The 72,089-nt window shown below is 37.6% G+C and overlaps 1 long non-coding RNA gene across 6 annotated transcripts; it reads left to right on the top strand.

Annotated features, from left to right (window-relative positions):
• Positions 1–15,918: 15,918 nt before the first annotated feature.
• LOC113358276 lies at positions 15,919–19,420 on the top strand. Of its 6 annotated transcripts, none has more exons than XR_003364397.1 (8): positions 15,919–16,405; positions 16,783–16,842; positions 16,929–17,199; positions 17,667–17,828; positions 18,069–18,165; positions 18,388–18,489; positions 18,741–18,849; positions 19,026–19,420. It is a non-coding gene; the product is annotated as an uncharacterized LOC113358276 (long non-coding RNA). The 6 variants fall into 6 exon arrangements; XR_003364398.1 differs by having other exon boundaries at positions 17,667–17,966; XR_003364395.1 differs by having other exon boundaries at positions 16,941–17,199; positions 17,667–18,165.
• The last annotated feature ends 52,669 nt before the right edge of the window (positions 19,421–72,089 follow it).

Raw genomic sequence — 72,089 nt, 5'->3', positions numbered from 1 at the left:
AATATTTGACATCGTCCATGTGTAATAGTGGATTCTAGTGTCTTGGTTACCTCTCGCCCACTTTGTTAATATTTTTGTATATAATTTTATTAAATCTTTAAATTTAATCTTCACAAGTCCGAGAGTTTGAACCTCATTACTACAACATCAAAAAAAAATCTTAATCATTCATCTTCTCTGAGAGGCTTTCTCCATCAGAGGTGGCATGAGCTTTCATGCATAGAGACATGAGTCTCGGTACTCATCCGACTGCCAGATCCGGAGTAATTACTGAAATTGCTCAGTATTTATGAGATGTGTCGTGGCCTCAGCTGAGAGACTACACATCTACACATACTCTGAGAGACAGCCTTCTCAGTCAGATATTTATGACATGAGCTTTCATGCTTTAATGAGAGACATGAGTCTCAATACTCATCCGGTTGCCGAATCTGGAGTATAGTTTTACAATTCTATCCTTTGTCGAAAATTCACCATCTACATTAAGTCCTCTGATTAGTGAGGAACAGTCATGTTCCTCAGTCAGCATTGAATGGTGATTTTCCAGGTACAGACAAAAATAAGTAATTGAACTTAGTCATAAGATAAGATGTTACCGGATTTCGACTGAATGAGCAATCCATGGTTTGATCGGAAACCTCTGTGGCATAATAGAACATCATCCAGTGAACATAAATTGTGTAGAACCGCTGATTCGATGGTGGTTGGTTTAGGATTCACGGGCGGGCCCAAAAGGGAAATCCTTAGGAATTAGGTTTTGGAATAAAATTAGGTATAAAAGGAATTAATCCTTCTTTTTTTTTATTTCTCCCACAACCGACCACCACCTTCACCTCCCTCATCTTCACGCCGAGCAAGAGCAGCAGGAGAAATTGCCGGTCTTCCACCCGCCGCCGACCAGGTCGTGCATTTTTTTTTTTAAAGTTTGCTGATTTCATGAGATGTTCATGCTTCCATCATGTTAAAATTATACATGGGTATATGTTGATGTGAGTTTTGTGAAAAACCCTTATTTATAAACGTATGTTCGTTCGATCGTTAGTTTTGAAAACTAATAAAATCCCTGATTTAGAAGAATTTTTTATATATGTGGACTTAGGTCCAGTGATAAAACTTAGTGTATGAGCTTTCATGTGAACCAAGATTTTACCTTAATAGATGTGAGCTTTCACAAAACCGAAATAAACTCCGTTTTAGAAATATGCTCATTCGAGGAAAATAGATACATTAATTTTTGTATGTAAATTATGTCCAGTGATAAAACTTTTTATGAGCTTTCATGTGAAAGTATTTTATCACAATAGGTGTGAGCTTTCACAAAACTAGCATAAACCTTCGTTTTTAATAAAACGCTAATACGAAGGAAAATAGATTTTTTTATATATGTAGCCGTGACATATTTTATGTGAAACATGATGACATATTTTATTCACATGGATTTGTTCTTATTAGATAAATTCTGAAAATTTATATGAACAAATTGCATTAATTATTGTTTTGTAAAATCAAGACATGGGTTTTGAGTAACCTTCAAACTATACAACTTATTTGTGATGAAGTCATGTCTTATTGTAAATATCATAGTTCAGTTGTGTGAATGTTCACATTATGAAAATTATGTACATGATTTTATGAGAAAATCATTTTCCATGAACTAATGAAGTGTTGTTCGTTATTGCAGGTTTCAAGGAACGAATTGATTTCGTGTGTTAACTCTTGTATTGCAACCACTATTGTTAGTGAAATTGAAAGAGGTAAGAGTTCAAGATTTACCGTTTGTAGACACCGGTTTTTTTGCATGATTCCATCATCTTATTGAATTCGCGGATGACTGAAACATTGTGTGGATTTCACAGCAGCTTTGCGAGGATGTCTGATTCTCCAGCCAATGATGCTTCCAGAGATGAAAGGTGTGCAGATGATGATCTCCATAGAGGAAACATGCACGGATGAGACTTCCGTTGGTGAGGAAGACGAAACACCTGGAGTCAAGAATGTCCCAAACATAGATGACGCTTCTTTGAGGTTCAGGAGCCCGAAAATCGTCTCAAGTCCCCGGTATATCGCCTTCTGATCAATCCCAGGACGGTCACTCAAAAGAAATTGGTGACTCCTCGTGCTGTATTCGGTTCTGTCTTGAACGAGGACTATTCCAGGCTTCAATGATTGAATTCAAGCTTTCTCGACGCCCTTAGAGAAGTTCTCGGGATGGTCTAGACACATGCTGGATTTCCTCGTGTTAGAGCTATGCTGGATAGAGCACAAATTACCAGGGCCGTTCAAACATCTGGAGATTTGTATATCTTTCATGACGCACGAGGTATTGTAGCTCTTCTTGCTCGCTGGTGCATCCCAACTCACGTTTATATGCAGCTGGGGAGAGTTCACTATTACCTTGGAAGATGTAGTTGCTTTGTTGCATCTTCCAATTACAGGTAACTTTCCTGAAGAACTTTGGACGCGGAAGAGAAAGCAGTTTCCAAAACTTTAACAGCTGAGATGGAGAGAATCAACAAGGTTTTTGGTAAAGGTTGTTACGCTCATTGGTTGACACATTGGTGGCCACGAGACGCCCTCTTGATGAACCCGACGGTATGTTGTCTATTGCTGCTTTCTTGTGCTTATGGCTGTCCAGAGATGTGTTTGAAGATGCTGGTACCTTGTTGAAGCCGTTTGTAATTCCTTTCGCTATTAAAGGCTCAAGGTGAACAACTTCCGCTCGTAGCTTATTCTTGGGTTCTTTATATTCTAACCTGGACTCTTTAGTCGTAGACTCCAGTGTTTCGAACGGCTTCATGAAGATTGAATGCTACGCCAATACGATGTTCTCCAAGCTCTGATGTGGGAGCGTTTCGGAAACTATGCACCCATTCCCCGTAGTGTCTTACAAAGTCTGAACTCTGCTGATGCTCGACGTATCTTCCATGAGAAAGACAACGCTAGGATTATGCGCTGGTCTACGAAGCAAATTCAGTCCAAGACACGCTTCATCGACGTATTAGATGACGAGTCTGAGTTCAACTTCCGTCCTTGGGTGGTGGTTCCTCCTCACGTTTCTCAATTGAAGACTTTCAATGCTGGAGAAAGTAAGTATTTGAAATCCGGTGCTGATTTGAGTGATGGCGAAAGATCTTTCATGCTGAGTTGTACTCCCGGTCACATAATATCAGCAGCGTATGGAGATTTTTCGGTGGAGGAGTATAATATTGACAGAACCGCCCGTCAGATGGGTATGGACCAATGTGTTCCAACCTTCAGAAGGAGAAGACCATCAGTGGAACAACTTAAGACTTGTTTAGATCACACACATGATGAAGGGAGCTCCTATTGGTTCCCTTGTATTGATCGAACCACGTACGTGACTCCAGGTTACATGGAATTCTGGGATCAGCAGCTTGAGCGTCTTAATGATTATGTGACGGCCTCCCAACCTTTAGTGAAGGATCCCCCTTCTTCTGAGATGAGTGCCTCTCGTCCCAGACTAAGGAATATTTCTGGTGGTGACAAACGAAAGACATCTCCAGGAGGTTCACCGGTATGTATTCTTTTGCATATTCCTCATACAACTCGTATAATCGTCTTTAATTACTACATCAATTTCTTTGCAGGAGGGTCGTGCTGTGAGACCTCGAATTGAAGTGAATTTCTCAGAGGAGGCAATTGCCCACGGTGGAGAAGGCAGGAGCAAGAATTGCAAGTTGTTGCCCAACACCATAAAGTCCCCAGTCGCCTTTTTGGTGAGTTGTTGATATTTTTCCGCTGTGACTTCTTCCATCCGCATTATCAGGATCTCAAAACCAATATTTGTTATTTGGTTACAGGACTTTGCTCCGTCTAGTATTGACGGTCTTCGATTCTCTGCTGCTGGGCAGACGACTTCTGATTTGAGCGTTGAAGAAGAAGTCGCCGTGAGTAATTTCCTTTACCATCGGACATAAAAGTTTCATGTGAAGATGCTAATTACTTGATAATATGTCCAGGAGGATGTCATCATGGAGGCGGAAAGTGCTGATGTTCGACCTTCCTCTGAGAATATAGATGAAGGCGCTTCCAAAGATTCGGAGCCAAATAGAAGTAAGAACCCCTTGTCGTTAATACGGACGATCATAATTCCTCGAGTACTTCGGAGACCTCCAAAGTAAGTATATACCCTGTACCCTCTTCATAGAAGTATGAAAGTGCTGATTTGTGAATGAATGAATGAGAATCTATGTATATATGAAAAAACTTGGTCGAACTTCGTCGTCAGAAAATTCAGAACCCAGTTTTTTACCAAAAACGCCGTAAAATCTTCATCTGGAGTCGGATTTTCAATATCTGCATATGTATCCTCAAGCCCAGGAAATTTCCAAGCTTTACAAGAATTTTTTAAGTTTTGAGCACGTTTAGGGCCTGAAAAAGACGAAATAGTAAACTTCCAGGAGACTTTCAGAACTTTTTCAGATTGCATGTTGCCCGATGTTTTGACACACTCCTAGCTCGTTCGCCCAATTGCCATGAAATTTTGACATGTTGTAGAGGACTTCCATACGAAGAGAATGGTATATGACCCAACTCTAGACTCCATACCAATTGCTCCCAGTTCGTCATTGAACACAGGGCAGTGTAAAATTTCTTCAGCTGAGTTTCTTTGAAAACGTGTTTCATGACTTTGATGCTACTTGTACACTCTTAGATGCATGATAAGGAACTTAGATGATGTTAGTTCACTTACTTTCTTAATTTTATAATCGTATTGGATTTCCATCCTTGAATCATTCTAATCCCATGTAATCTTCGCATTAGGTGCCGAATAACGAAGTTGGGAATTATGAATCCAGTAATGATGGTTTGGGAATCCAGGAGTTTCGGTGACAAGACTTCCATATTGTGCCTCAAGATGATGAACGGTCGTTGATGCCGTGGAGGTAGAAGAAACTCTAATTGTGCCTCAGACGGTGGAACCCGAACCCGAAATAGCGGAAGCTACTTCTTCTGAAATTGTCTCTATGATCACCGATGCTGCTCCAGTAGTTGAGAACCAGATGATAGTGCATGAGTATCCGACTGCAGGGATTTCCTTTGATCCTCAATTTGGTGAGTTACTCCCGTATCACCAGCTTGTTGGAGGATTTAGCGTTCCTATCGGATATGCTGCTATGTACAAGGAACTGTGGGAAATGTATGGACACATTGTTGTCACTCGGGATCCAGAACGCAGTTATTTTTGACGAAACAAGTGGAGGCTATCTTGCGTGTCATATGATATCCGGATTACTGCCAGAAATGGTTACTCAAGATGTACTCTTTGATTGGGAATACAACTTGAAGAATGCTGAAGATCTTGGCTTCAATCTGAAGTGGCTCCGTCAAAGACTTGAAGTTATCAGGAAAGCAGTAAAGGGATGTTCCCTTCCCTACCAGTGATGCCGTGTTGAAGAAGATGAATGAAGTTGCTGATCTAACCAGGAAGCTGGAGGTGGAAAAGGCGGCTCTGAAAGTCTTGGAGGAGGCAGAGGAGCAAAATCTTTCTTCGATGGTTTTCTTTAGTTTCCTTTCCATAATCCCATGAATTTGAACTTCTGAGAGATGTGAGGTTTTCATTTGGGTTTTGATATTAGCTGGTTTTGGATTGCTAGATGGTTAAGGATTTTCTTTTGGATTTGATTGAGATTTTCCTTTAAGTAAAGTGAACTGAATTTTTGATAAATTGCTGAATTCAAATACTGATTGCAAGTATTGCAAACGTTTTGGAGGAATTGAAATACAATGAAAGAAAATCCTAAATGCCAAATCCAGACATCATGAGTGCTCAAACGCTCAGTACCTCAAATACCCAATAATTTCAGACAAACGCCTTAAGCCAATTCTCGTGAATTACTGGCAGGGTTCTGCCATCCGTGTTGACCAATTTGTAGTATCCTCCAGTTATGGACTTAGCAACCATAAATGGTCCTTCCCAATTGGAGCTCCTTGCGGAGTGGAGATCTCGTTTAGCCGCCCTGAGAACCAAATTCCCTTCCTCGAATTTGTTCGGCTTAGTAGTTCGCGCCTTGAATATCTTTTGATGATTCCGTGGTTGTGGCACGTATGGGCACTCATGTAGAGGAGAGTACCCAGCATACTGTCTGTCGTGCTTAGCCAGGTCTTCAGCAATAAACCTCTTGATAGAATGACCGACTTGGATAAGCTCTGAACCCAACCATTGGGTATAATATTGGCGGGGTGAAGTTGTCCATTCATAACTTTTGGTAATTGCTAAATCGTTTGTAGGGAGAAGTTCTTGAATCAAAGAATCATATTTGAACATTGGTAATATTGGAGCACGAAAAGGAATACGACTTGCCTGAGCTCGAAACCTTTTGACAAAGGTATGTGTATTTTCCCCAGGTTCTGGCGTAAGTCCCATCAAGGTTTTTACTTCCTCCAGATGCTCGAACGGTGGGGTGTCCTCTGTTTCCTCTTCCAATTTGGAGTCTTTGTCGACGACAGAGCGTGTTGAAAGCTTTGAAATTACCCTTCCATCATGAATCCAAGTTCTTCCAAGGATCATATCATATCCAGGATCTTCTCGAACTATGTAAAACTTGGTCTCAGTGCAGACCAAATTCTCTATGACTTTGGGAATGATGAAGCCGTATGCATCTCTGGAGATTCATTCGTGGTCCCTGATTGCTATGGGAGCATGAGTAGCCTCTTGTCGAGTAATGCCAGCAGCTCTGAGAGTTTTCAAAGGGATGATGTTGACGGCGGTGCCGACATCAACGAATGCTCTTTTGAATTCATTTCCTTTAATATGCACGGTGGTGAGCAGTCCCAGTCATACATTTCTTTGTCGGTGGCTGATGGTTCAGGAGGTACTTCTGGAATCAGTAGGCGTTTCCAAGACACTATGTGGTTCAAAGCTGTGAAAATGTTTCCTCTTTGTGCTTTTGATAGATAGAGCAATTCGCAAACATGCTCTATCAATGACTGAACTGCTTCCTTGACTGGTGCTTCAGAAATAGAGAAAGTCCTGACAGGAAGAGGATCTCTGTGTACTTCTTCGGCTCCAAGGTTAAGTTCTCCTGGCTCAACCTTTTCTCTGAATATGCGTTTCAAAACTTTGCATCTACTTGTGGGGTGATTGACGAACCTGTGGAATCGGCAGTAACGAGGATTTTCCATGTCTTCCTCAGTTGGGTCTCTCCTGATGTATGGCAATTTGATTGCACCATCTTGGATACAGGAATCTAATAGTTCGAGCACTTCTCCAATGGGGAGAGAAAAATCAGGTGCATCATCAGGAGTATCTGTGCATCGGCCAGGAGCCCGTATCTCTGGTTTGTCCTTCTTTTGCGTCTTTGGAGGAGCTGCAGCATGCTTGTTCGGGGATTCAGCCTTGCGCTTGCTCCCTTCTGCAACAACGTTTGTAGAGGAATGCAGGTTGTACTGCTTATTGATCAGGCGTCTGCTTTCTCGAGTGTAACGTGATTCCTCAGTCTTTGTGGACTTTGCTCTTTCTAACAGAGCAGGTGCAGTGGTTGATGATCTCTTCGCGGCTTCGTGAAGTTCCGAAAAAGTCTGGAATCAAAGATTCTCCAGTAGAGCTCTGTAGACCGGGAGCATGCCGTTGATACACAAATCTACCAGTTGCTGCTCTGTGACATTTGGGTCATGAAAGTACAGGGCCTGGACTCTGAATCTTTTCACGTAATCATTGGGATTCTCACTGACCCTCTGGAACATTCTTTCAAGATCAGAGAGAGTGACTTGCTCTGAAACGAAAAAGTACTTCCTGTAGAAGGCGTTGATCATTTCTCCCCAATTGTTGATAGTCCCCGGTGCGATGTTGTTGTACCAGGTGTATGCTCTTCCTTTCAAGGATTTTGAAAACTCCTTGAGGCGAACAACATGGTTATGTTCATGCTCTCCCAAAGCTTCGAGGAAACGAGAGACATGTCATCTTATCTTATCAGTAAAAGTTTTGAGATAATTACACAGCTCCTTCTGTGTAGAAGCCATGTCATTCTGATTCTTTGCGAGAGTCTCATGCACTTTGATAAGATCAGCAATGGTAGGTGGTGGATCTCCTCTGACTTCTTCAGGGTGTCGAGCGAATAGGGGATGACCTTCAGCGTGAGGAGGAGTAATGTCACCACCGTCAGTGTTGGAGGCCGGAATCGTTTCCGGGAAATTCTGATTGTCATTGTTGTTGTTGCTAGTGTTGGTAGAAGTGGTGGTCTGGTTTTGGCTTGGAAAAAGGAAATTCACCTGAATGTTATATCATTCAGCTTGAGGGGCATCTATGTGTGAGTGGGGAAAAATGATTTGCTGGTTTTTACGGAATTGAAGAGTCAACCGTGTGGAGACTCCTTGAACCGAGCGAAATGTTGAACCTCACACAGATGCACTGCAAGAAGGGAGTGCTTTAAGTTTGAGAGATCAATCTGTAAGACCTCGGCCTAAACCAAGAACAATGGTCGTTCCAGAGTCAATTCGGTCACAAGAGAGGATGGGTTGATCTGTAGGAGGGAAGCTGATAAATGCGTGAGATCAATGGTGATCTGAGATTGTAGGTGTGTTGTGAATTTAGCGTGAAAATGCTCTGAATGATTGAATTTTGCTCAATTGAGAGTAATTTTTGTGAGTTCGTGTAAACGAAAGATTGTCTGTATGAACTTTGATGAGAAATTGCTCGTTTTGGCGAATGTTGTTCGATTGTTCGAAAAGCCTCTCTGTCTTTTCAATCAGGATTCAGAGACATTTTATAATGCCGTAGTTGAAAACACCATTATCTCATGAAGTGTGACAGTTGCTGGAATCAGAGAATGGTAAATGGGGAAATCATGTTAAAACCAATTACTCATCGTGCGGAGACTTGGTTAACTTTCCACCCACTACTTTGCTGACCCTTCAAACTGATTGCACGACTTGCTCACATTCTCATCGTGGGTGAACACACGTTCCGTAGACCGCCAGACCAAAACCCTAGTTAATACCCCCCATGTGACACGACTGAAATCTCGTGATTGTGGAGTCAGTTGCTGACTTTATGGGACGATGAGTCCATGTAACGCTCAGTTGAACATGATTAGCAAATGTTTCGAAACTCATGAATTTAATGTGTCTGCTGAGACGAGATATCATTATAACCTAAGACGAGCAAAACTGTGTTGCTAAATTGTTGAATATGGATAGTTGAACCAATATTCTTTAATTTGAGCAAATATTGCTAGTCTGAGCGAATATTGCTAATTGAGTAAATATTGCCTGTTCGAGCGAATATTGCTAGTTTGAGCAAATATTGCTAGTTTGAACAAAATTGTTCTTTTGACGAATTGTTGGTAGCTGGACCAAAAAAATGTTAATTTAAGTTACTGACTGCTGAGTCGAGCAAAATAAATATGAGTATCAATCATGGAATCAATATAAAATTATCAGAGTGTTCGAATCTGCACAGAATCACGTTTCTGCAGAGCTCTGGATTCAAAACCCTAATTTTACCGAAATGATGATTTATTGCAAATCAACACGGGACCGGCTACATGGGATGACGGGTTCACAATATAACGCCCAAATGCTCGAATGAGCAAAAATACCAAAGTCTCTTGAGGACCAGTTGGTGAAAGAATGATTAAATGTTGATTTAATCATTTAATGAAATAATGCTCGTGTGAGCAACAAATCATAAAACTTGATGTAGAAAATATGAGGGGCCGGCCAAGAGGTCATGAGACCGGCTCTTGATGGTCGTGGGACCAGTAGATGGTCGTTTGAGCGAACTTACAATTGTTTGGAAAGAGTTCGAACCTAATATGAGCAACTGAGCAAATTAGGTTAAAATCATTGAAACATGCGGGACCAGTTGTTTGAAAGCCTCAGGGTCACCCTTGGTCGGTCAAGGGGATGTTCCCGTGTCACCATAGTGTCCGTGCTTCAGTCCTGAGAATTTTGATATTTTCTGATACACGTTTGAGCAACATTTGGAGAAAATATGCAAAATCCATGGTTTTGCTGAAACCGGCAAATATACATGAGATGATGAAAATAATAAATAAAACTAGGAATTACAAGGTGTGGAACCGGCCACGGCTAGGGCATGGCCGGCCGGCTAACATGCGGTCCCACATGCTTTTCCCAGTTTTATGTGATTTTATGTATTTTTCTTTGATTTAAGGGAAATTCCATGAAACTGGAGAGTTTGGAGAAATTAGGGAACTTCCATGAGATGAGAGACATAAATTAAAATATAAAAATAGGAAATGGGAGTGTGGGACCGGCAATGGCCGTGGCATGGCCGGCCGGCCATTGGGCGCAGGTCCCAAGGCACTCTTCCCAATTTTATGTAATTTTGATGATTTTAGATAATTTTCATAAAATCAAAGGGATTTGTTGAAAACCAAAATATTTTGTTGAAATAAGGGAGTTTACATGAAATCAAGAAACAAAACACCAAATAATAATAAAATAATGGGCGTGTGGGACCGGCTAGGGCATGGCCGGCCGGCTAGAGCCCGGTCCCACAAGTTTTCCTAATTTTTTAATATTTTCCATGATTTTAGAGAAAATACATGAAATTAGGTAATTTTAGGGAAAAATCATAAAATCAAGGAATTTTCATAATTTGAGAAGGAATAATAAAATAATGGGACGTGAGGTGTGGGACCGGCCACGGCCAAGGCAAGAACGGCCGGCCGGCGGTCCCGCGACACCTTTCCCTAATTTTATTATTTTTTGATAAAATCATGTGATTTAGATAAAAATACATGAAGTTAGGTAATTTTCATGATGTTAGGGAAAATTCATAAAATCGAGGAATTTTCATAATTTGAGAAGGAATAATAAAATAATGGGACGTGAGGTGTGGGACCGTCCAAGGCCAAGGCATGGCCGGCTGGTGCTCGGTCCCGCAACACCTTTCCCTAATTTTATTATTTTTGATAAAATCATGTGATTTAGATAAAAATACATGAAATTAAGTAATTTTCATGATTTTAGGGAAAATTCATAAAATCAAGGAATTTTCATAATTTGAGAGAAATAATAAAATAATGGAGACGTGAGGTGTGGGATCGGCCACAACCAAGGCATGGCCGGCTGGTTCTCGGTCCCGCGACACCTTTCCCTAATTTTATTATTTTTTGATAAAATCATGTGATTTAGATAATTTCTTTGAAATAAAGAAAATTTGCTCGAACGAGAGGATTTTCATGAGATCGTGAAAATAGTAAAAATATGGTAAAATATAAAATTGGGCGCGGGACTAGTCACGACATGACTGGCCGGCTGGTGAGCCCTAGCGGTTTTGTTTAATATTTTATTATTATTATTTTCCCTTCCTATTTTGCATAGGTTCCTCGTTCGTTCGTATTTTTAAAATGCTCGTTCGTGCATTCAAAATGCTGGTATGTGCATTATCTGCTAATTACACTTGCACCATTTTTGTCAGGGCTTATTCGATGCTCAAATGGCTGTTCCGTTGAATATTTATTACTAACCTGTGGAATTCTGCTGGGAAGAACCACAGATTGAAGTAACGAAATATAACGAGGAATCGTAGAACATTGCTGAATATTCAGGCGATTAATTGACGACTCGTAGAATATTGCTGGATATTCAGACGATTTTAAGATAATTAATTGCTGGCTCTATACTAGAAGGGCTTCCTGTCTAGGAACATTAATTATCTGAGGGTTGAGCAATATGAACTTGCTGGAGTGTCATATTCCTATTGCATAGTCGGGGAAATTCTGGTTACATCCCGAAGACGTTGCTTCTCTATACTAGCAGACATGCTGTCTAGGAGCCGCCCAATCTTTCGATTCTATACAGTATGAGATGTGTCGTGGCCTCAGCCGAGAGACTGCACATCTTCATCTTCTCTGAGAGACTTTCTCCATCAGAGGTGGCACGAGCTTTCATGCATAGAGACATGAGTCTCGATACTCATCCGACTGCCGGATCCGGAGTAATTACTGAAATTGCTCAGTATTCATGAGATGTGCCGTGGCCTCAGCTGAGACACTACACATCTACACGTACTCTGAGAGACATCCTTCTCAGTCAGAAATTTATGACATGAGCTTTCATGCTTTAATGAGAGACATGAGTCTCAATACTCATCCGGTTGCCGAATCTGGAGTATAGTTTTACAATTTTATCCTTTGTCGAAAATCCACCATCTACACTATGTTACTTCAACTGACATCATTCATTCAAAAACTTATCATATTCGCTTTGTTTATGGAGAACCTAATAGTAATCTAAGACCTTCCTTCTGGGAACAACAATGCCAACTAACTAATGCTCCCATAGATGAGCCTGTTTTCTTCATTGGTGATTTTAACACCCTTTTAGGAACAGAAGATAAAAATGGTGGCCTTGAAGTGAATGATTATGATTTTGAACATCTTATAAATTTCTGCTATGTTTTCAACCTGCATGATCCTAGTTTTTCTGGTCCAAGATTCACTTGGTCCAATATGCAACAAGGTCCTGATTTAATTCTTGAAAGGCTTGACAGGTGTTTTTTAAACCAAATTGCTGAAGATCTTTGTCCTAAATTTTGTGTTAATAATCTCCCTAGGGACTCTTATGATCATTTCCCCATGCATATAGGATTTAACTATGAGGATAATTTCATGCCTAGACCTTTCCACTTCATGGCTATGTGGATTGAGGATCCCACCTGCAGAGACATTATAGCAAATTCTTGGTCTGTTAATGTTATAGGATTGCCTGCCTATAAACTAAGAGCTAAGCTTCTTAGTACTAAAAAAAGCCTTAGAGATTGAAACAAATCTTCCTTTGGTAATATTCAAACTGATATATATATACCATTAGGAAAGACTTGTTAGATTTACAGATTTCTGATCCTACTGATACTACTACTTCTGCTAGACTTAAAGCCAGACTAGAATACCTTTATACTCTGGAAGAACTCTACTGGAAAGATAAGTCTAGAGAGGTATGGCTTATGGAAGGGGACAGAAACACACCCTACTTTCATAGAGTCACTCTCTTCAGGAGAAAGAGAAATGCTATCAGTTGGATCAAGGATTCCTCCAATACTATTCTAACTGATAGGGATAGTATTGGAAATTCTTTCATAGATTATTTCAAAAATCTCTACTCTTCTCAGCCACATCAATTTCAAGATGAAATTTTGAATGATCTGTCTGTTAAATTTTCTGCTGAGGATAATGATATCCTTAATCTACCCCTTACTGCAGAGGAAATAAAAAATGTTGTCTTCCAAATGGGAGGAAAAAAAGCCACTGGACCAGATGGTTTCACAGGCTTATTCTACCAAAAAAATTGGGATATTGTTGGAGAAGCTGTTGTTGATATGACCCAAACCTGTTTCAGAACAGGGAATATTGCAAGAGTTTTCAATCATACCAATATTGCTCTTATCCCTAAAGTCCCTTTAGCAGAGTTGGTCAATCAATATAGACCCACAAGACTATGTAACTTCATTTAAAAAATCCTTTCTAAAACTCTATCCAACATATTAAAACCTTTTATGAATAATATCATATCCCAAAACCAAAGTGCCTTCATTCCAAAGAGGAGTATTTCTGATAATATTCTTCTAGCAAATGAAGCCATATATTCTGTTAATCATAATGGCAAAGTTGAGGGTTCTGCTGCTATCAAACTTGACATGTCTAAAGCTTATGATAAATTGGAGTGGTATTTTCTTGAAAAAGTTTTGAGAAAAATGGGGTTAGCTGAAAATTGGATAGAACTCATAAATCAATGTGTCTCTACTGTCTCCTATTCTGTTCTTTTAAATGGTAGCCCTACTGGTTTTTTCCAACCTGAAAGAGGTCTAAGACAAGGGGATCCCCTATCCCTTTACCTCTATATTATCTGTGCTGAGGCTCTTTCCTCTTATATAGATAATCTTCAAAGAAATGGTACTCTGAGGGGTATCAAAGTTTGTAAAAATGCCCCTGAGATGACTCATTTACTTTTTGCTGATGACTCTCTTCTGTTCACTACTGCTACCACAGAAAACTTCACTGCCATAAAAAACTATCTTCAAAAGTACTGCTTAGCTTATGGGAAAGAAATTAATTTTGATAAGTCTGGTATTTCATTCAGTAGAAGAATCCCTGAACATAGGAAGGCCCTTTTGGCTAACACTCTGGAGATTCAAACCAGAGATTTAGGAGAAAAATATCTTGGGACTCCAACTGTTTTTAAAGCTTCTAAAATCCAAACCCATATGGGTATTCTCCAAGCTGTGGATGCCAGAATCACTGTCTGGCTTCATAAGATAAGAAGCTTCACCTTTTGGGTTGGGATATTCTTTGCTCCCCTAAGTCTGAAGGTGGTTTGGGATTCAGAAAAGCTGAAATAAACAATCTTGCTATGTTAGCTAGGAATGTCTGGAAAATTATTGAAAATCCTGATTGCATGTTAGCCAAGATTTTAAAAGCTAGATATTTCCCTAGAACTGATTTTTTGAATGCTAAGTGTCCTGATAAGTGTCCCTGGACCTGGAAATGCTTACATGCTATAAAGGAGATGATAAAACCTTTTATTTTCTGGATTGTTGGTGATGGGAAGTTTATTGACCCTTAGTGCGATAAATGGATTCCATCTTTGGGCTCTGTTACCCCTAACCCTCTTACCCCTCCTGACCCTAGTATTAAAGTCGACTATTTCATTGATGATAATACTAGAACCTGGAATGTTTCTAGACTCTCTACTCATTTTGATGATGCTTCTGTTCAGAAGATTGTCACTATTCCCTTAAGCCAGCTTTGCACTCCTGATAGGAGGGCTGGGGATTTCTCAAAGAATGATAAATTTTCTTCAAAATCTTCCTATCTGGGACTCAGAGGCATTAAACCCTCTCCCTGTAAAACTCTTTGGTTGCATATTTGGAAAATTAGAGTTCCTTACAGAATTCAGTTATTCCTATGGAAAGCTGCGAAAAATGCTTTACATGCTAGAACTGTCCTTCAGGCTAGAATGCCTATGCATTCTGTTGAATGTCCTAGGTGTAAGGATCCTCATGAAAACATAATGCATACTTTGGTTCTGTTCCCTTTTGCTTCTAAGGTCTGGTTTTTGTCCAGTTTTTGCATAAACACTTCTTTCTTTTCTCAAAAAAACTTTCATCAGTGGCTCATGTTCTGACTTCTGGATCAAAACTCTAGATTGCCTGATGATTCTCAAAGTCTTTTTGTTGCCATCCTGTGGTCTCTTTGGACTAGTAGAAACAATTTGGTTTTTCAAAATGTGTCTGAAAATCATACTTCTGTCTTTGAAAGAGCTAGAGCTATGCTTTTCACTAGGAAATTTACTACTGTATCTACCCCTACTACCCCTACTGCTCTAAGTCACAAATGGATGCCCCCTTTGTTTGGATGGATAAAATGTAATACAGATGGAGCCTTCGATGACATTACTGGAGATAATGGTGCAGGTTATGTGATGAGAGACTTCTCAAGTAAAGCCTATTTCTGTGATGCTATGGTATTTGAAGTTTCATCTGCAGAAGAAGCGGAAGCCAGAGCTATCTGGGGAGTTCTTAAGAAAGCAATTGAACAAAAGATGACTCGTATAATCATAGAAAGTGATGCTAAAAAGCTGGTGGAGCGATTTTCTTCTGGTTTTTTTGATGGTGATCTTAGGACAGATGCCATATTCAAAGACATTAAGCTGTTTTCTTCTAAGCTGTCTGCTTGTATTTTTAGTTTTCAACCTAGAATCTGTAATTCTGTTACTCATGAGTTAGCTCAATGGGCAAAACGTAAGAAAGCTTTTATGTACTGGTCTGTGCCTCCTGCTTGGCTTGCACCAACAGTTGAGGGAAACTATTAGCCTTTTTGAAGACCGTTGATTATAAAAAAAAAAAAAAAAGAAAAAAAATTCCACGTAGGATTTGTAGCACCCACTCTCGGAGATGTTGTTAGTTTCTTAATTCTTTCTCGCGGAACATTATCTTCTTCTCCTCTCTCTTTTTTCGATTTTCTTCCCCTTCTAAACCTAAGCCGCTACCCTTCTAAACCTAAATCGAATCGAAAACCAGGTTCTGAGAAATCAAAATCCATCTCTCCTGAACCCTAACCTGATAAATCTAAACCCCCATCTCTCCAAAATGCTATCTTGTTTTCTTGTTTTTACTCTTCAAAACCCTAGTCGAGATTTTCGAATTCAAAACAAGTTTTCAGAAATCAAAAATTTATCTCTCCTAAATTCGAATCTCATCAATCGAAACCCTTAGAAATAAGTTAGATCCGAGATTTGTGGTTTTTCTCATGGTTAGAAAGTTCGAATGGAGGATTTTAGATCTGAGAATTGTAAAAATGGTGGTTCGTCGTTATCAAAGAGTTGGAGTTGGCGATCCTGAATTACAAAGAAATAAAAGAGTTGCTAGTTTTAAAGTTTATGCTGCTTAAGGAAAGATGAAAGGGTCTTTCAGAAGGTACTCCGTCCATTATTTGATTTATTCGATGTGTATGTGTGTGTATGGTGTTCAATTTTTTTCTGTACCGTTAAATGATTCTGTAAGGTGTGCAGGGTAAATTTTTTGTAGCCATAGATCTATTACGTTTTCAGATTTGTTTTTATTTTTTTCCTTCTTATTATCGTTTAAATCCTTATGAAAAAATCCTGATTGTTTCTTAATCAAGAGATAATTTCAATTCTTAGCTTTTTATAAATGAGGTCATTTATATAATACGTTTCTTAGGTTTAATGATTTTATTTTACTTAGGGTTCTCTTCTTTTATGTAATCTAGAAGCTTAATAGCAAGGGATTGCGTTGGCGGCTAACCATGTGAAATACATCCTTATATACAGGATTGCATAGGAGGATGGTTTGAAAGCTTCTCGTCTCGGCATAGTCACATATAATGCAAGGTACGTTTCTTATTCCAACTGGACATTAGCTTAGCTGCGACAAAGGCTCATTGTTGACTGAATTTTTCTTTTTGTTAATTCACAAGTGTTCGCCACAGTGATGAGTACAACACTGGGATTGAGTACACCTGTAGATGAGCGTCATACTAGCTATCAATGCATGGTTAGGCGGGCGGGGGAAAGCTAATGGTGTCACATATGAGTCACTACTTCCGCAGTTTATGTTCACCTCCTGGAGATTGAATGATTATTCCACTTCCTCCGCCATACGATCCACATGGAGGATACCCCGTGCCTCCACTAGCAATGACTGCACCATCCCCTCTACCACCACACGATGGGTATGCACCTGTCCAGGTGATAGTATAATCTAATTATCACCTCCATCAATCAAGGGGCGCTTGCTGTTTCGATTTATTTATTTTACTTTTTATGTTTTCAAACCACATATCAATTTTTCAGAAGCTATGTTTCTCTTTTGCTAAACTATAATTTCCAGTAGCATTGAAGCTCCTTTAGGAAGTGGTATATCAATTATTTGCTCTCGCTTCCATCGAAAAGTTTCTGTTTTTTACCTCTAAATAGAATCTGAAAATTGTCATTTACTTTTGATGCCTACATTTTGCCAGTTTTCTTTGTTCAAATTGATTGCGTATTCGCATATAGCACAAGGTGGAGTTCCTAGTCTCAGCTACACTCTTCTATGTTAATCATTTGAATAAAACAATTAGACACAAATTAAGTTGCAATAAGATTTTTTTTTTAGCCCCCCTATCATGAAATGCTGGTTCCGCCACTGATTGTGAATGTTTTTTGTTTTTTAGGATGATGGCGAAGAATACAAATTTTGGGGAGAAGGCATTGGAACCACAAGTGCTTGTAATGTTTTTTTTTTATTGAGTAGAAATGTAATGGAGAACTGAGACCACTTTATCAGAAAAGAAATGAGATTGTCCAAACAATTCCCAACTTCTGGTTATTAGCGGGTAGTAATTTAACCATCCTCCCTTGCTCGAAGAGTTTGTTTTTCACATATGCAATTCATGTTTTCAATCATTGACAGTTACTATCTTCCCAAACTGGAGATACACATGCATCTTAAATTCTTTCTTTGCTACTCCTTGGTGACTACTTACTAACATTGCTTAATACTTCCAATTCTTGTTTTGCTTAACCTGTCCGATTTCTATTGTTTTCTAATCAAACTAGTTTTGTATGGTGTGCAGTTCTTTCTCCATTCCTTTAAAGAGCAATTACAGCAGCGCGTTCGTGTTCATGCAGTGGCGTGTTGGCAGCTTGAGCAATCTCTCCAAAGTCTAACAGGTATCTTGTAGTTTTCTATAAGATCCATTTCAAGTATTTCTTCTTGTAGTTTTCCTGAGATACATCAGCGAAGACCGTATTCTCCCTTGTTCTGCTAGTATATAAAATTAGTAGTTACACGTATATTCAAGATCTGCATCTTTAAGGGTAGCTGCTCATATGAAAAAACTTAAAATTTATTTGCATAATTTCTTCTCATTCTCTTTCCTACATTCATTTCAGCACATGTTTAAGATGGAGCAGGAAGAGTACAGCAAGGAAAAAATTTACCGGAGCAACATTGAGTTCATTGACAAACAAAATGTCTTGTATTTGACTGAAAAGGTACTTCTCCTTTATATTAACAATTCCTAGGTGGATGTCTCAGAAATCAAAATCCATTTTAACTTTTATGACCATGCTTCTTTTTTCCTGTCGTTATGTGGGAATTCTCCATGTTATGAATCGCCGTGTTCACCTAATACACCACCCGCACCAGTTACTTCAATCTTTATTGTAATGTTCTTCTATTTGCAGCATAAATTATTATATGCTAGTTAACCTCTTACCTTATACTAGTGTACTTACATTTGCAGAAACCAAACCAAATCAATTGCTCTATTTGCTGGACATCAATGATTATGTGCCAGTTCTTGTTCTAAAGTAGGCAGCATATATATGCATCCTGGTTGGATAGTTTTTCAGGTATTTTATTCAGCAATCAATCTTAAGAATTTAATGTTTTTTTCTAGGTTGTTCGAGTGGATGTCGCACTGATAATTCACTGTTACTTCTGTTAAATTGCGTTCTCACATCATGCTGTTCATTTTGCATTCCGTGCTTGTAATTTTGCTTTGATGGCATATTACTATAAATTTCAGATGGCAGGAGCGAACAATTTAACTGTTGGATGTCTTCCGAGCATCAATCTCGCGTCACGTTGTTCAACCTGTTTCCCGCTGTCTTGTCATCCTACTGTAAGATTCTGGTTGAGAAGGATTCAAAGACGTAGTTGTTTATGAAGCTTAGTAATGTTAATGATGGATCATTACATCCTGTCCGTTCTGCCAAGTGCAGAAAAAGAACTAGGTTTGCTACTAATGAATCCCTGCTCTAATACCTTGTTCGGGATGAAATTTCATTGCGCAAGTTCATACTGTTGTAGAAGTTTTAAGGATGACTGATTGTCTTATCCAATAAGGGTAATAATATATTTGTAATAATGGAAATTCGTAAATACCAATACAGATTTTGTAAATTATTCTTTTTAATCTGATAATATATTTTGCAACTTATATAGGTGTTGCTTAAATTACTTTATACGTTGCATTAGATCGAATTAAAGCAACGGGATGAAGCAACGTTTCGTACGTTGCTTTAATTAATTTAAGCAACTTTTATAAACGTTCCTAAAGTTTGTGACGCCATGTGGGCAACGTACATAAACGTTGCTTAAATTGTTAGCAACGTTATAAACGTGGTAAATTCGTGTGGTTGGTGTAGTACAATCAGTAAATCAACTAGACCAGTGGCCGAGTGTCAATCAAGTCCTATCCAACAAACAAGGTTGGATTTGTCAATTGTGGTTGAACAAGGCACAACCTTTGATATTTCAATTATATGAACAAATACAATACGGAAAAGAAATAACACAGACACCAGAAATTTTGTTAACGAGGAAACCTTAAATGCAGAAAAACCCCGTGACCTAGTCCATATTTGAACACCATACTGTATTAAGCCGCTACAGACTCTAGCCTACTACAAGTTAACTTCAGACTAGAATGTAGTTGAGCCCTAACCAAGTCTCACAACGATTAAAGTACAGTCGCGTTCCTTACGTCTCTTGAATCTCAGCAGGACTCTCCGAACTGGATTCCTTTAGATGATCTTACCCACAACTAAAAGTTGCTACGACCCAAAGTCGAAGACTTATAAAAAAATCTGTCTCCCATAGATATGTCTATTCTGGTTTTGTTTCCGTCTTTAGATAAATCAAGGTGAACAGGAAACTCAACTAATAATCCGGTCTTATATTCTCGAATAGCAGCATAGAAATATTAGCTACCTCACAATAACCTAACTGATTAACATAAGAAGTTACTGCGGATTCACAAGAGTGTGAGATGAAAAACTGTTGCGATCACTTTTTATATCTTACCTATCGGAGATAAATCTCGAGTAAATCTTAGAGAAGATAAAACCCAGTATGATAGAAAGAGTAAGATGAGAATACGCAACTACGGAGAAAATAGTTGGATATGGCTTCACGAATCCCAAATGAAGTCTTCAAGTCGTTAACCTAATAATGGTTTTGGAAAACCCTAGTTTAATGGAAAATCGACTCTATTTTGCAACTAGGACACACGGGCGTGTCGGGATTAGGTTTCCCAGATGCTAAAGTTCTCCCTTTTATAGTCTTTCAAATCAGGGTTGCTTACAATCAAACCTAAAATAGCTTAGTAACAAAGAAATTGATATTCACCATTATATGAACTCCTGCTTTAAGATTCAAGCTAAGTCTGCTTAAAAACTAAGCAATTAATCTCCACCGTTAGATGGTATTAGCTTGATACACACAGATGAAATATACCTATATTTATATATGGATGAACCGTACCTTAACGTGTATAACCTGTTGGCTCAATAACAGTTAACCGAAGTTATCCACATGAACACTTATAGTCTAGCCATATTCATCTAACACTTCTAGATCAAATATGATGATCAATCAATCATGATAAATAATCAAATGAATCTAAATGTGTTTCAAGAGAGTAGTTCAAATGCTCATCATCTCATAAAAGTAAATATGAACCATTTAAAACAGAATCGGTTTGGTTTGTAATTGTACAAAGTACTTATACAAGAACTAATTCATGAACATAATGCCATGGTTTGCAAAACAAGTTCCAATACCTTATTTCATTAAAGTTTCATGGACTTTGGTTCGCAAACTGAGTTCGCAAATGAACCTGAGTTCATGAGTATTAAAAGTCATACCTACCGATTTTAGAACCTTACCACTGTGTTCGAAAACAGAGTACTCGAACCACAGTTTCAGACCTTGGCCTTGTCGTGCCGTTCGCAAACAGAGTACGCGAACCACAATTCCGGACTTAACCTTGTCTAAATTTCGCAAAGAGAGTACGTGAACTACAGTTTCAGACCTTTTCATAGGTTAACCCGTTCGCAAACATAGTTCGCAAACAAGAGTTCCGGACCTGAAATAGAGCTTCACAGTTAGCATAAAAAGTATACAACTTGTGTTATATCCAGACATTGGTAGTAGTTCCAAACTCTCATTTAATCATTGAAACATCCTTAGAAGACAACAATGGTAATATTACACATACCACTGGCTTCAAGTAATTTTCAAGTGATTAATCGATCAATACGAAACTTCCCAAGTTAACATCAAATGATTGTCTCACACAAATCATGTAAGATGTTCAAGGTAATTTTCACATGATCATCTTGACTTAATATTCAATTTACAACAAATAAATTGTCTACAACTAAACTCGTCAAGTAGATGACGAAGTTTAAGCTAAGGCTAAAAGCTTCAAACACGCATTTCTAAAAATATATAAACGAGATAAACTCGGCTTGAAATTTCAATCGTGTATAATGTAAAGTCTACATAGCTATGACTTAGTCTCTTTAGAACATAGAGTGATAGATAAACTTTAGTCTCCACATACCTTTTGTTGATGAAGTTCCTCCAAGCTCTTCAGTAGATCTTCTTCTTCAATTAGTGAACGTCGTGAAATCTTAAGCTCAACTACACACTTCTATTCTAATCCGAGACATAGCTGTAAGTAGACTAGAAATCAAGTATATAGTTTTGATCAACTAAACTTGTCAAACAAGCTTAAGATAGCAACGCTTGAGAGTTCGACCGAGCAATGCTTTAACAATCTCCCATTTTATCAATTTTAATGACAAAACTATCAATACATATGGATTACAAAATAAATAAATTGTAGCTTCTGATACATCATGCTTGATTTCCTTGGCTCTTCAACTTCCTTGAATCCTTCGTTACTTCAAGTTCTCCATCGATTCTGAATGTGTTTGACTCAGCATCGTTGTTATTGAAGATCCATAGCAATAACAATATGAAAACGAAAGCTCTCAATCATTGTTATTCAGTGTCATAGTATTATTATATAGAATCAAAGTCCAATTGCATCACAACTTTGAAATAATACTACGGTGATATGTATCACTCCCCCTTAGTCAATACTTCCATCTTATAATGGAATCCAATCCCCCTTACGTAATGATCTGTAAACCATATGTATGTAGCGTGAAAAACTAAACATTTCTCCCCCTTTTTGTCAATATAAATTGGCAAAGTTTGGGATCATAATGAATTCACAAAAGATAATTTGTGACTAAAAAGAAAATATATCAACTTTCTTTCGATGATTTCACATAGTCAAAACTTAGTGTATTCATCAAGAAGTTTATTAAGATACAAGTTAACCCCTTCAAATTCCACAACCTCTATCCCCACAAACATATAGCAATTAAGCACAAGTTCATTTAAGAACTCTCCCCCATTTTATGCCATTCCCAAGAGAACAACATGAGACACCTTAATTTTACGAGAAAAGAAGGATTTCTTTGGACGATTGATACTTCACCGATCTAAAAAGACATATACAAAACAACTTCTAGAAACAAATAAAGAATTGAGACAACAATTCACTGGAACTTCAAGCTTTCAGTTCCCAAAATATATAGATAGATCCAGGGGCAAAAAGCTAGAAATCTAATGAACCAAAACAACACCAATAGGATGCTGTAAGTGTTGAAATGTTGCAGTGTCTAAAGGTTTGGTGAGAATATCAGCCAATTGTTGTTTTGAAGGCACAAATTCCATGTTAATAATACCATTTTCATAGAGATATCTTATAAAATGGTACCTTATATCAATATGCTTAGTTCTAGAGTGCTCAACAGGATTCTCAGTGATGAAAATCGTGATGGAGTTATCACAGAAGATTTTCATTGTGTCAGTGTCACTTCCATAATCAACAAGCATTTGTTTCATCCAAAGTAGTTGATTACAACACGAACCTGCATCAATATGTTCTGTTTGCAAGTTGAAAGAGATTGTGAGTTTTGTTTCTTGCTATGCCATGTCACAAGATTCAATCCCACATAATAAAATCCCCCTGATGTACTTTTTCTGTCTTCCACACATCCCAATCCCACATAATAATCAGTGTTAGTATCAAAAGTATAAGATAGACCATAACCGATAGTATTTTGAACATATCGCATGATCTATTTTGCAACAAAAAGATGAGATTCCTTCGGATTAGCCTGAAATCTAGCACAACAACCAAGGATAAAAGAAATGTCAGGTCTAGTAATTGTAAGATATAAAAAACTTCCAATGATCGATCGATAAAGTTTCTGATCCACATTGATTCCTTTGTCATCTCTATGCAGTTTACCAGTAGTGGGAATGGGAGTAAGTTTTGGAGTAGACTTATAAGACCGAACCTTTTTACAAGATCCCTAGCGTACTTCTCTTGAGATAAATGTTAGAGCATTGCTCGGTTGAACCCACCAAGCGTTGGTATGTCAAGTTTGGTTGTCATATTTTAGTGAACCAAAACTCATTTAAAGAGTCGCTTGATTATTTATTAGAGTCAACTTCGTATAGGTTAGCTAGAAAGTTATTAGGATATGAGGCTTACAAGTATTACTCGAAGACTTGAAGAATGCGAAGAAGTAAAGAGCTACATCGACGACATCATCCTTCCTCTTGACGTTAGTAATATTTTGACTTGAACTGTTTCATTCCTAACGTATCTTTCAAGTCGTGCTATGTTGAAAACATAACTGCGAAGCTGTGAATGATTATACTCTAGTTATACGTAGTACTAAGGAATTATAATACGAAGTATAACGCCTATCTTTTGAACTTCGTATATAAGACATAATCGTATGAATGTTATAATGATTATGTATGGGTATGGGTGAAGATTTCGTCCTAGGAAACAATGTTTTACATTCGTTTTTAAAGGAAGTACAATTCATAAACTTGTTTTATGAATCGAAAGGGAAATAGCTAGGCTTATTGGTATTGTTATTCATTGTAAATATTTGGATTATCAATATGTGTGTTTAGTATAACCGCTCATAACTTGTTTATGTATCTTGGTAAAACTATTCACAATGCCTGACTTATGTATCGGTATGTCTTTTATTAGTGAAACCAATCTTAAGTAATCACCTGAGATGGTATGATCGATATTTGTAATTGGTGTGACCATTCCTAGTCATTGGGTATACCGATCCTAGAACTGGTGGGACTAATCACAAGATGTGTAATCGATCCTTCTAGTAGGTTAAAAAGTTTTAGTAATTGGTGTAACCGATCCTATAACTTGTGCAACCAATCACAAGTAAGTACCATAAATAGTGGTAACCGATCCTGGTACTTAGTTATCCATTTTATGGAAACTAGTGTGACCGATCCTAGTGCCACTTCGAGGTAGAACCGAACTTTGTGTTTAGTAGAACCGTTAAACCCATGAATGGTGATTGAACATTTTTGATCAATCACATAGTTCTTGGAAATCAGATGAACCAATTTTAAACTCGTTTGGAAGTGTGGCAAATCGGTTCCAAGATTGTAAATATGAAAAAGGATTTACAAAGTAAATATGTCGACATACTTTGAAACATGTGCAGTAATTCTTATCTATTATTTTTCAAAGAACTTCCTTTATAACTAAAGGAGAATCCCGCATCGAAATAAATTGAAAATCTTTTAGTTAAGGTTTTTAATTTTATATGTTTTTAATTTCCAGCAATTAAATGAATATATTTAGAAAATAAAAATTGGCAATGTGCATTTACTAATTGGAGATTTTTTACTGAGATTTCGGTCAATATTTGGACAGAGCATTTCCAGGAATTATGAAAACCAATTTTGGCTTTATTGCATATCTTTGAGAATATTCAGATTTGGATTGAAGTTTGCATTTCGAGCAAACTAATCCTTAGAGCCAACAAAATTACCTAGTTGTGTTGTTACTGGTGGATCCGTCTATTCAGAGAGGAAAGTACCCTAATTAGGCGAAATCTCTTACGATCGCTCGTTGTAAAGACTTCTTTGGGATTGAGGAGCTCTACGAGTACCGTTGGTGGGAAACTAGATAATTGCAATTTATTATTAATTTTCGATTGATTTGATTGACTAACGGTTGTTTAACTTTGATAGCACCTAGTTTGTATATGCTTGAGAATCTTCTCTTCTGATATAAGATTCACTCAAACTATATCAAAGTTTCGACGGGGATCTTTAGATTGTTTGTGGATCTAAAGACGTCTTGTGATAATCCATCGTTAACAGACTCCGTTCTGTGTGTGATTGATCACAAGAGATTCAAGTTGTTTGTGTGCATGTGTTTATTGAAGATTTAAGAAGATTTGAAGAAAAAGAAGATTTCTTATTTGAGTTCATAATCTTTGGTGTGCACAAAAATTGATCGGTTGGGGATCCAAATATAATCGGTATGTATTTTGATAGATGGATTTGGTTAGTTGTGTAGATCGGCATCAGTATTTAGTATCTTTATCAAATCCTATTATTGATTGTATAATCTAAACAATTACTTTGGTAGTTGTTGAATAGATTGATCTAAGAACCCGACAAAGGAGTTTATTGGCTAAACGGAAGAGCCTTTTGTCATACTCATATCACGTTGTTTGAAAAGAGTTGTTACCGGACAAATTTGTTATTCTTATACTGTTTGGAATACGAACCAAAGGAATTTTTCCAAGTGCGTGACTTATTGCAAGTTGGAGGCGCATGGATACTGAGGGAACTAGGTGAACTATAGGTTTATTTGTTTGGTCTCAACTATACGAAGTTGGTTTAGATTTTGTATAGCGGCTTAATTCTGAGAGTATTAAATTCTGGACAAGGTCCCGGGGTTTTTCTGCATTTGCAGTTTCCTCGTTAACAAAATCTTGCTGTGTCTTTTACTTTTCTATTTCCGCAATTATAATTGATTTATTATAATTAGAAGTAAAATATACAAACGTTAATTCCTAGTTACTTGATAACAATCCTATAATGTTTGGTCAAGTCCGAACTTATTATCAAGTAATCATACTTCGTTGTTGTATTGTCTCGATCTTGTATCCATAGTCAATCACGCAAGTTATCTTGTTGTCATATTGTCTCGATCTCGTATCCATAGACTATCACACGAAGTGTGAACCGATTCGTTGTATTGTCTCGACTCAGTCCATAGACAACCACTTTCGGAGAAACGACTTATAGGTGGAAAAGTTTTAGATTGAGGTATATTTGGGTACCCTCGTCTTTTCAATAAGTATATTCCATCCTTGTGTTGTTGAATTTGTAATCCTAAAAAGAATTCTGATTCACTAACGTTGCTCATCTCAAATTCCCTTCCAAGAGAGACTTGAAAATCCTTTGCAAGTTTCTCGGAAGTTGATCCATAGATGATATCATCCATATAGACTTGAGCAATAACAACCTCCTTCCCATTCCATTTGGTAAAAAGCGTTTTATCTGCTCCACCCATCGAAAAACCTTTCCAAAGAAGAGAAGTGGTAAGTTTTCCGAACCAGGCATGGGGTGCTTGTGTTAATCTATACAATGCCTTTCTGATCATAAAGACATGATCAGGAAATTCTGAACTTTGAAATCCTTTAGGTTGAGCAACAGAAACCTCTTCTTTTAAACATCCATTTAAGAATGCATATTTTACGTCCATTTGAAATAGCTTAATCTTGAGAAAACAAGAATAATCTAATAATAACCTAATGGACTCAAGGCGTGCCACAGGAGAAAAGGTATCATCAAAGTCAATACCTTCAATCTGTGAATATCCTTGAGCGACAAGTTTAGCTTTGTTTCTGACAATTGTGCCAAATTCATCCGACTTGTTCTTGAATATCCATTTAGTACCAACTGAAAAAATAGGGGTAAAAGAACCACACCCAATATTTCGCTTAGCAATATGTATGGACAAACTCCAATATACTTTCTAGAGAATTAACCAGACAATCAGACTCAATCTAGATAAAAAGTATATCAAAGAGTTTATATCTCAATCTCTCGATTTGATATATACTCAAGCAAATAGAAATCTGCGAGTCTTTATCAAATAATAGAGAGATAACTTGGATGGTACCAAATACCAATATCCAAGTGTCAATCAATTTAAATCAACAACCAAAAGGTCAGATATTCTAATTAATTGAACAACGCACAACCTGTGATATTTCAGTTATATAACAAAATATAATGCGGAAAAGAAATAACACAGACACCAGAATTTTGTTAACGAGGAAACCGCAAATGCAGAAAAACCCCGGGATCTAGTCCAGATTGAACTCACACTGTATTAAGCCACTACAGACACTAGCCTACTCCAAATTAACTTCGGCCTGGACTGTAGTTGAACCCCAATCAATCTCACACTGATCCAAGGTACAGTTATGCTCATACGTCTCTGATCCCAGCAGGATGCTACGTACTTGATTCCCTTAGATGATCTCACCCATAACTAAGAGTTGCTACGACCCAAAGTGGAAGACTTTAATAAACAAATCTGTATCACACAGAAAAGTCTACGGTAATAGATAAATTCGTCTCCCACGAATATACCTACGAGTTTTGTTCCGTATTTTGATAAATCAAGGTGAAAAAGAACCAATTGATAAACCGGACTTATATTCCCGAAAAACAGCCTAGTATTATCAATCACCTCACAATAATCTTAATCGACGCAGCGAAAAAAGATGTTGCGGAATCACAAACGATGAGATGAAGTGTTTGTGATTTCTTTTATATCTTGCCTATCGGAGATATCAATCTCAAGCCAATTATTACAATTGTACTCGTACGATAGAAAAAACAAGATTAAATCAGGCAACTACAAGAAAGTAGTATCAGTTTGGCTTCACAATCCCAATGAAGTCTTTAAGTCGTTAACCTGGTTTAGAAGAAGAAACCAAAGGTTAAAGGAGAATCGACTCTAGCTTAGCACAACTAGTATCACACAGAAGGTGTGGGGATTAGGTTTTCTAGTTTCTAGAGTTTTCCCTTATATAGTCTTTCAAATCAGGGTTTGCAATCAATGTTAGCTTGGTAACAAAGCATTCAATATTAACCATTAGATGAAAACATGTTTAGATTCAAGCTAATATCTTTCAACCGTTAGATCGAAAACTAGCTTGTTACACACAAAAGAAATGCACTTTTCTAGGCTTGTGTAACCGTACCCAAACTTGTGCATTTGTTGGTTCAACAATAGTCAACCAAATGGTTAGCCATATGATCACTTTCATATCAACCATATTCTTCTTCACCATAACTAGTTCAAGTGACTCAAATGAACTAGTTAGAGAGTTGTTAAATTGCAAGAAAATCTTATGTAACTACACAAGACACGATCGAAGCAGAAACGATTTGTTTCACTATATAGCCACGGTTTGCAATTTGCATTCCTTAGTTTATATAAGAATAAGTTCACAAATATCGTTTTTAGATATAACCTACTCAAGTTCGCGGACTTAAGTTCCCAGAAGGAGTTCACAAACTCCAGCAAAATTTCTGGGGTCGAGAACTTCCACCAGTTCGCGGACTGGGTTTGCGGACTTGGCTCACACCACTATTACGGTTCTCTTGATCAACAAATTTCACAAACTTCGGTTCAAGGAATAAGGACTTATACATATATGTGTTTCCACAACAATGCTTATATCCTCCAATGGTTATATAATCTAAACTCTCATTTCAATGATTGAAACATTCTTAGAGGACGTTGATATTCTATAGTTGTTATTCACAAACTATTTTTCGTCAAAGTAAGCAATTTTCAAAGTGATTGAAACTTGTCATAACTTTCGTCACTAGGTAAAGATGAACTTGGATAAAGCGAAAGCTTACCAACACATATTTCGAGAAATAGATAGGCGAGATAAACTCGGCTCGAAATAGCAAATGTGTATAATCTAAGTCTATATACAAAACGACTTTTGTCTCAAGATATGAGATAAATAGACTTTTGAGTGATAGATAAGTTCAAGTATCCACATACCTTTTATTCAATGAAGATCCACCGGTTCCTTGAGTAGACCTTCGTCTTGTATGATGATTGCCATGGAGTTCTTGAGCTCAACTACACTTTCTATCCTAATCCGAGACCTTAGCTACAGTAGACTAGAAATCAAGACTTATAGTTTTGATCACTAACATTGACAAACATGCTTGAGATAGCAATGCATGCGAGTTCGACCGAGAAATGCTCTAACACCAACAATATTTATATTAGAGGGACAAGGTACGAGCTCCCATACATCTTGTCTTTGGAATTGATTTAACTCTTAATGCATTGCATTCACCCAAAAAGGGATCGCTAAGAGCTTCATCAATGTTTTTTTGTTCCACTTGGATAGATAACATCCAAAGTTGCAAATATTTTGAAGCTGTCATCTCGTCTTAGCAGTGGAATATTTTCCTCCAATAATACTATTAGTAACATAATTCCGTTGAACCCAGAGATGTCGTGGTGGTGCACGTTCAACAAGAATACCTTGACTAGGGATTTTCTCCTCGTCACTAGAAATGTCAGGATCTGCAACAGTTGGAACAACTTCTACTGATTTTGAGATTTCTTTGACTTTCTCAATTGTCTCCGTTGGAGACAATTCAGTAGGACGGTCATCATGACAAAAATCACTCAAATTGTCAATGATAACATTTGTCGATTCCATCGTAAAATGAGTTCCGATATTGTATACTCGAAAACCTCGACTTTCAGATGCATAGCGAAGAAAAATACCTTCATCGCTTTTGGAGTCAAATTTCCCTTTCTGTTTTCGATCTTTCAGAATATAACACTTACTGCCAAACACTCTGAGATAGTGTAAGTTGGGCTTCTTACCGTACCACAACTCATAAGGAGTATTTAGGGTTCTAGACCATAAGGAAACATGGTTGATCAAATAACATGTTGTAAAAACAGCTTCTCCCCCCCCCAAAAAAAATATGTTATGGAGCATTACCCTTGCCCTTGCCCTTTCCCGAATATTCCTATTCTTTCTTTCTGCAACTCCATTGGCTTGTGGAGTTATGGGTGGTGAATATTGTTGAATAGTCCCCAGTTTATCACAGAATTCAAGCACTTGGGTGTCCTTGAATTCAGTTCCACGATCGTTTCTAATTTTCTTTAGCTTGCGTCCCTGTTCATTCTGAATTCTATTAACAATAATCTTGAACTCACTTTAAGGTTTTATTTTTATGGGACAAAAATGCTACTGATAGACGCATTTATGTGTCTATTTTGTTCTCAATACTCTGTATTGTTAGACTCGATTAAGTACTTATTGTGTTATTTTGTCTTTTTGTAGATGTTTTTAGAGAAATAAGCCTTTGCGGGGAAATGAGCTCGAAAAGTAGTGTTTTACACCCCAGGATAATGTACCGGAGGCACCTCAGAAATGCACCGGAAGCGTCCCAGAAATGTACCGGAGGAACCCAGAAAAATTATTATTTCCACCCCAAAATTACTATTTCCACCCCAATTGCTAAAGGGACACCCATACAAGATTAGGGGGAGGACACTTTTCTTCTCATAATTCAAATTTTGGAAAAAGGCGGGAAAATATTTCTTCTCACTGGCAGTTGGGTCGATCGATTTTTGGAGGGGTTAGAGTTCGATTAAACCTCTGATTTTCAAGGGGTATTTGTGATATGGATAGAGGAAGACATTTTGGGTGTTAGGATCGATCATAATTGGCTGGAATCATCGCAATCAAGAAATCAGGAAGCACGTTCAAGAAATGAATATCACACGATCACATCAAATTTAGACGTGTACTCATGTGTTTGGAGAGTGTTGAATCAATTCTACAGCGTGTAAGATCATGTTTGGAGTGTTTATACATCATTTCAGCGTGTGGAGAGCTAATTAAAGGAAGAAAATATCCAAAAAATATTTTCTCTTTAAGCCGAGTAAAGAGAGAATTATCTTGAGTTATGGCGTGATTAAATGAGGCTGAGGAGTATAAATAGATTTCTGGTATCACAGAGAATGGGTGTCGAGAGTTTGGGGTCGAGAGAAGGTCCAGAGAAGCATAAATCAAGAGTTGATGAAACTCTGTTTCTGTTGCTGCTGCTGATGAAGAACACCAAGAACACGAAGAACGGACTCGCAAGGACAGTGGTTTATCAGCAGTGTCTAAGACGCACAGCCGTGGGTCGCAGTGCAGTCTAAACATCAGCAGCACTTGTGTTTTATCGTTCATTCTGTGACGCTTTTTGTGCGTCGCAGATTACAGTTTTACACCATTTTCTCATTTTCTCTCCATTGTAAACACCATTTGAGCTATAAAAATATATTTTGAGCGTGTTTTCATCATGAGGAGCTAAAACCCAACACTGGGACGACGGAGGAGGCTGAATTTCATCCTTGGGGTAATTTATTTTATTCTTTTTTTATGACTTTTGCATTAATTTAAAATTGAAATATGATTTGAATTAATTGGTTGTTATTTAATTTGATGATGTATGCTTAGCTTAGTTTTTTTGATACATCATGCTTAGGACTTACAATCGATGTTTTGAGAATCTATCTAGGCAAAATCAGAGTCCATGTTAATTTTATTGAGTTTTAAATTGTCAAAGAATATATGAATGAACCCTGTGTAGTGAATTCGGACAAATCCTTAGTCCCAGTACCTCTCGCCCATTGTTAATATTTTTGTATATATATTTTTATTAAATCTAAAAATTCCATTTCCTTCACAAGTCTGAAACGAATCTTTTTACCATTATCACTACAACAAGTTTTGGAAAACTATCAAATTTTGGCGCCGCCGACGCGGATTTGTGCTTAGGTAGAATTTTTAGGTTTTTTTTTTTTAATTTCATTTGTTATTTTTACGTTCTTTGGGTGTGTCTTTGTATTACAGGTTTGAAGTTGGATACTAAAGACTTGGAATCAAAGATTAAAGCCAAAAGAGAAGGAAAAAGACAAAGCAAAAAAAAAAAAAGCAAAAGAAAAATTTTAAAAAAAAGAGAGAGAATTTATTTTTATTTTTTTAGAGACTTTCCATTTTTTGTAATTATTTTTTTTTCTTTTCTTTTGCACTTTATTTGGACTTTGGACTTGGACAATTTTTTTTAAACCCTAAGGAAGGGTACATTAAATATAAAATTGTTTGCAGGGAAGGACGACGATTACAATGTCGTCTCGGCCCCTCGGGTTCGTACATGACATAGGAGTCGTGGCCCGAGTCGACTTCAACGGTTCATCCCCCGTCTGGTACGGGAGGTAAGTCCATCAAAACACTCGCGAATCTCCTGTAAGCGAGTTACTGTATTCCTTAAGGTGATTCATTGATTGAGGACGAATTTGGACTGTTTGTAAATTCCTAGTAAAGGGCAAGGCCTGGCCAATACAAGATAAGGGTTCGGATTTCATCACCGCTCCCTTCTTTCCCGCTTTAGGAAAACGAAACCAAACGCGAACCTAAGCTTAAAATTTTGACTAGAACGAGACCTATAGGGTAACGAGCTTAATAGGAAAGTCGTTCGAAAAATATTGGTTACTATTTTAGCATACTTCGAAGTTCATGATGGTTTCTGTGAGTTGAATGCGTGACTGCGCCGCCTTGTGATAGCGGTGAGGCCTTGGGTATTAAAGCTCCACTGATCTTCCCTCGCCTCAATTCAACTTACTTTGACTCGGATTGATTCCAGAGGGGTTTGCTTAAATTGTAACGAATTCCCTTTCGAAGGATTAGAAGCTGGTCTAGCAACAATCTAAGTGGAGCCATCATGCTTGTTGTTTGCTAGATTTTATAGGTTTGATTTGGTCGAGTCAGCCTTGTTTGTGATTGTGTAGAATTCCCTTGCAATTAAGAATGTCGAACTGGTATGATAGAAGCCAATACAATGATTATCGACCTGAATTTGAATATGCACATCATCCTTTCTATGGCCATGTTGGGAATAGTGGTTGGGAATGCCATCATTTGAAAGGATATGGCTCATACCCTGGTGAGCCCAATTACTATCCACACATGCATCAGTCTTACGAGCAAGAAGATTATAGTACTAGTTCTTCGTCTCTAGAGGATACAATCAAACTATTGAAAAGTAGTCCTTTTTATGATCCCTATGTTCCTATTCCTCCTTTAGAAGAGTCCCTCAGGGAGTTAGCTGAGTCGACGCGTAAGTTAGCTGAGATGAATAGTGTAACTCTAGACGAAAGAACTACAATAATGAGTGAAATTTCTATAGAGGAATCCCACAAGCTGATGGCTGAGACGAACGAAAGACTTGCTCGAAATAATCTTACTTTCCAATATAGTATTTCCAATAATACCCTTAAAAGTGAGGATAGTTATTTTCATAATCAAGATGACAAGGTTAGAATTGGTAGCACTACTTGTTTTGATGAGGTTCGATCTTTTTCATGTTATTATGATGAGGATAGTGTTGATGGAGAATCATACTTATGTAGGAATAGTGATCAGTAAATGGTTACTCCAATTGAGCTTTACAATGATAATATAATTTCTAGTTCAAATCCAAATAATTTTAATAATTATTCACCTATTCAAAAGGACGAGGATTTGACTAGAGATACCCTCGTTTTAGACGATGTAGTATTTCCTGTTTACAAAGCCGATAATGATTTAGAGGAACGAGTTTATTATGAGAATAATGTTTTAGAGTCTAGCGATTTATAAACAATAGTCTTAGACGAAGAAGATGAACTCGTAGAGATGAGTGAGGATGAACCTGACTTAGAAGAATCAATTGACCATTTCCAGGAATCTGATGACCTAGAAATTAGGGAAGTTGTGACTAGTCTTTCTAGAGACACAGAAAACTCTAAGTTTGGGGGTGATTATCATTCGCCTTGTGCCATACCTTTAACTCTTACAGAGATCCCTCATTTTGGACTTAATATCTCTGCCTCGACCATTTTACAAGATTACATTCATACTCGTTTTCCCGAACCTAATGATGTCCAAGAAGAAGTTCAGTCGTTAGAAACCCATCCTCTGGTTGATGTGGTTTGCCCAGGATATGATACCCAGATTGACTTTCTTTTCCCACCAAATAGTTTTCTTCCAAATGTGGGAACGTTTATATTTCAAATGTGTCGAATATTAAGTTGTGAGACTAAACCTAAATGCTTTAGGAAATTAGAATCGACACATTTGCTTAAGAGTGACCACTACTCTCATTGTGGTCAATTTTGTAAGTCAAATCTTATTGACTTAGAGGATCCTCAGTTATTTAGGTTATTATTGTGCGCTTCTAAGATCATATTTGAGTTTTTCCAGACTCTAGGACCAAATGATTCGGATCCCACCTATGAAGAAACGCAACCAATGAAAATATTTTATTTAGACCCTTTCGTAGAACCTGAACCTGAACCACAATTAGATATAAATATCTTAATCAGGAAACTAGATAAGGGCATGCTATCCTTGTTCACTTTCTTGGGTTATTGTAGTTTCCTTTGGTCAGCTCTTTTTGGTTTTGAAGACCCACAGTTATTTCGGATGTTACTTTTTGATTCTATGAGGTGACTAATTCCTTCCGATGTCTGGCTAAAGACTTTAAACTTAGCATTTCTTGGGAGGTAACCCAATCTCATGCGACACGGTAATATATTTCCTTAACTCTTTTGCTTCAAATGGTAACAGTTTCTCCTTGTTCATATGCTTTTAGTTTTATCTTTAGAACATTGAGGACAATGTTAGATTTAAGTTTTGGGGTATGAGAGAAACTTTTTAGTTGCACTTTTGAAACTTCTAGCGTCACATGGTATCCGGTTAGCTAAGTTTACATACTGTTTCTCACCGAAAAGATAGAAATTGGAATGCTAGAGATAACAACTTATTGAGACATTAGAGAAAAAGACATTGAGATCCTTGAAATTCAGGAGAGAACTTGTTCCTTTTAGAGGGTAACCGTGATGGACCTAACCATACATGATGGAAAGGCAAGTAGGTCAGGGAAATGCCAGAAAGACAAAGCAACCTCACAATGTAGTCTTAGTTACTGGATTGCGACTCTCTCTCAGTAGAAACTTATCATCATCAACAAGCGGAGCGACATCAAAATCTATGAAGAAAGTGAAGACGTTTTAGGTTTATAAGCAACAATAGAAGAGAATAATTCAAAAATCAAAGTTGAAGTTATAAGAGCAAATGATATAAGTTGTTAGAATCCATGATACCAAGACATCATAAATTGCGAAGATCCAAGTTTTGAAAGTCCTTCTCTCATGGCCATGTAAATTTTTGTCTTGTAATTTTTTGTTTTCAAAAAAAAAAAAAAAAAAAAATGAAAAGAAAAAGTGAAAAATGAAAAAAAAGAAAAAAAAAAGAAACATCATTACGTTCTTTTTGTTCAATAAGGCCATAGGGAAGAGTAAATTTATAAGTCAAGCAAGAAATCGAAGAGAAGAATTAATTGTCAAGGTTCTATGAGGTTCGAGAGCTTATCATCAACAGTTGAAGACCGAAGAAGGCGTTGTTTCTACTGAGCACTGTGAGAGAGTCGAAGAAAGATGCATTTTGGTTGCTTTGTTAGTCTGCTTTCAATCTGGCACAAGATCTTTCTAGTACTGATTTAACTCATCACACGTAATTAGTCCAGCTGTGTAGCAGATGTCCCTCATTTTTATCTCTCTCCTAATCTTATCCAGCTGTAAAGCAGCGGACGCATCTTACAATGTTTATCTAGCTGTGTAGCGGATATCTCTTTATCTTGCAGTCGTGTGGATGTGTCTCCCCTTTTCTTCAGTCAGCTTTAGAGCTGACACCTTTAATTTCTCTGGCATTCTACTTACTTGGAGATAGGTTGAGAATATGTATGTCCTCATAGCTCTTTGGATACTTGTGACCAATTAGGAGTAATGGTTTTGTGGGCACACCTCTGGTAAACCCTCCCGAGATTAACTCGGTTTTATTTATTTTTTATTAGTTTTGCTCGAGGACTAGCAAATAATAAGTTTGGGGGTATTTGATAGACGCATTTATGTGTCTATTTTATTCTCAATATTCTGTATTGTTAGACTCGATTAAGTACTTATTGTGTTATTTTGTGTTTTTGTAGATGTTTTTAGAGAAATAAGCCTTTGCAGCGAAATGAGCTCGAAAAGTAGTGTTTTACACCCCAGGATAATGTACCGGAGGCACCTCAGAAATGCACCGGAAGCGTCCCAGAAATGTACCGGAGGAACCCAGAAAAATTACTATTTCCACCCCAAAATTACTATTTCCACCCCAATTGCTAAAGGGACACCCGTACATGATTAGGGGGAGGACATTTTTCTTCTCATAATTCAAATTTTGGAAAAAGGCGGGAAAATATTTCTTCTCACTGGCAGTTGGGTCGATCGATTTTTGGAGGGGTTAGAGTTCGATTAAACCTCTGATTTTCAATGGGTATTTGTGATATGGATAGAGGAAGACATTTTGGGTGTTAGGATCGATCATAATTGGCTGGAATCATCGCAATCAAGAAATCAGGAAGCACGTTCAAGAAATGAATATCACACGATCACATCAAATTTAAACGTGTACTCATGTGTTTGGAGAGTGTTGAATCAATTCTACAGCGTGTAAGATCATGTTTGGAGTGTTTATACATCATTTCAGCGCGTGGAGAGCTAATTAAAGGAAGAAAATATCCAAAAAATATTTTCTCTTTAAGTTGAGTAAAGAGAGAATTATCTTGAGTTATGGCGTGATTAAATGAGGCTGAGGAGTATAAATAGATTTCTGGTATCACAGAGAATGGGTGTCGAGAGTTTGGGGTCGAGAGAAGGTCCAGAGAAGCAGAAATCAAGAGTTGATGAAACTCTGTTTCTGCTGCTGCTGATGATGAAGAACACCAAGAACACGAAGAACGAACTCGCAAGGACAGTGGTTTATCAACAGTGTCTAAGACGCACAACCGTGGGTCGCAGTGCAGTCTAAACATCAGCAGCACTTGTGTTTTATCGTTCATTCTGTGACGCTTTTTGTGCGTCGCAGATTACAGTTTTACACCATTTTCTCCTTTTCTCTCCATTGTAAACACCATTTGAGCTATAAAAATATATTTTGAGCGTGTTTTCATCATGAGGAGCTAAAACCCAACACTGGGACGACGGAGGAGGATGAATTTCATCCTTGGGGTAATTTATTTTATTCTTTTTTATGACTTTTGCATTAATTTAAAATTGAAATATGATTTGAATTAATTGGTTGTTATTTAATTTGATGATGTATGCTTAGCTTAGTTGTTTTGATACATCATGCTTAAGACTTACAATCGATGTTTTGAGAATCTATCTTGGAAAAATCAGAGTCCATGTTAATTTTATTGAGTTTTAAATTGTCAAAGAATATATGAATGAACCCTGTGTAGTGAATTCGGCCAAATCCTTAGTCCCAGTACCTCTCGCCCATTGTTAATATTTTTGTATATATATTTTTATTAAATCTAAAAATTCCATTTCCTTCACAAGTCTGAAACGAATCTTTTTACCACTATCACTACAACAATTTTTGGAAAACTATCAGCTACCTTAGTGAATCTGGTGTAATCATCTACCATAACTAAAGCGTACTTCTTCCCAGGAACAGTAGGTTGTTGAAGAGGACCGAGAGATCCAAATCAAGTGGAGCTTTAGTAAGAATATCTCGAGATGATTTGTGTGGAACTCTTGTTCGTTTACCATTTTGGAAGGTACTACTACAGCTTGCACCGGCTACTCCGGACTTCGTTTTACAAAATGAAAACTCCTTTCTATTTATACAAGTTTCTTCCCCTCCTCAATCTTTGTGTAGTCTATAAAATAATAATAGAAAATCAGGCAAAGTCGACACTTACTGTTACCATCATTTCTCAATTCACGCTACCCTAGCTACTGATAGCTCACCGTTAATTAGGGATAGCGTGAAATGGGTATAAAAATTGGAGTACGAATTGAACAACTGATTAATTTAGAGAAAGATGGAAGTAGGGTATGGGCTTATCAGTCAGAGAGAAAGATGGGTCGGCGGGTGCTGGTGGCTTGGCAGTAAAGAGGATTGGACTTACAAAGAGGAAGAAATGGGAAAGTGAAATTGGTGGGTGACTTTTCTTTCACTGGAAAATATGATAAATGGCTTGCCTTGGGTGTTAAACATTAAGACCCAGCTTAGGTGTTCAGGTCAAACTTGCTTTCTTACTTCCAAACTTGAACAGCTCGGCACAGTGAATTTGTCTTCCAATACATGTCTTCTTTTCATATCCATTTTCTCACGTGCTAACCTTAAACTTTGACCTATTTCTTAGCCATTTGTTTGCTCCATTAACTCAGGAAAGTCCAACAACACGGCTGCATATTTCACATGTCATGTTGCAACGTTTCCACTCTGTAGTTCTTATGCCGACCACACTTCTCTTAGTTCTTCTATAGAACCAGACAAACATCAATTATTGGTATTTACCAAATATAATTATTAAAGTCTCGAGAGTGCAAAATACACAAAATTAAACTAATAAAGCACTTAGGATGTGACAAAAGATAACTGTTAGAGAACTGCTCGGTCGAACTCGCAAGCATTGTTATCTCAAGCTTGTTTGTCAGGTTTAGTTGCCGAAACTATAAGTCTTGATTTATAGTCTACTTATAGCTAAGTCTCGGATTAGGATATAAAGTGTAGTTGAGCATTATACTTCACGACGTTCATCGATTGAAGACGAAGAACTACTAAGGGGAGCTTGTGGAACATCATAAACGAAAGGTATGTGGAGACTTGAACTCATCTATCACTCAAAAGTCTATCTACTCTATCTCCTATTTGAGACAAAAGTCGTATAGCTATATAGACTTCAATTATGCACATTTGATATTTCGAGCTGAGTTTAACTCGCTTACATATTTCTCGAAATATGTGTTGTTAAGCTTCCGTTTTAACCAAGTTCATCTTATATTCTTAACGAAAGTCAAAAGATGATCATGTGAAAATCGCCTGGTAACATCTTACATGATTTGTGTGAGATAGTCGTTTGATGTAGACTCGGAATGTTTCGTATTGATCATTCGATCACTTGAAAATTGCTTTGAAGCTAATAGTTTGTGTGAGACAGCTATTGTCGTCTTTCGAGAATGTGTAAATGGTTGAAATGAGAGTTTAGAACAATTGGATATAACCATAGTATGCGTACTTTCATATGTGTAATCCAAGTCCGGGAACCATGGTATGCATACCCTTATGCGTATTGATTGGTTTAGTAGAGGTTCAGAAACTAAGTACGCATACCGGTACGCGTACTGGCGTGAGGTTCAAGTTCCGGGACTTTACTGAGTTTGGTCGTATGCGTACCCGTTCTCATACCGGCGAACCCAAACTCAGTCCAGCCACTAAGGTATGCGTACCCGTTTGCATACTTGAGTGGGTTATGTTCTAAAATCGGTTTGTTCATGAACTAATACATTTATATAATAAGAAATGCAATATCTTGCAAACCGTGGCTATAATGTTCATAACTTGATTCAAGTGAATCAAAATCGATTTTGCTTCAATTGTGTCTTGTATACTTCTATGAGAATATAAACAATTGAACAACTCTAGAACTAGTTTCATTTGAGTCATTTTAACTAGTTATGGTTAAGATGAATAAGGTTGACTATTGTTGATCCAACAAAGGTGTACACATTTAGGTACGGTTACTCATATCTAAATGAAATTACTTCTCATTTGTGTGTAACAAGATAAGTTCGATCTAACGGTTGAAAGATATTAACTTGAGTCTAATCAGGTTTTCATCTTACGGTGAATATTGAATGCTTTGTTACCAAGGTAACATTGATTTCTAACCCTGATTTGAAGACTATATAAAGGAGAAATCTAGCAACTGTGAAACCTAATCCCCACACCTACCGTGTGATACTAGTTGCGGCTAGAGTCGATTCTCCTTTAACCTTAGGTTTTTCAAAACCCTGTAGGTTAACGACTTGAAGACTTCATTGGAATTGTGAGACCCAATTATTTTCTCCGTAGTTGCGTGTTCTGATCTTGTTGTTTTCTATCGTGATTGAGTACTATCTTCTCTAAGATTTGCTCGAGATTTAATCTTCGATAGGCAAGATAAAAGTAGTCACAAACATCTTCGTCTCATCGTTTGTGATTCCACAATATCTTGTTTCGCTACCATACGATTAAGATTGTTAGAGCACTGCTCGGTCAAACTCGCAAGCGTTTCTATCTCAATCTTGTTTGTCAATTTTAGTTGCAAAAACTATAAGTCTTGATTTCTAGTCTACTTAGCTAAGTCTCGGATTAGGATAGTAAGTGTAGTTGAGCTTTAGACTTCACGACGTTCATCGAATGAAGACGAAGAACTACTTAAGGGAACTTGTGGAACTTCATCAACAAAAGGTATATGGAGACTTGAACTCATCTATCACTCAAGAATCTATTTACTCTATCTCCTATTTGAGACAAAAAGTCGTATTGCTATATAGACTTCAATTATATACATTTGGTATTTCGAGTTGAGTTTATCTCGCTTATCTATTTCTCGAAATATGTGTTGGTAAGCTTTCGCTTTAACCAAGTTCATCTTTTACTCTTGACGAAAGTCAAAAGATGTTTATGTGAAAATCGCTTTGTAACATCTTACTTGATTTGTGTGTGACAGTCATTTGATGTAGACTCGGAATGTTTCGTATTGATCATTTGATCACTTGAAAATTGCTTTAAAGCTAATAGTTTGTGTGAGACATCTATTATCGTCTTCCAAGAATGTTTCAATGATTGAAATGAGGGTTTATAACATGTAACCATTATTGGACATAAAAATAGTGTGTATTCACATTTGTGTAAAGTCCAAAACCGGGAACCATGGTATGCGTACCCGTACGCGTACTGGTTGGTTGTTGGAAGTCCGGGAACTAAGTATGCGTACCCGTACGCGTACTGGCGGAAGTTCAAGTTCCGTAAATTTCTGTTGGAGTTTGGAAGAGTAAAATAGTATGCATACCCATACACATACCGGCGTAACCAAATTCAGTCCGGCTACTTAGGTATGCGTATCCGTTTGCATACTTAAGTAGGCTATGTTCTAAAATCGGTTTGTTCATGACCTAATACATTTATATAATAAGGAATGCAATCTTTTGCAAACCGTGGCTATACTATTCATGAAATGATTCGAGTGAATCAAAATCTATTTTGCTTCAATTGTGTCTTGTATACTTCTATGAGAACATAAACAATTGAACAACTCTCTAACTAGTTTCATTTGAACTAGTTATGATAAAGATGAATAAGGTTGATATGAAAGTGCTCATATGGCTAACCATTGGTTAACTATTGTTGAACCAACTAAGTGTACACGTTTAGGTACGGTTAACTTTATCAAAATGATGGTACATTTGATTTGTGTATAACAAGCTAAGTTCGATCTAACGGTTGAAATATATTAACTTGAATCTAATAAGGTTTTCATCTTACGGTAAATATTGAATGCTTTGTTACCAAGGTAACATTGATTGCAAAACCTGATTTGAAGACTATATAAAGGAGAACTCTAGCAACTGGGAAAGCTAATCCCCATACCTCATGTGTGATACTATTTGCGACTAGAGTCGATTCTCCTTCAACCATAGGTTTTTCACGAAACCTTGTAGGTTAATGACTTGAAGACTTCATTGGGATTGTGAAGCCAGACCCAACTATTTTTCTGTAGTTTCGTATTCTGATCTTGCTGTTTTCTATCATGTTGAGTACCATCTTCTTTAAGATTTGCTCGAGATTTATTCTCCGGTAGGCAAGATTGAAAAGTAGTCACAAACATCTTCGTCTCATCGTTTGTGATTCCATAATATCTTGTTTCGTTAATCGATTAAGATTATTGTGAGGTGATTGATAATACTAGGCTGTTCTTCGGGAATATAAGTCCAGTTTATCAATTGGTTCTTGTTCACCTTGATTTATCAAAAGACGGAAAAAAACTCATAGGTATATCTGTGGGAGACAGATTTATCTATTCAATAGACTTTTCTGTGTGAGACAGATTGGTTTATCAAGTCTTCGACTTTGGGTCGTAGAAACTCTTAGTTGTGGGTGAGATCAACTAAGGGAATCAAGTGCGCACAATCTGGCGTGGTTCAAGAGGCGTAAGGAACGCAACTGTACGTTGATCAGTGTGAGATTGATTAGGGCTCAACTACATTTCAGACCGAAGTTAGCTTGGTAGTAGGCTAGTGTCTGTAGCGGCTTAATACAGTGTGGTGTTCAAATCCGGACTAGGTCCCGGGGTTTTTATGCATTTGGGGTTTCCTCGTTAACAAAATTTATGGCGTTCGTGTTATTTCTTTTCTGATAGACACATTTATGTGTCTAATATGTCTCAATTGTACGTATTATTAGTGCTCGATTTTGTATTTATTTTGTTATTTTATGTCTTTGTAGGTATTTATAGAGAAATAAGCTCTTGCGGCGAAATTGGCTTGAAAAGTGGTGTTTTACACCCCAGGATAAAGTACTAAAAGCACCCCAGAAAAATTACTAAAGGTACCCCATGGGAATGTGTTATTCGGACTCCAGCAACGGATAAGGGGCGACCACTGGATAAGGGGTGTCATTCTTCTAAAAATTCAAATTTCATTTTTGGCGGGAAAATTTCCTTCTTCACTGGCAGATTTTTGATCGAAGTTTTGAACGTGTTCTAGGGAGATTCAATGGCTGATTTTTGGTAGGAAGTTGTGATATGGCCTGGCAAACACGTTGTGGGATTTTGGTTCAATCAGAATTAGCTAGAATCGGCTAGGAAATCCACGAGTTGCAAACAGGGAAAACACGTACAGGGAGAAGATATCCACGGGTTCTGGAAGAATTTGTACGTGTTCTGATGATATGTAATGACTTGAACGACTTGTTGGAGCGTGACAAAGATAAACAGGGATAGTTTTCACGTAATTGACAGCTGCAGATACGTGATCGAGATAAAAAAAGGAAAGAAAAATATATCGTTTACTGCCGAGTAATGGGAGAATATTTGGAGTGATTGAGCAAGATTTTATGAGGCTGTTGGGTATAAAAAGGATTCCCGAGAGTCATAGAAGAGGGTGAAGAGTTTGGGGAAGTTTTGGAGGCTAGTGAATGAAAAAATCACGAGTTGCAGAGCTGCCATTTTTCTGCTGCTGCTGCTGATGAAGAACACCAAGAACATAAGACCCACACTGAGCAGTCTTATTTTGCTACAAATTTTGCGACACAGCGGCAACAGTCTTATTTTGCTACAGTTATTGCGACACAGCGACAACAGTCTTAGAGAAACAGTATCAGTGACACATATTGTGGGTCGTAGTTCTCTGGTTTGTAACAAATATAATTGTTACAAATCCGATTTTGAATTATTTCTCCATTTTCTCCTTGTAAACACCTTTTTGAGCAATGAAAAATTCCTTTGAGTGTGTTTTCACCATGCGGAGCTAGACCCCATCACTGGGACAACGGAGGAAGCAACTTTTCATGATTGTGGTAAATGAATTAATTCTTTTATTGACTTTTTGCATAGATTTAATTGTTTTATGATTTCAATTAATTATTTGTTATTTTGTTAGATGTCGCATGCTTAGTTTTAATTACTTTAGATGCGTCATGCTTTTAACTTACAAATAATATTTTACGAAATCTATTTTTGGCAAAGAACTAGAGTCACAACTTCTTTTGTTTGAGCTATATTGTTTAGATTTAATGACTGAACTACAACAATATGAAAAGCAGTGGAATCCCAAGTCCCGGTATCTCTTCATCCTGTGAAAAATTTTGTATATATATTTTTCCTTATTTTCTTTATTAAATCTTAAAAAAAATTCTCAACAAATCTGAGTGAACGAATCATCTTACTACAACATCATTCAAAAAAAATACCATCAATATTTGGCGCCGCCGACGCGGATTTGTTTATAAATTTGTTTTTTTATATTTTTTTTTTTACGCGTTTTGGTACTTTTGTTTGCTTTCAGATTTGGAGCTAAGCTGAAGAAAAAGAGAAGTGCTGAAAAGAAAGGCGAAACTCAAAAAGGAAAGAAAAGAGAAATTCAAAAGGAGTGAAGAAGAAGATTTTGTAAATAATTTTTATTTTATTTTTTTAGAAACTGTAATTAAGTTTTTTTTTATTTTTGTAAAGTTTTATTTTTGGACATTTTTATTTTTGGACATTGGACATTTTTATTTATTATTATTTTTTTTAAAACCCTACGGAAGGGTACTTTTAAATAAACTCTGTGCAGAGAAGGACGACGATTACGATATCGCCTCGGCCCCTCGGGTTCGTACATGACATAGGAGTCGTGGCCCGAGTTGACTTCAACGGTTCATCCCCCGTCTGGAACGGGAGGTAAGAATTCTAAACACCCGCGAATCCCCTGTCAGCGGGTTTACTGGATGATTTTGTATGCTTATATGTTGAGGACTTGAATCGGATTTAATTTTCTAGTAAAGGGCAAGGCCTGGCCAAATCAAGATAAGGACTCGGATTTCATCACCGTTTTCTTCTTTCCCGCCTTAGGAACACGTAACCTACGAGAACCTAAGCCTAAAATTTTGACTAGAACGAGACCGATAGGGTAACGAGCTTAATAGGAAAGTCATTCGAAAAATATTGGTTACCCTTTTAAGCATTCTTCGAAGTTCATGATGGTTTCTGTGAGTTGAATGCGTGACTGCGCCGCCTTGTAATGCGGTGATGCCTTGGGTATTAAAGCTCCAAGGAGCTTCCCTCGCCTCTATTCAACTTACTTTGACTCGGATTGATTCCAGAGGGGTTTGCTCAAATTGTAACGAATTCCCTTTCGAAGGATTAGAAGCTGGTCTAGAAACAATCTAAGTAGAGCCATCATGCTTTTTGTTTGCTAGATAAAATAGGCTTGTTGTGGTCGAGTCAGCCTTCTTTTTGTTTGTTTAGAATTCCCTTGCAGTTAGGATGTCGAACTGGTATTATAATATCCAATACAATGAGTATCCGACTGAGCATCTTAGACATTATCCTTTTTATGACCATAGTGTTAATAGTGATTGGGAACGCGAAACTTTTGAAGGTTATGGTCCATACCATTTCGAGCCCAATTACTATCCACATACCCACAGGTTATACGAGCAAAACAATCCTTCTATTTCTCTAGAAGAGTCTCTCAAGAGTTTCAATGAGTCAGCACGGAAGTTATTTATGAAAGATACTTATAATATTCTTCTCCCAGAAGATTCCGTAGAGCGGTCAACTAAGATATCTCTAGAAGAGACCCTCAAGCAATTTACTGAGAATACAAATAGGATTGTGGAAAAACTTGCTCAGGATAGTCTTAATTTCCAGTGTAGTTTTCCCAATACCACCCTCGAAAATAAGGATAGTTTTTATTCACATAATCAAGATGACGAGGTTAGAATTGGTAACACTACTTGTTTTGATAAGGTTCAATCATTTTCATGTTATTATAGTGATGATTATGATGAGGATAGTATTGATGAAGAACATGAAATATGTAGGCATAGTGATCAGGAATTTGTTACTCCGATTGAGATTTATAATGATAGTGTTGTTTCTAAAACAAATCCAAATAATTTTAATAATTATTCACCTATTCAAAAGGATGTGGATTTGACTAGAGATACCACCGTTTTAGACGGTGTAGTTCATGATCCTTTAGCCTGCAGTATGTTAGATAATCCATTATTTGATGTGCCTATCAGTGAATTGGAGGAGGTAACTATGATTAAAACCTTAATTGATGAGCCTTTATATGAAACTTTCTCTGATAATCCTTTATATGATTGTGATGATGGTTTAGAGGAAAGAGTTTACCCTGAGAATACTGTTTTAGAATCTAGCGATTTAGAAACACTAGTCTTAGAAGATGATAAACTCATAGAAATGAGTGAGGGTGAACCCAACTTAGAAGAATCTATTGACCATTTCCAGGAATCTGATGACCTAGAAATTAGGGAAGTTGTGACTAGTCTTTCTAGAGACACAGAAAACTCTAAGTTTGGGGGTGATTATCATTCTCCGTGTGCTTTAACTCTTAGAAAGTACCCTCCTGTAGGACTTGACATTTGTGCCTCAACCATCTTACAAGATTATCTTCATACACGTTTTCCCGAACCTAATGATGTCCAGAAAGAAGCTCAGTTGTTAGAAACCCATCCTCTGGTTGATGTGGTTAACCCAGGTTATGATAACAAGATTGACTTTGTTTTCCCACCAAAAACTTTTCTTCTAATTGTGGGAACTTTTGATTTTAAGATGTGTCGGTTATTGAGTTTTGAGACTAAACCTAATCACTTTAGGATATTAGGGTCGACAGATTTTATTAAGGAAGACCACCTCTTTCATTGTGGTCAGCTGTGTGAGTCAAATCTAATTGACTTAGAGGATCCCCAATTATTCAGGTTGTTGTTATGTGCTTCTAAGTTCTTAGTTGAGTTTTTCCAGACTCTAATACCTGAACCGGATCTTAGCTTTGAGGAAATCCAACCGAGGAAAACCGATTATCTAGACCCAGTTATAGAACCTGAACCTGAGCCACAACTAGATGTAGTTGTCTTAAACAAGGGTATGTTCGGTATCTTTTTGGTCTGTTGCAGTTTCCTCTTCTTGTGGGTAATACTTTTTGATCCAGATGACCCATAATTATTTCGACTACTTCTATATGATTCTATGAGGTGACTAATTCCTTCCGATATCTGGCTGAAGACTTTAAACTTAGCACTTCTTGGCAGGTAACCCAATATTCTTGCGATACGATAATATCCTTACTTATCTCTTTTTCTTCAAGTGGTAACAATTTCTCCTTGTTCATGCTTTTAATTTTATCTTTAGAACATTGAGGACAATGTTAGATTTAAGTTTGGGGGTATGGGAGAAACATTTTAGTCGCATTTTTGAAACTTCTAGCGTCACATAGTACCCGGTTAGCTAAGTTTACATACTGTTTCTCACCGAAAAGATAGAAATTGGAATGCTAGAGATAACAACCTATTGAGACATTAGATAAAAAGACATTGAGATCCTTGAAATTCAGGAGAGAACTTGTTCCTTTTAGAGGGTAACCGTGATGGACCTAACCATCCATGATGGAAAGGCGAGTGGGTCAGGGGGAAATGCCAGAAATACAAAGCAACCTCACAATGTAGTCTTAGTTACTGGATTATTACGACTCTCTCTCAGTAGAAACTTATCATCATCAACAAGCGGAGCGACATCAAAATATATGAAGAAAGTTGAAAACGTTTGAGGTTTAGAAGTAACAATAGAAAATAATATTTCAAAAATCAAAGTTGAAGACTTAGTTACAAAAAGTTATAAGAACAAATGATATAAGTTGTTGAAGTTCATGATACCAAGACATCACAAGTTGCGAGGATCCAAGTTCTAAAGTCCTTCTCTCATGGCCATTAAAATTTTTGACTTGTTATTTTTGTCTACAAAAGAAAAAAAAAATGAAAAAATGAACAAAAAAAATCATCGTTAAGTTTTGTTCAATAAGGCCATAGGGAAGTAGAAATCTATAAAGAAGTTTCAAGCAAGAAATTAAGGAGAAAAGTTTATTGTCAAGGTTCTACGAGGTTCGAGATTTTATCATCAACAGTTGAAGCCGAAGAAGACGTTGTTTCTACTGAGCACTATGAGAAAGTCGAAGAGAGATGCATTTTGGTTGCTTTGTTAGTCCGCTTTCCATCTGGCACAAGATCTTTCTAGCACTGGTTTAACTCATAACACGTAATTAGTCCAGCTGTGTAATAGATGTCCTTCTCATCTTTATCTCTCTCCTAATCTTATCCAGCTGTAAATCATCGGACGCATCTTACAATGTTTATCTAGCTTTGTAGCGGATATCTCTTTATCTAGCAGTGTTGCGGATGTGTCTCCTCTTTTCTTCAGTCATCTTCAGAGCTGACACCTTTAATTTCTCTGACATTCTAGTTATTTGGAGATAGGTTGAGAATATGTATGTCCTCATAGATCTTTGGATACTTGTGACCAATTAGAAGTAATGGTTTTGTGGGTACACCTCTGGTAAACCCTCCCGAGATTAACTCGGTCACTAGGGACACCTAGTGAGTTAGGATTTTATTTTCCATATTAGTTTTGTTCGAGGACTAGAAAATAATAAGTTTGGGGGTATTGATAGACACATTTATGTGTCTAATATGTCTCAATTGTACGTATTGTTAGTGCTCGATTTTGTATTTATTTTGTTATTTTATGTCTTTGTAGGTATTTATAGAGAAATAAGCTCTTGCGGCAAAATTGGCTCGAAAAGTGGTGTTTTACACCCCAGGATAAAGTACTAAAGGCACCCCAGAAAAAAGTTGGAAAAACCCCAGAAAAATTACTAAAGGCACCCCATGAAAATGTGTTATTCGGACTCCAACAACGGATAAGGGGCGACCACTGGATAAGGGGTGTCCTTCTTCTAAAAATTCAAATTTCATTTTTGGCGGGAAAATTTCCTTCTTCACTGGAAGATTTTTGATCGAAGTTTTGAACGTGTTCTAGGGAGATTCAATGGCTGATTTTTGGTAGGAAGTTGTGATATGGCTTAGCAAACACGTTGTGGGCTTTTGGTTCGATCAGAATTAGCTAGAATCGGCTAGGCAATCCACGAGTTGCAAAAATGGAAAAAACGTACAGGGAGAAGATATCCACGGGTTCTGGAAGAATTTGTACGTGTTCTGATGATGTGTAATGACTTGAACGACTTGTTGGAGCGTGACAAAGATAAACAGGGATAGTTTTCACGTAATTGACAGCTGCAGATACGTGATCGAGATAAAAAAAGGAAAGAAAAATATATCGTTTACTGCCGAGTAATGGGAGAATATTTGGAGTGATTGAGCAAGATTTTATGAGGCTGTTGGGTATAAAAAGGATTCTCGAGAGTCATAGAAGAGGGTGGAGAGTTTGGGGAAGTTTTGGAGGCTAGTGAATGAAAAAATCACGAGTTGCAGAGCTGCCATTTTTCTGCTGCTGATGAAGAACACCAAGAACATAAGACCCACACCGAGCAGTCTTATTTTGCTACAAATTTTGTGACACAGCGGCAGCAGTCTTATTTTGCTACAGTTATTGCGACACAGCGGCAGCAGTCTTAGAGAAACAGTATCAGTGACACATATTGTGGGTCGTAGTTCTCTGGTTTGTAACAAATATAATTGTTACAAATCCGATTTTGAATTATTTCTCTATTTTCTCCTTGTAAACACCTTTTTGAGCAATGAAAAATTCTTCGAGTGTGTTTTCACCATGCGGAGCTAGACCCCATCACTGGGACAACGTAGGAAGCAACTTTTCATGATTGTGGTAAATGAATTAATTCTTTTATTGACTTTTTGCATATATTTAATTGTTTTATGATTTCAATTAATTATTTGTTATTTTGTTAGATGCCGCATGCTTAGTTTTAATTACTTTAGATGCGTCATGCTTTTAACTTACAAATAATATTTTACGAAATCTATTTTTGGCAAAGAACTAGAGTCACAACTTCTTTTGTTTGAGCTATATTGTTTTGAGTTAATGACTGAACCACAACAATATGAAAAGCAGTGGAATCCCGAGTCCCGGTATCTCTTCATCCTGTGACAAATTTTGTATATATATTTTTCCTTATTTTCTTTATTAAATCTTAAAACAAATTCTCAACAAATCTGAGTGAACGAATCATCTTACTACAACATCGTTCAAAAAAAAATACCATCAATATTTTCCGCATTATATTTGTTTATATAATTGAAATATCACAAGTGCGTAAATTCAATCAATTATGACTCCAAACTTTGGTAGTTGATTAAATTGATTGACACTTGGATATTGGTTCTTGATACCGTCCAAGTTGTTTCTTATATTAATCAGGCTCAAGGATTTCTATCTATTTGATTTGCTGATTGCATTAAGAAACAGAGATACGAACTCTTTGATATATTTCTTGACTGAGTTCGCTTTATTAGTTGGTGCTCTCAGAATTATATTGGAGTTAGTTCATACAGATTGCTAAGCGAAATATTGGGTGTGGTTGTTATACCCCCGCTTTTTCAAAGATTATTGTGAGGTGATTGATATTTCCAGGATGTTCTTTGGGAATATAAGTCCGGTATATCAATTGGTTAATGTTCACCTTGATTTATCAAAAGACGGAACAAAACTCATAGGTTTATCTGTGGCATCCAGATTTATCTATTCAATAGACTTTTCTGTGTGAGACAGATTGGTTTATCAAGTTTTCGACTTTGGATCGTAGCAAATCTTATTTAAGGGTGAGATCATCTAAGGGAATCAAGTGCGTAGAGTCCTGCTGGGATTCAGAGACATTATGAGCGAAACTATACCTTGATCAGTGTGAGATTGGTTAGGGATCAACTTGTTAGAGCACTGCTCGGTCGAACTCGCAAGCGTTTCTATCTCAAGCTTGTTTTTCAAGTTTAGTTTCCAAAACTATAAGTCTTGATTTCTAGTCTACTAATAGCTAAGTCTCAGACTAGGATAAAAAGTGTAGTTGAGCTCTGGACTCCACAATGTTCATCATGCAAAGATAAAAAACTACTCAAGGAACTGGTGGAACTTCATCGACAAAAAGATATGTGGAGACTTGAACTTATCTATCACTCAAAAGTCTACTTTATCTCCTATCTTGAGACAAAAGTCATATTGCTATATAGACTATGATTATACACATGTACTATTTCGAGCTGGATTATCTCGCTTATCTATTTCTCGAAATATGTGTTGGTAAGCTTTCGCTTTGGCCAAGTTCATCTTTACTAGTGACAAAAGTCATATTAGTTTCAATTACTTGAAAATCGCTTTGACGAAAAATAGTTTTTGAACAACAACTTTATAACGTCCTCTAAGAATGTTTCAATTGAAATGAGAGTTTAGAATACATAACCATAGTTGGATATAAATATTATGAGACAACGCATATGTGTGTGAGTCCAATATCTTTGAACCAAAGTATGCGTACTTTGCTGCTCAGGATAACCGGAACTAAAGTCCGCGTACCAGTACGCGTACTTCCGGAAGTTCACATCCCGTGAATTTCTGCTGGAGTTTGTGAACTGAAAACAAACTTACTCCGGGTACTTAAGTCCGCGTACCAATATGCGTACTTAAGTAGGTTATTTTCTAAAAACAGTTTAATTCGTGAATTATATATTAACGAATGCAATCTTTGCAAACCGTGGCTATAATGTTCATGAATCGATTCGAGTGAATCAAAGTTGTTTTTGTTTCGATTGTGTCTTGTATACTTCTATGAGATCTAAGAAATTGAACAACTCTCTAACTAGTTCGCTTGAGTCATTTGAACTAGTTGTGGTGTAGTTTCAGGAAATCCTACACTACACCCCTCATATGATTTCATTGTTGATCAACTCATTTTTAGGTTTACACTCTTAATTTTATTGATAAATCCTTGAATGTTCTTACAAGAAAAGATAAAGGAGTCAAGAATGATATCTGCTCTGAACTTTCTCTCTCCTATTTACTTGTTTCTTACTCAAAAAAGATCTCTCCCTTTCTTTACAACTCGAACGATTATTTATAAAGAAATACATAGTGGATGACATCTAATCTGTCCTTTATTTTCGGGTATGGTTTGCGACATTCTCTCAACCTTACAAATGTTAATTTCGGAAACTCTCTAATTTTCGCAGAACTATCATATCTTTCTTGTGATCTTTGCTGACGTCATTTATTTTATCATTCTTGAAATTGTTCCGCGACGCTGTTGTGCTGTGTCATTGATAATTTCGCTGAAACGTTGTCGTTGCGAGATTCTGATCCTACATCTTGCCTCTTCTCATATCTTCTCTGCAAAGTAGATAATGATGTTAGAAATGCCGCAACTGCTTATCTTTTTATATTCTGCATTTATCACACATATTCTTTCTTCCATTTATTTCTCGACACGTCTTTTGCAACCGTTACTTTTCAACCGCTTATATCTTTCCGTATTAATCGTGTTTATTTTCTCGAGGATAAATTCCTTCTATATATATTCCTTTTCACTCTCTTCTTCTTTCTTTTTATCTTCTCTGCAACTTCATCGTTCTTCTGCAAATTCCATTATTGCAACTTTTCTTCTTTCTTCTTCAATCTTTTTAATTTCTTCTTCATCTTCATACTGCTTCTTCTGCAAATCTTCATAGTTCATAATTTTCGTCGAAACGACCTCCCTGCTATTATCTTCCATGGATTCATCAAGGTTAGTTTTCTTTTTTCTTCTTTATGAGTTTTGCTGAAATTGAACTTGTTTATTGCCTTATTTGATGTTGTTTATGTGATTCCCATACTCTTGCTATTTCAGCAAAAGCGCTTCCAACACTAGATTTATAGTTCAGAACCCTAACATTCCCAAGTCGCAGCATAAGGTTGTTGCGCCATAAAAAAAAGTCTGCGAATGAGAAGGTAGTAAGAAACACTATCGTTTTATAATAACAATATTGTTTCCTCTGTTTCTTATCTGGGTTGTAATTCGCAGGGTGATAAAGATGTTAATAAACCAAACAAGAAATCTCGCCACCTTAAAACTGTTCCAACTTCTGTTCCCTTCCATTTACTCATCTCTTCTAAATCTTCTGCGACATCTTCGCAAGATAAACCTTTATCTCCAATTCGTGAAAAAGCTGCCTCAGACTTCATTTCTTCAGCTGACCTCTCAATGATTGAAACTCCCCTTGTTGATCATGCTGTGAATGAAACCTCTTCTCTTCCCATTGAGAATGTTTCTCAACCTTCTATCTCTACCAGTTCTTTACCCAAGTCTCTTCCTCTTTCGAAAGAAACCGTGGAAGGCTTGCCTCCAAAGTTTTATCTGAAGTTCTGGATGATGTCAAGAAGTCTTCTACTGATCCCATCAAGTCTAATGTTTGCGAAATTCTGAGCAAGCATTTGGGTTCTGACAGAGATGCTTCGCAGACAGCTTTGGAAAAAGAATGTAATGCTCTTCGTCTCGAAAATCAGAAGCTTCAGAATGTTTTACTGGATCGTGAAAATATTCGCAAGAAGAATGATAAATTGAGAGGTATAATTTCTTATCTGTGTCTTTAATTTGCCTTTTTAATGGTTTTATCCTTCCCATATTTAATTATCCTTGAAATCCCTCTTTCGCATGTTAAGCTTTAAACCAGAAACGAATAATGGAGAGATATCAATTTGAATCTGCTGTTGAAGAAGCCCGTGTTGATAAAGAAATCTTGATGGATCAATATAACCAATTAGATAACCTCTATTCTATTCTCTTGATCATATAAATAATCTTACCAATGAAAATACCCAATTAATTCAAAGACAAGATTTATTAAGTAATGAAGTATCTCGTCTTTCTTATTCTTTAACTAAAGCTAATTTAGGGATGAAACTTTATCAGATGAGAATAAAACCTTGTCCCAAGAGAAGAGAACTTATTTAAACAAGATGGCGATATCTTCGCAACAACTTAGTATTCTTCAAAAAGTATGTGATGACCAAGAGCAATCTCTTCGCTCTTTGAGAAATGAACTTAAAGAAGTAACAGAGTCATCTATCGCTGAAAGAGATACACTCATTCAAGGTAGAATAGCTTTAAGTGTAAAGGCGAATCACTTAAAGAACAATATTCCAAATTAGAAGAATCTTATTCTTCTCTTGCGAAGAAAAATGCCTTTCTTATTTCTAAAGAGAAAAATCTTCAGTCTCGACTTAAAGGTTTAGTTGGAGATAAATTTGATGACGCAATGGACCGTTGGGAGAATAGTTGTGTCCTTGATTCAACACCTTATTTCGCAAAAGGAAGGTAGTCATAATAGTTTGACTGCCTTAATTATCTTTTCTTTGTCATATCCTCTGAATTCCTTATCTTAATAAATTTTGTATTCTATTTTCGCAGAGTCTGAGAAGAATCTTCATTCTTCTATTTCTGTTTTGGAGGCTAAATATGCCAAAATTCGCAAAGAAAATGCATTGCTCGTCTCTACCCTTACTGGTTCTCGCGACCGAGCAGAAAGAAGACTTGATTATCTTGCTTATTTTAAGGATATTCAAGATAGGAATCATCAGAGAGCACTTCTTCGCCAAGTTCATCTCCGGGCTGAAGTCCTTGTAAATGACATTTTATTGTCCAACTCTCTTCCTCCTACATCAATTGATCCTTTAAAAGTAGATGATGATGAAGTTCCTCGTCCCGCTGATAGTGATTATGATTACGAAAGCGGTGCAGAGGATAATTTCTTAGAAGATGAAGAAGAGGTTCCTTCTAAAGAAGCATCTGCTGGTGTTAATCAGAATGAGAAATAAATTTCTCCTGAAGAAGTAATTGCTGGCGATAATCAAGATGCTAGTCAAGACGAAGACCAAAACCGAAATGAAGGAGAGGCTTGCGAGAATGTTGGCGAAGAATTTCTGTTATCTCCCGCTACTGAAATTAATACTGAATCTTGAGCTTCTTATTTAGCTCTGTCTTCTTGAACTGTCTTATTTTTATTACTTTTGCGAGTTACATTTTTCAACCAACTTTGGAGTCAACTTTTCCCTTTAATATTTTGTTGATGAGAAAGATAATGCTTCTTGTGTATTGATTCCCATACTTGCCTCTCATTATATTTCTTGCAAAAAATAATATGTTACGAATACTAATAAATATTTTGTTTGATCATATGGTCTTATTATTCCACCTCTTGTCATTGCAACAAAATCGCAGGACGTCCTTGCACTTTCATGCAAAAACCCATTGATCTTGCCTTAACTTTTTATTTTGTATTATGGCCTCTTCAGGAATGTTGCGACAATATGACAGGCCTAAATATTCTTGAGAAAATAAAGTCCCATGGCATTGCCGTCTTGCGACGAAATCGCAGGACGTCTTCGCACTTTCATGCGAAAACCCATTGATCTCGTCTTATCCTTTTCTTTTGTATTATTGCCTCTTCAGGATTGTTGCACAAATATGGCAAGCCTTAATATCCTTGCGAATAAAAAGCCTCATGACATTTGCGTCTTAAGACACTTATCATCTCCCTAATGGAGGGTGCCACCCTTATCTCCCCCCTGGTTGCCCCTTCAAGGAGGCGTACTTCTACCATACAAGGTTAGCTCCTCCCATCCAGTCTTAACAACAACCAGTTGTTTTCGCAGCCTCTTATCCCTTTTACCTATAGGGCTTATGGTTACGAGACTGCACCCTAAGTGGGGTTTTCTTCAGGCCGAGTGCAGTATAAACCAAGACTTGTCAAGAATGGCAAGGTACACTTCAAACGTCCCTGGCACTCTTGACTCAACCATGTACCTCGGCGCCTTGATCAGATCTGCACTCCTTGGGAGAGTCCTTATTACCTTAGTCGCCCAACCCAAGTCATATGCTTAAGCTGAGAATCCAAGGTGCCTCTCCCGGATGGGATTTATTGACCCCAAATCTCCATGACTCAGGTTCCGGTGGCGGTGTAGCCTTTCCCTGAGCCATGTAACAGGTACCCCCTAATATGACGTACTTTAGGTCTTACATTTGCCTCTTGCGAAATTTTATTCGCGAACTAGGGTGTACACCATAAAGGTTCGCCCCTTTCTTTTATGTCATTGTTCTGTGATTATCTCTGCGAAAATTTCGCACATCATGATCTTCTTTTGATATGAGTAATCCTGTAATTATTCTTTCAGAATTCGTAACTTCTCAAAGCTTCTTACGGATAATATCTTTTTAAATACAACTTGTTCCATGGTCTGTCTAATCTATGACCAACATCTCTTCCTTCTGGATCCATTAATCTATAAGCTCCTGTTCCAACTATCTCCTTAATGATGTAAGGTCCATCCCATTTTTTCGCTAATTTTCCACCATTTTCTCGCTGATATATTGGTGTTTCTCGCAGAACTAACTCTCCTGGTTGAAATTCGCGTATTTTGACACGTTTATTATATTCTTTGGCTAATCTTCGCTGATAATTCTCCATATGTCGTAAAGCTTTTTCTCTTCTTTCTTCTAATTCATCAAGTTTATTTAAAATCAAGCCCGCACTAAGATTTTTCTCCCAAGCTTCTCTTTTTGTTGTCGGAATAACAATTTCTGTTGGAAACACCGCTTCAACTCCGTATGTTAAACAAAAAGGTGACATTCCAGTAGCTTCTCTTCTAGTTGTATTATAAGCCCATATTGCATTATGTACTTGTTCGCACCATGCTTTGTGATGTCCTTCCAATTTCTTCTTTAATATATCTGCAATTGTTTTGTTTGTTGCTTTTACTTGCCCATTAGCTTGTGGATACAAAGGAGTAGATTTTCCACATTTTATCTTGAATGCATTAAGTAGCATTTCTATATTCTGTCCTTCAAATTGTTTCCCATTATCAGATACCAACTGTGCAGGAATTCCGAATCTGCAAATGATATTTTCGAATATGAATGTAAAGATATCTTTGTCGCGAATATGCTGTATTTCCTTCACTTCTGTCCGTTTCGTGAAATAATCTGTTGCGACTATTAAGTATCTTCTTTGTCCAGATCCTGGTAAAAATGGCCCCACAATATCTAAGCCCCACTTTCCAAAAGGCCATACACTAGTTGAAGATGACAGTGGTGCTCCAGGTGCATGTATTTCTTTCCATGCCGCTGACAATCTTCGCAACGTCTTGATATTTGTTTTGCATCTTCATGCATATATGTCCAGTAATAACCTTGCATTTTTTCTCTATGTGCCAAAGATCTTCCTCCACTATGATTGCAAGCATCCCCACTATGTAACATTTTTAGCACCTTTTCTCCTTCCTCTCGTGTCAAACATCTGAGTGATGGTCCATTAAAGGATTTTCGGTATAACAACCCATCTCTTAATTCATAATTCGTTGCACGGCTTTTTAACTTGTGCGTTTCCAATCTATTTGGTGTTTCTCCTTTCGCCAAATATGCATGAAGTTCCATTCTCCAGTCTGCGATATTGTTCATTTGTTCATCTTCTTCATTGTCTATTATCATCACGTCCACGTCTTCTTCTTCTTTATTGATTGATGGTGACAGAAGTGTTTGTATTTTTATGCATCTCGCAGTTGGATCTACCATCATGCTTGAGATGAAAGCAAAAGCATCTGCGAGTCTGTTATCTTTTCTTGAAATGTGCCTCCATTTTATTTTTGGGATTTTCGCTGACAATTCTTCAACCAGCTTCTTGTATTTCTTCAAGGATGGTTCATTTGTAGTATACTCTCCCTTTATTTGGCGAATAACTAGCTGCGAATCACTAGTGATCCTGGCATTTTCTAGTTTCATTTCTATTGCGAATTTTAAGGCATGTATCACAGCTTCATATTCTGTTTCATTATTAGTGGATGCGAATTCCATTCTGAATGAAAAAGCCATTTTTATTCCTTCTGGCGAAATTAAAACGATTCCAACTCCATTTCCTTCTCCATTTGATGATCCATCTACCAATATCTCCCATCTATTTGGTTCTGTTAATAAATCTTTTGGATCTCCATGTTCTTCTTCTATATCCATCATTTCTTTTACTGCTTCATCTTCTTCTAAAGGAAACTCTGCCAAGAAATCTGCAACAACTTGTGATTTTGGTGAAGAAAAAATTTCATATTTAATATCAAAGTGGCCTACTTGTGCATTCCATCTCTCCACTCTTCCTGATCTTTTAGAATTCTTCATCACTGATATAATTGGTACTTTTGTTAATACCTTTATCTTGTGTGCTTGAAAGTATATGCGGAGCTTAAACGATGCATAAACTAATGCTAAGATTCACTTTTCAATCTTTGAGTAATTCTTCTCAGCAGTATTAAAAGTTTTGCTAATGTAATAAATGGGTTGCTCCACTCCTGCGTCTACTCGCAATAACACAACACTTAATGCATGCGACGTCGTCCCAAGACAGATCAATAATTCTTCTCCTGATTCTGCCTTTTGTAAAATAGTTGTTTTCATAAGATGTTCTTTGATTCCTTGAAAAGCTTTTTCACATTCATCAGTCCATTTAAATTTCGCACCCTTATTGAGTATATCGAAAAAATATTTGCATTTGTCTGATGATCGCGAAATGAATCTCCCCAGCGAAGCTAGAATCCCATTCAACTTCTGTACATCTTTTATTGTTGCTGGTATTGGCATGTCACGAACTGCTTGCACTTTTTCTGGATCAACCTGTATTCCTTTTTTTGATACAATGTAGCCTAAAAATTTTCCCGATGCAACTCCAATAGTACACTTCTCTGGATTCAATTTAATGTTATACTGCCGCATTTGTTCAAAAATCTCCCTCAGGTCTTGTATATGGTCTTTAGCTTCTTTACTCTTTACTAACATGTCATCCACGTATACTTCTAATGTTTTGTGTATCCATTTTGTGAACACCTTCTTTACCATTATTTGGTATGTCTCTCATGCGTTTCTCAAACCAAATGGCATTTTCGTGTAACAATATAAACCTCTAGGAGAAAAGAAAGCAGTATGTTCTTGATCTTCTTCAGCAAGAGGGATTTGGTTATACCCTTTGTATCCATCTAAAGATGATACCCTATCATTTCCCGCTGCGGATTCCACCATTTGAGGAATGTCTGGTAACGGAAAACTATCTTTGGGGCAAGCTTTGTTTAAATCAGTGAAATCTATGCAAATCCTGATTCCTTTGTTTTTCTTTGGGACAATGACCATATTCGCTATCCATTCTGGGTATTTAGCTTCTCTTATGATTCCCGCCTCAAGCATTTTCTGTAATTCTTCTTCTATTTGGGAATGATAAGTTGTTGCAATTTTTCTTATTCTCTGTTTAAATGGTCTCACATTTTTGTTAATCTCCAACTTGTGGCATGCAATTGATGGATCTATTCTCGGTATCTCATCCATGTTTCCTGCGAAAACATCTTTATATTCTCGCAACAAGTTAACAGTTCTTTCTTCTTCTTCCATATCCATTTTGGTTCCAATTCTCAATATTAGAGGTTCTTCTATAGTCCCAACATTTATTTCGTTTGTTGGTTCTGCGGCAGTGTAAGTGGGTTTAGGTTCTCCCATTGCTGTTGGTTCTTTTATTATTTTCATAGGTCCTTCTCCTTCTTCCGAAATTTCGCCGGGTATTCCTTTTCCTTCTTTTATCCTTATCATATATACTCTAAATTCTTCTTCTTTCTTTGCTTCCTTTGCCAACTTTCTGCGAAATTGTTTCTTTTTTGCTCGTCCTTCATAATGCTTTACTTCAATCTGATGACATAATTTCGCATTGTCAACATCTCCTCTGATCCTATTCCATTTGGTGTGTGGAGTTTAATACATTGATGCAACGTTGATACCACAACTTTTATCGCATGTATCCATGGTCTTCCTAATAACATATTATATGGCGATTCCATATCCACCAAGCACAACGTTACATGTGTTTCGATTTCTCCAAGTGGAATTCGTACCACTATCTCTCCTTTAGGTTTTGTTATGGATTCTCCAAAGCCGTGAACAAAATATGTTGAACTGGACATTTCTTCATCTTTAAATCCCATTACCTGTTCAATATCCATTCTCCTGTGGATTTTGTCGTTGTCTCCCTCTTTTTTCGCGTAACAGGCACTGTGACAACCAATGGAGATGTGTGGTTCAAATTTTCTTTTGGTATTTTTTCCGCCATGAATGTAATTTTTTGCTTTTCCCAATCTTTCAAGGGTGATGTCTTTTCTACCGCCATAACTTTCCTTCCTTCAAAATTTCATTTATGTATTCTTCCTTTGATGTTTTCATGGAATTCATTAATCATCGTTTTTGTTATCATATTACACTCCAATCTTTTGTCATCTACATTAATTCTATTCATCTTTCTTCTAGCCGATTCACTGATTTATTTAATCACTTTCTTGATTTGAATATTCTCAACAACAATCTTCAATTTTCGATCTTCAGTTCCCTGTTTATAGCTCCATTATGTAGTTGCATGAAATCCTACACTACACTCCTCATATGATTTCATTGTTGATCAATTCATTTTTAGGTTTACACTCTTAATTTTATTGATAAATCCTTGAATTTTCTTACAAGAAAATATAAAGGAGTCAAGAATGATCACTGCTCTGAACTTTCTCTCTCCTATTTACTTGTTTCTTACTCAAAAAAGATCTCTCCCTTTCTTTACAATTCGAACGCCTATTTATAAAGAAATACATAGTGGATGACAGCTAATCTGTCCTTTATTTTCGGGTATGGTTTGCGACATTCTCGCAACCTTACAAATGTTAATTTCGCAAACTCTCTACTTTTCGCAGAACTATCATATCTTTCTCGTGATCTTTGCTGACGTCATTTATTTTATCTTTCTTGAAATTGTTCTGCGACGCTGTTGTGCCGTGTCATTGATAATTTCGCTGAAACGTTGTCGTTGCGAGATTCTGATCCTACATGTAGTAAATAAGAATAAGGTTGATATGAAGGTGCTCATATGGCTAACCTATGGTTAACTACCGTGGAACCAACAACTTGTACATGTTTAGGTATGGTTACTCAAACCTAAATGAAGTTACATTTCATGTGTGTATAACAAGCTAAGTTCTATCTAACGGTTGAAAGATATTAGCTTGAATATAATCAGGTTTTCATCTAACGGTGAATATTGAATGCTTTGTTACCAAGGTAACTTAGATTGCAAACCCTGATTTGAAGACTATATAAAGGAGAACTCTAACAACTGGGAAACCTAATCCCCACACCTCCTGTGTGATACTAGTTGTAAGCTAGAGTCGATTCTCCTTTAACCTTAGGTTTCTATCGAGACCCTGTAGGTTAACGACTTAAAGACTTCATTGGGATTATGAATACATACCCAACTATTTTCTATGTAGTTGCGTGATCTGATCTTGCTGTTTCTATCGTGTTGAGTGCAATTGGAATAAGTGGCTCGAGATTATTATCTATGATAGGAAAGATAAAAAGTAGTCACAAACATCTTCGTCTCATCCTTTGTGATTCCACAATATCTTGTTTCGCTACCATACAATTAAGATTATTGTGAGGTGATTGATATTTTTAGGCTGTTCTTTGGGAATATAAGTCCGGCTTATCAATTGGTTCTTGTCCACCTTGATTTATCAAAGGACAGAACAAAACTCGTAGGTATTTCTTCGGGAGACAGATTATCTATTCCTGTAGACTTTTCTGTGTGATACAGATTTGTTTATTAAAGTCTTCGACTTTGGGTCGTAGGAACTCTTAGTTATGGGTGAGATCAGCTAAGGGAATTAAGTGCGTAGTATCCTGCTGGGATCAGAGACGTAAGGAGCGCAACTGTACCTTGGATCAGTGTGAGATTGATTGGGGTTCAACTATAGTCCAGACCAAAGTTAGTTTGTAGTAGGCTAGTTATTTCTAGTGGCTTAATACAGTGTACGTGTTCAATCTGGACTAGGTCCCGGGGTTTTTCTGCATTTGCGGTTTCCTCGTTAACAAAACTTCTGGTGTCTGTGTTATTTATTTTCCACATTATATTTTGTTATATAATTGAAATATCACAGGTTGTGTGTTGAATCGATCAATTGGGAAATCCGACCTTTGGTTGTTGATTGAAATTGATTGATCCTTGAACATTGGTCTTTGGTACCGTTCAAGTTAATTTCTCTTGTATTCAATTAGACTCGCAGATTTCTATTTGCTTGAGTAAGTATTGAATCGAGAAATTGAGATATAACTCTTTGATATACTTTTTTATTAAGATTGAGTCTGACTATCTAGTTGATTCTCTTAAAAGTATATTGGAGTTTGTCCACACAGATTGCTAAGCGAAATATTGGGTGTGGTTGTTAGACCCCGTTTTTTCACAACTACATTCCAGTCCGAAGTTAACTTGGAGTAGGCTAGTGTCTGTAGAGGCTTAATACAATGTGGTGTTCAAATCTGGACTAGGTCCCGGAGTCTTTCTGCATTTGCGGTTTCCTCGTTAAAAAAACTTCTGGTGTCTGTGTTATTTCTTTTCCGCATTATATTTGTTTATATAATTGAAATGTCATAGGTTATGCGTAAGTTCAATCAATTGTGCATCCAACCTTTGGTTGTTGATTAAATTGATTGACACTTGGATATTAGTTTTTGAAACCGTCCAAGTTATTTCTTATATTCAATCGGGCTCGCAAATTCCTATTTGTTTGATTGCATATTGAATTGAGAAATTGAGATATAACTCTTTGGTATACTTTTCTGAAGATTGAGTTTGACTGTCTAGTTGATTCTCTTGAAAGTATATTGGAGTTAGTCCATACAGATTGCTAAGAGAAATATTGGGTGTGGTTGTTAGACCCCCACTTTTTAAATTGGTATCAGAGCAGGAAAACACGTTTAAGACCTTATAAATCTGTTTTTGTAGCGATCTGACTCTATGGACAGAAGTGCTATCTCTATAAATGTACTGCCAATCTTCGATGACTCGAATTACTTGTGGTGTGATGTGAAATGCAAAGACACACAGAAAGCTTGCAAGTATACAAGGCCAAGATTTGTAATAAAAGGGTGAGTAGGGGTTTGTCCACAGGGAGAGGAGCATATAAGAAGTTTTCCTAGCTAAGGTGGGTAGTGAGCTAAGGGCAGGCAAGGTAAATGGCAAACAGACAAGAATGCAAGGTAAAGCAGCAAAGAAACAGCTAAGAAAAAAGCAATGTAAATCAACAAAGAACCAAGGCTTGGAAGCCAAGGGCAAGGTGAGTTTATGCACTGACTTCAGTGCACAGTTGCTACAAAGTGCAAGAAAATAAAAGGCAAGAAAATAAACTGAAGTGCAAACACACAGGACTGAAATTGTAATTGACTGAAAGGGAAGTGGTGGGTAAGCCAAGGCTTATGATCCACCTTGTGTCCTAATCAAATGACATGTTTCTAGGTTATGTTTGTTCCTAAGCATACAACTAGAAATGGAAGAACACCAAATTGCTCACTAGTCTACCCCTAGCATTGGCTGTCTTTTGACAGTACAGCCAATCACAGGCTCTATGAGCATTGGCATCTCTCATTTGCACAATCAAAACATAGCAACAGGAAGTAACTATCCTAGCTCATTTACACTTGACAGTGCACAAGGCTTCACTGAGCCTTGGCCTGATGCTGATTAGCTCATGCTAACCATGATGTAGCAACATACATACATTAACAGATGATTCATACACAACTAGCAACATATCAGATAACTAAACATAAGCAATTTTCAACTGTCAACATGAAATCAGAATTGAATTGCAAATTAAAAATTTTCAAATTCTCTACTGGCTAGTCCAGAGAGATATACAGTGTCTCACACACTCAACACAATTTATACCCATTACATTTGGGTTTTCCCCCAATTTTCCCCCAAAATCAGTAGAACTAGGGTTTGGTGAAATTGATTTACCTACTGTTGATGAGATACTCGCTCCATCTCGTCGACCCACTCTTCTCCTGCTTCTTCTCGTTCCTCTCATGCTCCAATTGTTGCTTTAATCATCACTTATATCCCCAATTTCTCACCTAGGGTTTCAGTGAGCAGAGAGATGAGAAATTGAGAAATTAGTGATGCTAAAGAGATGGTACGTGATGGTGAGATGTAGTAGAGTTGGGGAGAAATAGTGGAGTGATTTGGGGTGAGGTGGTGGTGATGGAGACGGACATGGTGGTGGTACGGGTATGGTGGTTCTGCAGAGGGGGGTGATGGAGGAGATGGGTTCGATGGAGAAAGGGGAAGGGTGCGTTTGTTTGAGGTGTAGGTGCTCGGCACTTGGGTGTGAGGCGAGTGTATCGAGTTTGATGATCTGCGACGCTGAGCCGTGGGATAGGGAGATGGATCATGAGTGAGTGAAGCTTGTAGCGACCGCTGGATTATATAATACAACAAAATCAACGACGCCAGATGGAGTTAGGTGTTGTAGTGTTAGGCGGAGATATCAAACTTCGATGCACAGCAAGGGAGCGACCGTCGGATGCTTCTGAGAACTGATCTGACGGCTGAAGACGCAAGCGGGTATGGATTTGGGTTTTAGGCTTTTGGGTATAGAATATGGGTTTGGGAAATGAGTTTGGGCTTGGAAAACCTTGAGCCCACTTCTTCTTTAAGAACAACTTTCTTCTTCTTGAGCCCATTTCCAGCTTTTTGGACGTGCGCTCCATTCTTTGCGGCTTCCTTGCGTAATTTCTCCCGGCTTTTCACCACTTTTCTGCTCTTTTGCTCCGCAACTCATCCAACTTTATTTATTACCTAAAAATGCAAAATTAATTAAAAAAATATTTATTCTTGAAAACAATGAAAATACAGAATATGGGATAAAATGTAGAATTAATGCACAAAAGATGAGTTAAATGCCAACAAAAAGGGATAAATATATACAATATTTGGCACTCATCAAATACCCCCAAACCTGAATTTTACTTGTCCTCAAGTAAAACAAAACTAAGGAAATCCTAACTATACCACTGTCGCTGGTCTCTCGAATGCATTTAGCGTATGCACTAAGCCTTTTAAACCACTAAGTGTCCCTAGTGGACGAGTTGAAGTCTCGTGAAGGTTTGCTTAGAACGTACCTACAAAGTTCTAGGTCAAAATATAAGCTCAGATTCCATCAAATGTGACATGTGCAAAACAGTTAAGCTCACAGCAAAATGGAGATGTCAATCTAGCTATCGAAGGCACAATCCTAGCACTGATAACAAAAAAGACATGTGATAAGAGTGTAAAGTGTATCTACACATGTGTAAAGAAAGATCTGAAGTCATGACTACTAATCACCAAGAGATAGTTTCTCAGGCTAAGAACTGAGGTCGAAATCTAGCTAGCTGTCCGGACTTTACGAGAATTGTGAATGAGTTGGAGGTATTTCACAATTACTCGCGTTGTACATCAATGGCATACACCCTCCTTGCTTATTACAAAAACAACAAAATGACTTTACATGACTCTTATTTACATTGACTTTCTTTTTATTTTTGGAACAAGAGATGATGGAATTGATAATACTTGATTTTTTTGTATTTTTCTGATATTTTTTTTTTTTTTTCTGAATATTACATCGTTTTTTTTTTTTTTTTTTTTTTTTTTTTTGATAAGGAAACACTTTTGATACATAACAAAAGAAACAAAAGATTACATGACACTTTGCAAGAGGTAGCCCTTTTTGATGCACCCAGTTAAATTCGATGGTTGTCTTTCTTAATGTAACCTCCACCTTCTATCCCAACCAACCAAAGAACAAGCTAGTCAAGTTTCGTTCAGTATTCTAAAGTGATTGGCAATCGTAACTTCCTATCAAACACCTTGAAGATCGAGGCCATACATGTATTGGTAGATCGTGCGCGTGCAAATTTCTTATCACTATGTGAATTGTGCTAGAATCAGGGTGCCTAAATATCTAGACTAAGACTCCTAATAAAAATACATATTTGCACAAGAGTCAACATTTCAAGGTAAATGAGCTCCATTTTTATGATTTTTTCATTTTTTAATTTTTTGAATTTTGATTTTTAATTTTTTTTTTGGAATTTTTCAATTTTTTCAAAAAAGAAGGAGTTTTTTCAATTATGGCAAATTATCATGGTATCTACTCTATACCCCCAAACCTAAACTAAACATTGTCCTCAATGTTTCAAAATATGGAAAGAATTATAAAACAATATATGAAGAGGAACATGCTGAGTAGAGTAAAAGGAGAGAGAATACCCGATTGTGGCGAGCTCGATTAAAACTCCGTTATTCAAGGCAAAAATCCATCATATTAGCAGTCACAATGGATGAGCACAAAATATATACAAAAGGAAATTTAACTAACACATTATCTACAAGAAAATTTGGTTTTTAATGGGATTGGACTTTTTGGAAAAAATTTGGTTTTGTTGGGACATTTGGTTTTGATGGGAAAACGAAAAATTTTGGTTTTTAGGGAACATTTGGAAAACTTTTGGTTATTTAGGGAAAGAGTGGACCAGTTTAGTCCACATAGACTGGGTCCTCCAGGTTGGTTGTTTCAATGTCGGGTGGAAATGGCTCAAGGAATGGCTTTAATCTCTGCCCGTTGACTTTGAAAACGTTCTTGTTGGAGACATCCTCCAGCTCTACAGCTCCATGAGGAAAAACTGTGCGTACTAGGTACGGACCCTTCCATCTGGAACGCAGTTTTCCTGGAAAAAGATGTAATCGGGAGTCATACAGCAAGACTTTCTGACCAGGAGTGAAGGATTTGCGTAGAATACGCTTGTCATGAAATATCTTCATCTTTGCTTGTACAGCTTGGCACTGTCATAAGCCTCATTTCTCAATTCTTCCAACTCGTTGAGTTGAAGTTTCCGTTGAATTCCAGCTTCGTCCAGAGAGAAGTTCAGCTCTTTGATTGCCCAGTAGGCACGATGTTCTAATTCCACAGGTAGATGGCACGGCTTTCCATACACTAGACGATAGGGGGACATGCCAATTGGTGTCTTATAAGCTGTTCTATAGGCCCACAAAGCATCATTCAATCTCAATGACCAATCTTTCCTGGACGGGTTGACCGTCTTCTCCAGAATGTGCTTAATTTCCCTATTAGACACTTCCACTTGTCCACTAGTCTGAGGGTGGTACGGAGTAGCAACCTTGTGAGTTATGCCATACTTGCGTACTAAAGACTCAAAGTACTTGTTACGAAAATGTGAACCGCCGTCACTGATGATAGCTCTAGGGGTACCAAAACGTGCAAATATGTTCTCCTTTAGAAATGAAAGTACCACCTTGTGGTCATTTGTTCTGGTTGCTATGGCTTCTACCCACTTAGAAACGTAATCAACTGCGACTAGGATGTACAACTTGCTGTCAGACATGGGAAATGGACCCATGAAGTCTATCCCCCAAACATCAAAAATCTCCACAATCAAAATGGGGTTCAATGGCATCATGTTTCTCCTCGAAATGCTTCCTAGCTTTTGACAGCGTTCACAAGCAACACAATAATCATGGCAATCCTTGAACAATGATGGCCAATAGAATCCACACTGCAAGATCTTTGGCGGTTTTCTTGGCACTGAAATGGCCTCCACATGCTTGGTCATGACAGAAAGATATCACATCTTTCTGTTCAGTGTTGGGGACACATCTCCTAATGATTTGGTCTGGACAGTACTTAAACAAATATGGGTCATCCCAAAGGAAATGTTTGACTTCAGCCAGGAATTTAGAGCGGTCTTGTCTCGACCAACGTGAGGGCATCCTACCTGTAGCGAGGTAGTTAACAATATCAGCAAACCAAGGAAGGTCTGAGATAGACATCAGCTGTTCATCTGGGAATGATTCTCTAATCAGCTCATTCATCAATAGACTCTAAAGTTAATCTAGACAAATGATCAGCAACCACATTCTCACAACCTTTCTTATCACGGATTTCGAGATCGAATTCCTGTAATAAGAGTATCCATCGAATAAGGCGAGCTTTAGCATCCTTCTTGGAAAGAAGATACTTCAAAGCCGCATGGTCTGTGTATATGATGATCTTAGACCCTATCAGATAAGATCTAAACTTGTCTAATGCGAAAACGACGGCAAGCAATTCCTTCTCGGTAGTTGAATAATTGAGTTGGGCATCATTAAGGGTTTTGCTAGCATAGTATATCACATATGGTAGTCTATCAACTCGCTGTCCTAAAACAGCACCAACAGCATAATCAGAGGCATCACACATAAGTTCGAACGGAAGCTTCCAATCGGGTGGTCGGACTATAGGAGCGGTGGTGAGAAGGGTTTTTAATTCCTCCCATGCCTTCACAAGCAGCATCGAAATTGAAGGCAACATCTTGGAGAGAAGACTGCACAGAGGTCTGGAGATTTGCTGAAATCTTTGATGAATCGCCGGTAAAAAACCAGCATGACCTAGAAATGATCTGATCTCCTTCACAGAGCAAGGTTGTGGTAGATGTTGAATGAGGTCAACTTTAGCTTTATCCACTTCAATTCCTTTTCTGAGATGATGTGTCCTAGAACTATTCCTGAATTCACCATAAAATGGCATTTTTCCCAATTTAGAACAAGGTTCTTTTCTTTACATCTGGATATCACGAGGGCAAGATGCTTCAAACATTCGTCAAACGAGGAACCAAAAACAGAGAAATCATCCATAAAGATCTCGAGAAAACTATCTATCATGTCAGAAAAAATGCTCATCATGCAACGCTGAAAAGTAGCAGGTGCATTACACAACCCGAAGGGCATACGTCTATAAGCAAACGTCCCAAATGGACACGTGAATGTAGTTTTTTCCTGATCTTCCGGAGCAATGTGAATTTGGTTATAACCGGAAAAGCCATCTAGAAAACAGTAGTGACTGTGTCCAGACACACGTTCTAGCATTTGGTCAATGAAAGGGAGCGGGAAGTGATCCTTCCTTGTTACTGTGTTCAACTTCCTGTAGTCGATGCATACTCGCCATCCTGTGGTTGTACGAGTAGGGACTAATTCATTCTTGTCGTTCTGAACAACAGTAATGCCTGACTTCTTAGGCACAACTTGAATGGGACTAACCCATTTGCTATCGGGAATTGGGTATATGATACCCGCATCAAGTAGTTTCAGGATCTCTCCTTTGACTACATCTCTCATGTTAGGATTAAGTCTCCTTTGCATTTCCCTCGATGGTTTGGCATTCTCTTCAAGGTTAATGTGGTGCATGCAAATGGTGGGACTAATTCCTTTGAGATCTGAGATGGTCCATCCTAAGGCCTCTTTGTGTTCCTTAAGTACTTCTAAAAGCTTACTTTCCTGTTCCGTGTCTAAACATGATGAAATAATGACAGGTAAAGTATCAGAAGAACCTAGGAATGCGTACTTCAACGTACTAGGCAATGTTTTCAATTCAAGCTTGGGTGGCTCAACAATGGATGGAATAAGCTTGGAATCAGAGAAGGGGTTTTCCACTTCATATTTCCTTTCAGTGACGTCCATTTGAGGTACAGATTCGAGCAGAGATAGGACGTCACTACAGTATGCATCATCATAGAATCAGGGTTAAAGTTCTCCATACATGCTTGAAAGGGGTCAACGGATAGAATGTTAGTCAACGAATCTTGCATTAATCCTTCAATCATATTAACTTCATGCACATCATCATCAAGATTCACAGGTTGTTGACTAATATCGAACACATTCAATTCTACCGTCATGTTACCAAAAGACAGTTTTCAACACTCCATTCCGACAGTTGATGATCGCGTTGGACGTAGCCAAGAAAGGACGTCCTAAGATGACAGGAATGTGACAGTCTGGGTTTTGTACATGTTGAGTGTCTAAGACCATGAAGTCTACGGGAAATAGAATTGTCAACCTTGATCAAAACGTCTTCGACCACTCCACGAGGAATCTTGACAGATCGGTCTGCCAGCTGTAGAGTGATAGATGTTGGTTTCAACTCCCCAGACCTAACTGCTCATAAACAGATATGGCAGTAGGTTAACACTTGCACCTAGGTCTAATAACGCTTTATTGACCGTGTGTTCTCCTATAGTGCAAGAAATTGTTGGACATCCTGGATCCCTAAACTTGGGTGGAGTTTTATTTAGAATGATGGAACTCACCTGCTCAGCTAAGAAAGCACGTTTTTGCACATTGAGCTTGCGCTTTTGAGTACCAATCTTTGAGGAATTTGGCATAAGCAGGGATTTGCTTGATTGCTTCAAGAAAAGGAATGTTGATGTTGACTCTCTTGAACAGATCTAACATCTCATTGTAATGGGTACTTTTCTGTTGATAGATCAATCTTTGAGGAAATGGAGCAACCGGAAGATGAGTTGGCAAAGGGACATTCACAGCAGTAGAATTGTCAGATTTTCCAACTTGCTCAGATTCTTTGGTTTTCTGGGGTTGTGGAGACAACGGGAATTTGTATCAGACTCATTAGGTTCGCCTACGTTGTTCTCGATGACTTTACCACTTCGGAGGGTGGTAATGGCATGGATTTGATCAGGTGAGGTTTCAGTGCAGGATGTTGTGCCTGTTTGAAATATCCTCTTTGGATTTTGTTGGGGTTGGCTCGGAAGTTTACCCTTTTCTCTCTCACATATTTGATCCATCTTTTGATCTAGATTTTTCTGACTTTGCATCAAACTCTGGAACATTTCCTCTAGGGTGGATAATCTCTTGTCTGTATTGTGATGATATGATTGTTGAGAGTTTGATTGTTGTTGAGGGTTTCTCGGGTGTTGATAACCTTGATTGTTCTGATATCCCTGATTGTTTTGATAGCTCTGATTGGGTTGAGATGGTCCTCCTTGAGTGGGTCCTTTTGACCATGAAATTAGGGTGGTTTCTCCATCCTGGATTGTAGGTCTGTGAATAAGGGTTATGCTCTGGTTTTTGAAACATGGCATGTGCCTGTTCAAGCCTAGACTCCTGGACTGCAAGCAAATCTGGACAATTTTGGAATTGATGGTTGGGGTCGTTACAAGCAGCACAAACAGATGAAGCGACATGTTCTCGGAGAGTAGTGTGGAAGGTTTGAATTTTTATGTAGTTCTAACTCTTCTAATCTCCTAACTATTGATGCCATGTTTGCTCTACCCTCAAAATCCGCTTCAATCCTAAAAGCCTTTGCTTCGGATGTAGTCTTTCTGGTTTCACGGATGGATTCCCACTGTTGCGTCTTTTCACACTTCAATCAAGAAGTCCCAAACGCATCAGCAGTTTTGTCTACGAATAAACCATTACACATCGACTCAACCGTTGTTCGGGTGGACACATCTAGACCTTCATACAAATTTGCACAAGTCTCCATTTTTCAAACCATGATGGGACATTGGAGCAATATTCATTGAATCTCTCCAGGTATCTAGCTAAGGTCTCACCTTCTAATTGCACAAAGCTATTCAGACTTTGACGAATTGTCGCAGTCTTGTGGTTCGGGAAAAACTTTTTGAAAAACTCCTTTGTGAGGTCATCCCATGTCATGATGGATTGAGGCTGTAAACATAGAGCCAGGCCTTTGCCTTATCTTTCAGGGAAAAGGAAAAATCCTTAACTTCAGGGTTTTCGCGGTCATTTGAGTGAAACGCAGAGTTTCCACAATTTCCTCGAATTCTCTCACGTGGTGGTACGGGTTTTCATTCTCAACACCTCTGAAATAGGAAGCATCTGTATTGTGCTAGATTTCAGCTCATAATGGCCATTAGCCTCGGGCAAATACAAAAGGTTGACTGGCTCTAGTTGGGTACATATAATCCTTGAGGGTACGGGGTTCCCCATTGTTTCTGGTTGATCGGACTGTCTCCCTCAGAACTTAGAATTTCGATAGGTTCGTCTGGGTTAATTCTAACAAGTCTGTTTGTCTGGTCTCTGTAGGTCACATCATGTCCTAGTAGGTACCTTAACTAACATGTTGGTCAGACAGAGCAATCGGAAACAGTTTGGCCCACAAGGGTTATGAAGATTTGGTTTTGAATGGGTTTTGGTTTAAAGAGGGGTTTGTTTTTGGTTTAAAAAAAAAAATTGGGCTTTGGATAAAAAATTTTTGAACTAAACCTAGCATAAATTATCACAACTCATAAAAGAAAATAAAAACAATAATAATAATTAAAACAAACCCATAAAGAAAAAAGAAAAATAAAAAAAAATAATTACAGTCCCAATATAAAAAAGAAAAAGAAATAAAAATATTACAATCCCAATAATAATAATTAATTATACAAGCCCAAATTTGAATTTAAATGAGGCCCAAGTGGGTTAACTCATGGGTTAGGCTTACTTGGTTTTTGGAGGGAAGCCCAAAAATAGGCTTTTAGTCCCCTTTTAGTTGCACAGCCCAGTTGGGCTTTAGGATCGTCCTAGCAGCTCACGTCCAAGCCCAGCAGCAACAGGTGGAGCAGAGCCCAGCAGCAGCAGCAACGGAGCCCAGTTGAAGAAGTTGCAAGCCCAGCAGAAGTTGCAAACCCAGCAGAAGTTGAGGTTACTGAGCCCAGCTC

The sequence above is a fragment of the Papaver somniferum genome, chromosome 3 (assembly GCF_003573695.1).
Source record: "Papaver somniferum cultivar HN1 chromosome 3, ASM357369v1, whole genome shotgun sequence".
NCBI lineage: Eukaryota > Viridiplantae > Streptophyta > Magnoliopsida > Ranunculales > Papaveraceae > Papaver > Papaver somniferum.
Note: the sequence above shows the minus strand (reverse complement) of the source record. Positions and strands in the feature narration are given on the sequence as shown.